Below are 72,089 nucleotides of genomic sequence, written 5' to 3'. Positions count from 1 at the left end.
GTAGGATGTTACAGAGGAGAAAAGAGAGCCATGAAGTTCGCTATCCCAAGAATTTGGCGGGAACCCACTGACCACTCAAGCAACTGCTACTTCTGCATGGTGGACCCTTCCAAACGTCGGACTGGCAATAATGCACCTGCCATTACGTATCCGGACCTTCCTTCATCCATCGCCCCGGTGCCACACTGCCATGAGCTCCCCGTACCCACTCCTCCGGAGAGCGAGCAGCCGTCTTTAGAAGAGAGCAGCAAGTCAGAGAGCGAAGAAGACGTTGTAGATCCAGATGACAATTTCAGAGGTGGAGCTGAGGAGAGAAACCCATACTACCCCAACCAAAAATACCTCAACGTCTTGATCAGAGATCTTGGTCTCGCCAAGTCCAATGCTGAGCTTTTGACGTATAGGATCAAGCAGTGGAACTTGTTGGATAAAAGTGTGCAAGTCGTAGATCAGAGGAAGCGTCACCAACCTTTTTGCAGCTTCTTCACCCATCAAGATGGGCTCTGCTTCTGCCACAATGTGACCAGTCTGTTCGAGGCAATCGGAATCGCCTGTAACCAGAATGAGTGGCGCCTCTTCATTGACAGCTCATCCAGGGGCCTCAAAGCCGTGCTGCTCCATAATGGTAACAAGCAGAGGTGGGACAAAGTCATTATGCAAGTCACAAGTAAGTCTCAAGTCTTTGCTCTCGAGTCCCGAGTCAAGTCGAGTCAAAGATGAGGCAAGTCCAAGTCGAGTCTGAAGTCATCAAAATCATGACTCGAGTCTGACTCGAGTCCAAGTCGCATGACTCGAGTCCACACCTCTGAGGTGGGACAAAGTCATTGTTGTGCAAGTCACAAGTAAGTCTCAAGTCTTTGCTCTCGAGTCCCGAGTCAAGTCGAGTCAAAGATGAGGCAAGTCCAAGTCGAGTCTGAAGTCATCAAAATCATGACTCGAGTTTGACTCGAGTCCAAGTCGCATGACTCGAGTCCACACCTCTGGTAACAAGTACCCGTCTCTTCCCCTGGCTCACTCGGTGCACCTCAAAGAGGATTACAACAGCATCAAGACCTTGCTGGACGCCTTGAAGTATATGGTGAGTACGGCTGGGAGGTTATCGGATAATTCAAAATGGTGGCATTCCTGATGGGTCTCCAAGGCGGTTTACCAAGTGTCCCTGCTATCTTTGCCTTTGGGACAGCAGGGACACCAAGGCGCACTTTGGTGTCCCTGCTGCGAGTCTCCGCGATGAAACCACGCATCGATGTTCGTGCTTCACGGCGTCGTGAGCGTAGCGGCGAATAGCGGTTGCCTTGACCATACCTCACCACGCTGGTCGATGTCGGCCGGTGAAGTCGGAGCCCCGGCCAACATCAGCTCGCCGCTGATGTTTGCCGCGGACTGGAAAAGGAGCTGAGCTTTGCTGCGTTGATGGCGCAGTGCGCTAACCACTGCGCCACCACTCCATCCATGAGCGAAATCAATGCTGCTCTAATAATAATTATTTAGTAATCCTATGATAATTCTGTAGTACGGTAGGTAGTTTTGATACTGGCAAAACAATTCCCATATTTTAGTACGGTAGTTTGTTAATTCTGTGTGGGTTTATCATAGTAATTATGTTAAGGTCTATTCGCGTAATTCTTTGGTAGTCTATGGTCATTGTGTAGTAGTTTCACGTGCGTAGCCTCCAGGAGTTCTGCCGTCAAGCTGCGGCGACGCTGCAGGGCTCTCAGCAGTCCGCCAGGTGGGGGCCGCACACTGCAGGGCGCCGCCGCCTGCCGGCCGACCCCCATGCCCCCTCCCTCCGTTCCCCCCGGAGGCGTGCGGAGGTTTAAAAGGAGGGGAGGGGAGCATGGGGAGGGGCGGGAGGGAGGGGCGGGGGGTGAAGGGGGAGGGGGCAGGGTGGAGGTGTGGGGGGAGGGGGCAGGGTGGAGGTGGAGGGGGGAGGTGGAGGGGTCAGGGTGGAGGGGTGGAGGTGGAGGGAGGAGGCTGCCCGGGCTGGCTGGCACCTGCCCGCCCGCGTGTTTGTCGAGTTGGGATGTTGGCGGCGCCTCTCGCGCTCCGAGTGACGGCGCGCGACGCGGAGTTTGCCGAGGCCGTCGCGTCCCGGCAACCCGAGCCTCACCCCCACCCCTCACCACCCCCACTCCCCTGTGCACCCCCTTCATCACGCTGGCGTGCACACCCCTCGCCGCCTCACAATGGGATTCAAACCACTGCCCCTGGACTCAGCCCGGGTCCTTCACATCTCACCTTGCCACAGCCCCGCCCTTCTCACCTTGCCACGGCCCTGCCCTTCTCACCTACCCTTGCACGTGACCCCAACCCTTGCACGTGACCCCAACCCTTGCACGTGACCCCAACCCTTGCACGTGACCCCAACCCTTGCACGTGACCCCAACCCTTGCACGTGACCCCAACCCTTGCACGTGACCCCAACCCATGCACGTGACCCCAACCCTTGCGCCGCGATGGGGAACTTGGGAGGGGCGGGTGTTGCTCGGCGCCAGAGTCAACGACCGCGGGTGTCGCCTGGGTGGACTTGCTCCCTTCAGCAGCAACGTGGAGTTCCCAGCACTGGCTCGGGGCTGTGAGCGGGAGACGAGAACCGCCTCCAGATATAACTTTGACTTTTTGACTCGTATCATGAAGTGGCAAATAAACAAAGTCAACATCCCCGCCCCTCTCCATTCCACCGTGCCCGCACACCCCTCCCCAGCCCCCCACCACCACCACCACCACCGAGGAGCGCAATTAAACACCCACCGCTCCTCCCCGCCCCTGTCACCTTGCCACAGCCCTGCCACTCTCATCTTGCCACGGCCCCGCCACTCTCATCTTGCCACGGCCCGCCACTCTCACCTTGCCACGGCCCCACCCCTCTCACCTTGCCACGGCCCTGCCACTCTCACATTGCCACGGCCCTGTCACTCTCACCTTGCCACGGCCCTGCCCTTCTCACCTTGCCACAGCCCCGCCCCTCTCACCTTGCCACGGCCCTGCCCCTCTCACCTTGCCACGGCCCTGCCACTCTCACCTTGCCACGGCCCCACCACTATCACCTTGCCACAGCCCTGCCACTCTCACCTTGCCACGGCCCCGCCCTTCTCACCTTGCCACGGCCCTGCCACTCTCACCTTGCCACAGCCCTGCCACTCTCACCTTGCCACGGCCCTGCCCCTCTCACCTTGCCACAGCCCTGCCACTCTCACCTTGCCACGGCCCTGCCACTCTCACCTTGCCACAGCCCTGCCACTCTCACCTTGCCACGGCCCTGCCCCTCTCATCTCACCTTGCCAGAACCCTGCCCCTCTCATCGCACTCTTTAATTGAAACATGACAGTTCATGAATGGCCAGGGGCAACGAGAGGCAGTCGTGTTTGTCTCTCCCGAATAGAAACGTCAAAGCAGAGCAGCAGCGCCTGTCGCGGAGGGGGCGGTGCGGGTTGGAGAGGGGCCCGGGACCCACGTGACCGCGGCATGCCGCCACGAGCCACTCGACTCGTTTTTCCTCTGCGCGGCGCCCGCGCGCCTCGCACCTTCCCCAGGTGAGCCCAGGCGCCGTGGGCACGGGCGCCTCGCCGCGCGCCAAACACGTCGTGACGGGGTATAGGTGCAGCCCTGCAATGCCTTGCTGCCTCCAACGTTGTCACTCGGGCAACCACACGCGGCGGCGGGATGACGCGTCCACGCCAGGCGTGCCTCATTCACTCCAACACCACCGCAGAGCGGCTCGCCCCCCACCTCCCCCCCACCGGGTGAGAGCCAGCGACTCCCATACGGACCCGCAGACTCACGCGGAGCTGCGATCACCCCGGCTTCTGGAGCCTGGGCTCGGGCAAGTCCCGGCAGTGGGAGCCACGTGTGTGGCTGGCCGGGCGGCACGGCACACCACATCCACACGGCTCGGCCCCGACTACGGCGGGAACGGGAGGGGAGCGGCAGGGCACCCAAGCCCCCCCCCCCCGTTCCCCGCCTCCCCATCCCGACCGTCCTCCCCACCCTGCAACTCCAAATCGTGATTTACGAGTTGAGATTTCGCACAAGAGTCAAGGTCTCGAAAAGCCGACGGAATGAAGACGCGAATTCACACCTGTAACCGACGAGACATCTGAACAGTGGTGGCTATGCACGTGGCAGCCTGATATCCAGCACCGTCGAGGCCGCAGCGAGGGTTGGTGGATCGAACGCACCGATATACCGAAACCCCTTCCCGTGGCTGTCCAGGGCGTGCCGTGCCCTGGCGCTGCCAGAAGGCAGTACTGCAAGTGGACTAATTGCTATGTTGTTTCCATCTGTACGGGGATCGTGTGTGGCCCCCTCGCATGCGTGGGTTTTTTCCCGGGTGCTCCGGCTTCCTCCCACGTTTATAATAAACACAACTCATCGTTAATTGACTGATAACATCTTAAAACTAAAAACCCCATGTAAAAGCAGCAGGACTCTCCTGAAAATGACTCCTGCGACTCAGTGTGGCTCTCCTGGGTAAAGAATTCAATGTCATCGCAGCAGCAGCAGCACGCCTGCACGGACAGATTTAACAACACACACGCACACGCAGATTTAACAACGCACACGCACACGCCGGCGTGCGCCATCGCATGCCACCAGAACTTCCTCGGCCTGAACCAACGACAGCAGAGCCACGTGACGTGTGGCTCTACTCTCGTTGAGGCCACCGGGCAGCCCGAGGAGACGCCGCGCCAGAGTGGAGTGCGCGGCGCACGTGAACCCAACCCTTGCACGTGACCCCAACCCTTGCGCCGCGGTGGGGAACTTGGGAGGGGCGGGTGTTGCTCGGCGCCAGAGTCAACGACCGCGGGTGTCGCCTGGGTGGACTTGCCCCCTTCAGCAGCAACGTGGAGTTCCCAGCACTGGCTCGGGGCTGTGAGCGGGAGACGAGAACCACCTCCAGATATAACTTTGACTTTTTGACTTGTATCATGAAGTGGCAAATAAACAAAGTCAACATCCCCGCCCCTCTCCATTCCACCGTGCCCGCACACCCCTCCCCAGCCCACCACCACCACCACCACCGAGGAGCGCAATTAAACACCCACCGCTCCTCCCCGCCCCATCTCTGCAATCAAACGCGGCGCGGCGGCAGAAGCGGCCGGTGCCAAACAAAACAACGAGAGTCCGCGTGGCAGGCGCCACGGCGGTGACAGCGCCCGGGTGACGGGTGGGACAGGTAACAGGTGTGTGCGTGTGTGCATGCGTGTGTGCGTGTGTGCGTGTGTGTGCGTGTGTGTTCGTGTGTGTGCGCGTGTGTGCGTGTGTTCGTGTGTGCGTGTGTGTGCGTGTGTGCGTGTGTGTGTGTGTGCGCGTGTGTGTGTGCGTGTATGTGCGTGTGTGTGTGTGCGTGTGTGTCCCCGGCTGCGCCACCCACCAGACCCGGTGCGCCCGATCCCGCGTCTTGGCGGTGGCGCGAGTCGCGGACTCGGTCCCGTCCGATCCACGTGGCCGCGCGATTGGCGAGGGGGGCAGGGGGCGGGGGGGGGAGAAGGCGGGTGCAGGGGGGGGGGCATCTAATAATTTGGCGGGGACATCGCCGCCCCCCCACTAACCCATTTCTAAACTCTCGCAAGAAGCTCCGGGGCGACTCGCGGCCGTGCGCGTCTCCGCGTTGCTGGTGCGTGCGGGGCGTGCGAGGGACGTGCGGCCGTCGTGGGCGCGCTGTGCGTGTGGGGGGGGGGCCCAGGCGGGCTCACAGAGCGAACTGCAACACCCCAGCAGCTGCGGGGCGCGGCACCTTCAATGGCCCTGGCTGGCAGCCACCTTCCCGCCACACATTACCGCTGCCACTCAGCAGCCCCTCCCACAGCTCCCCCTGCGCCCCATTGATCCCCTTCCACGCACGCCGCAGGTGTCAATACCTTAATTACCTGGGTCACAAGCTCCCACCATCCCCCCACCCAGCGGGTGCGTGAAACCACTGCCGCCACCTCTCACGCATTCCTCCTGGGAGCCATCACCATCGACATCGTCGTGTTATTATTGCACGCGTTGTCCTTGAATGCGCACGCTCACAAAGACGCGAGCGCTTGAAATGTCACCGAGAGAGAAGGAACGGAGCGCGTGGAGTCGGGGGCATCGGTTTTATCTTTCAGGAACAGTGGGCTAGGCAGGTCACGTGGCTCTGCTGGGTGGGCGAGACGCAGCTCAGAGTGGCAGGCAACGGAGGAGAACCGCGCCCGCGAAGGCGCCCACAGCGGAGATGGAGCGATGAGATCGGTTCGCGTGCGAAAGGCGCCGTGGCGGGGGGGGTGCGGCGACTTGCGGACGCATTCATCCAGCAGTGGATTCATCATGGCTGACGATATTCCTCACGACATCACAATGCGTGAGGAGTCACCATCCCTGTGAATCCGTCACCTCCACGTCCGTGCCAGTCGCAGTGCGGGCGGCGAGGAGTGTCGCATGAATGATCAGGTGTCACGGTGACACGGCGTGGAGAGAGAGAGGGGGGGGCATCATCCAGCAGTGGACTGACAAAGGCATGGACATTGTTATCATGTTGATGTGTTGCGAATGATCGGTGATTCATCGCCTACAGTTAAAACTGCTTTGTGCAAACATAAAAGCGTTAGAACACGTGGCGTGTGTGTGTGTAGCATAGGGAGTGGTGGTGTAGCGGTTAGCGCGCTGCGCTGCAAACCCAGCGACCCGAGTTCGACTCCCGCTCACGGCCAACCCAGTGACGATTATCTGAACCGGTCCTGGGCCTCCGCTAGGTGGGCTCAGCCCTAAAATGAGCACACATAGCAATTATTGCGCTTCACTCCTAGACGGTCAGGTTGGGATTCGCCCAGTAGCGCACAGGGCCAGCTGCCACCGGGGGCGCCCCTCTTGGATGTGCTCCTCTGAGATGTGGCGATGCTTGTCGCTCGTCGCACTTGTAAAGGATCCATCATCAACACAACTCCATGCACAGGAGTGTGCCCTGATGCGTGTACTCTGGTGTGTGTGTGTACTATGTGTGTGTGTGTACAGGCGTTTGCTCTGTGTGTGTGTGTACAAGTGTGTGTACTCTGGCCTGGGGATGTAGAACTTCTTTCGCACCGTACGTAGCTAACCGTGCTAATTTGAGGTTCTGTGTGTGTACAGGCGTGTACTCTGGCCTGTGTGTGTGCGTGTACTCTGGTGTGTGTGTGTACAGGTGTGTACTCTGTGTGTGTGTGTGTACAGGCGTGTACTCTGGCGTGTGTGTGCTCTTGACGCGTGTACCTGCTGTGCACACACACGCGGCTTAATCTGTCAAACAAATGCATTCAACTCCTCGGGCGGCGACACGACAGCGAAACTCGATTCAGCGAGAGACAAACACGGGTGGGGTTGGGGGGGGTTCGCCCACTGCGAACATCTCGTCCCCCCGCCACGGCTGCCTGCCGTTTGATATTGCCCGACCGTGGAACCCGGCGTGCTTCTGGGCAGGGTGAGATTCGTCATGGTTTTTGTTGTTGTGACGGTCGATGAGAGATTTGGTCCGGTTGTTGGGTGGTGAAAAACAACGGCCGTTGTGGTGCTTGCCACTATCTCCCTTGTGTGTGCTGCGCGCCACCAGGGTGGGTGAGTGAGTGTCTGCGTGTCGAACCTCGGTCTCTTAAGGCCATTCGGGGGATCTTTTGTTCACGCCGGTCATCTCGGTCAGTTCGCCCATAACACCCGGGTCTGTCCGTGGCAGCCGTTCACACTTCACGGCCTCAAGGTGCACCTAGCCTGGCACAAGCTCCGTGTTGACGTCACGACCACTTAGTGGCGAATGGCGGCTGTTGTTGTTGTTGGTGTGTGTGTCTCTCATCGCGAGGAGGAGGCGGGCGCCCTGTGTATGTGTCGCCTGTGACGATGAGGGCACAGCAATAACACTCGTGTGCTTCGAGGCAATTAGGGCGCTCTCCCAGAATACAGCGGGGACACCGCGCCGCTTGCTCTCTACTGCGGAGGGCCCCGATGAGTGTGAGTGTGTGCGTGTGTGCGTGAGAGTGTGCGTGAGAGTGTGAGAGTGTGTGTGTGAGAGTGTGTGTGTGAGAGTGTGTGCGTGAGAGTGTGCATGAGAGTGTGTGTGTGAGAGTGTGCGTGAGTGTGTGTGAGAGTGTGAGAGTGTGCGTGTGTGTGAGAGTGTGCGTGTATGTGAGAGTGTCCGTGTGAGAGTGTGCGTGAGAGTGTGTGTGTGAGAGTGTGCGTGAGTGTGTGTGAGAGTGTGCGTGAGAGTGTGCGTGAGAGTGTGTGTGTGAGAGTGTGCGTGAGAGTGTGCGTGAGTGTGTGAGAGTGTGAGAGTGTGCGTGTGTGTGAGAGTGTGCGTGTGTGTGAGAGTGTCCGTGAGAGTGTGTGTGTGAGAGTGTGCGTGAGTGTGTGTGAGAGTGTGAGAGTGTGCGTGTGTGTGAGAGTGTGCGTGTATGTGAGAGTGTCCGTGTGAGAGTGTGCGTGAGAGTGTGTGTGTGAGAGTGTGCGTGAGTGTGTGTGAGAGTGTGCGTGAGAGTGTGCGTGAGAGTGTGTGTGTGAGAGTGTGCGTGAGAGTGTGCGTGAGTGTGTGAGAGTGTGAGAGTGTGCGTGTGTGTGAGAGTGTGCGTGTGTGTGAGAGTGTCCGTGTGAGAGTGTGCGTGAGAGTGTGTGTGTGAGAGTGTGCGTGAGTGTGTGTGAGAGTGTGAGAGTGTGCGTGTGTGTGAGAGTGTGCGTGTATGTGAGAGTGTCCGTGTGAGAGTGTGCGTGAGAGTGTGTGTGTGAGAGTGTGCGTGAGTGTGTGTGAGAGTGTGCGTGAGAGTGTGCGTGAGAGTGTGTGTGTGAGAGTGTGCGTGAGAGTGTGCGTGAGTGTGTGAGAGTGTGCGTGTGTGTGAGAGTGTGCGTGTGGGTGAGAGTGTGAGTGACAGTGTGCGCGAGTGTGTGCGTGAGAGTGGGAAGCGGTATTGTCACCCGGCGACCCGGGTTCGATTCCCGTTCACGGCCGACACCAGTGACGATTATCTGAACCGGTTCTCGGCCTCCCCTAGGTTGACTCAGCATCAAATGGGTATCTGGTGCGGTGTGTAAACATCGCCACTAGGAGACAAAGGCGGTCGGGCGTTGTGCTGGCTACCCACCCCCTCGTGTGCCGTGCCGGCCTTCATAGGTGCTCGCTAACAGCACTTGCCCCAACAGTCTGTTAAAGCTATAGGGGGATCTCTATCTGTGTGTGTGTGAGCGTGTATGAGCGTGTGTCTGTAAATCATCCGCATGCATAACATGGAGTTGGGAACTCTCCCTCGACCACACCTGAGCATCAATCAGCCTCCACGTCATTTGGCTGTGCCAGGTGGACATTCCACTTGGTACAACCATGGGAGGGTTTCTCAAACTACGCGGTCACAAAAGATGCAAAATGATGTTAGGGCCTTGTCATTTAGCATCATTATCATCAACACGATAAAAATTATATATTTGTATTTAGTGTCATTCTGGCAAATCGCATTTCTCAAAACGAGTTTGTAACGCGCGCCACAATTGTCGCGCGGAGGCGGCTTGAGAAACCGCAGGCAAGCGGGAGGCAACGATTGCCCAAGATCTGCGGTCCTATAATGGGACATTCCTGCCGTACCCCAAGGCAAAGGGGCAATGGCTCTGACTCCCGGCCATGGAGCTACCCAGACCTGTCTACCATTACCTATTCATGCTCAGTTCCTGTTTGGCAGCGGAGGTCTCGCTTCCAATCAGTATGAGCGCCATTATATTTTCATCAGCCACGTAAGTAACGCCGTGGCCGTGTGGAAGCTGCCTGGCCTGTCGCTTCACATGAAGCTCCGGGTCTTCTTAGCGACGGTTACGCCCACCCTTCGCACCACCGATTCGCACGGTTGGCTACGTACGGCGCGAAAAAGTTCAACATACGTACGTACATACACGCTCGCGAGCCCTTTCTAGTGACAACTGCACCAGCTTGAAAAGATCACGACGCTCACAACGAGTGGAGCGCCTGGCCGATAAAACACAGCAGGCTGGCACGGTGCGAAGCACAGGTGGTGCCTTGACCACTACGAGTAGCCCCAAAGTGAACCTATCCTGCCACAGGCATGACGCCACTGCCACCAAGTCACAAGTGGCGAGCGCTCGCGTTGTCGTTGTGTGGCAGGCGATCAGCTCGCAATCGGTTGGATGCGAGTTTATAATCTGGTACGGTTGTTGACTCCGTCCATTATCCCTCCGGGGTCGATAAGATGAGTACCGCTTTGTGGAAAATTCTACAGTTCAGGTGAGCGATGGGAGCGGGAGCCATGCACGAGGGGAATGGGAGCCAGGAACGAGGGTGGGGAGTGGGAGCCAGGAACGAGGGTGGGGAGCCAGGAACGAGGGTGGGGAGTGGGAGCCAGGAACGAGGGTGGGGAGTGGGAGCCAGGAACGAGGGTGGGGAGTGGGAGCCAGGAACGAGGGTGGGGAGCCAGGGACGAGGGTGGGGAGTGGGAGCCAGGAACGAGGGTGGGGAGCCAGGGACGAGGGAGTGGGAGCCAGGGACGAGGGTGGGGAGTGGGAGCCAGGAACGAGGGTGGGGAGTGGGAGCCAGGAACGAGGGTGGGGAGCCAGGGACGAGGGAGTGGGAGCCAGGGACGAGGGTGGGGAGTGGGAGCCAGGAACGAGGGTGGGGAGTGGGAGCCAGGAACGAGGGTGGGGAGCCAGGGACGAGGGAGTGGGAGCCAGGAATGAGGGTGGGGAGTGGGAGCCAGGAACGAGGGTGGGGAGCCAGGAACGAGGGTGGGGAGCCAGGGACGAGGGTGGGGAGTGGGAGCCAGGAACGAGGGTGGGGAGTGGGAGCCAGGGACGAGGGTGGGGAGTGGGAGCCAGGGACGAGGGAGTGGGAGCCAGGAACGAGGGTGGGGAGTGGGAGCCAGGGACGAGGGAGTGGGAGCCAGGGACGAGGGTGGGGAGTGAATGGTGTTCGCGTTTCCATTGCTTGACCCGTGGAGAGACTCGCCTCCGCTATAGCATAGTGGAATGTCCACCACTGGCTCATGGCTCTAGACAGAAGATGAGCACCAATACCGCAATGCTCCGTTGAGTAGGAAGTGACTCTTAAGTTTGTGTCTCTGGGGGGAGGAACAGAGCACGACGAATCACGCTGATAACGAGCGCTGGAGCTTGGCTGGAGAGCGTAGCTCGAGACATTCGTGTGGCTGGTGACCACGTGGTTGGTGACCTCGTGGTTGGTGACCACGTGGTTGGTGACCACGTGGCTGGTGACCACGTGGTTGGTGACCAGGTGGTTGGTGACCACGTGGTTGGTGACCACGTGGCTGGTGACCTCGTGGCTGGTGACCACGTGGTTGGTGACCTCGTGGCTGGTGACCTCGTGGCTGGTGACCTCGTGGCTGGTGACCACGTGGTTGGTGACCAAGTGGCTGGTGACCACGTGGCTCGTCCTCCCGTGCACGCTTCCCACCGCGCTCCTGGGGTCCAAATGTTGGGTGCTGACATGAGGGTAATGGTAGGGTAGACGTAGGGTTATGGTAGGGTTAGGGTAGATGTAGGGTGAGGGTAAAGTTAAGGTAGAGGTACGGTTATGGTAGAGGTAGGGTAATGGTAGAGTTATGGTAGAGGTAGGGTTAGGGTCAATATTTTGTTTTAAAAAGATTGATTCTTGGTTGTCATTTGCAAGCGGTCAGTGTTGGCTCTGCAGCGCAAGTGGCGATGTTCTCGTCACTCTCCGCAGCGGACACTGCCTGCTACTCGACCTCCAAGAGTCGACGGTGGAGGCCTTGGTCCTCAATTTCCAGGCACGACACGGCCGGAAGCTCCCCGGGGCCCACGGAGCGACGGGCCGTGGCGCCTCCCTCCGCTTGGCCGTGAGTGCCGGACGGGCCCCGCTGGCGCCGCCGTCGCGAGGGCGGCATGCGTCCTGCCGCGTGCGCCCACGCGGTTGTGCCGGTGGCTGAGCAGGAAGGGGGGGGGGGGCGGTGGGGGGAGGCGTCACCGCGGCCCACGTCCAGGGCCCGCGGCGGGGCACATGTCCGGCCAAGGGCCCCATGCCACCGACATATGTTCGCTCGGAACCAAATCCACGAAAACACCTCGACCCGAGCGCCAAAAACGCCGCGCGTAGCAAGCGGTTTATTTTTTAATTTGGCCGTTAATCGGATTCTTCGCATATGTGATTGCGGCGTTATCCGGCAAGCACCAATCAGGGGGACGGCTAAACGGTTTGCATCGGTCAAGGGAGGCTTTCGGCAATCTTCTGTGGTGGCTGAATAATAATAAAGAGGGGGAGGGGGGCGGCACGGATGGGGTGGGCGAGACACTAATTTGCAGGCCGGCCGTAATTTGGCTTTGGGGTCCACATGGCTCATCAATATGTAGCAGCCATCGCGGCCCCATTGTCGGGGAGTCCTGAATCACGGCGTCCCGCCGGCACGCTTCATTATTTATGACGCAATCTGCCTACGGACAATGGAGGATCTGTGGGAGACACTGGGCAGATTGTGTGGGATGGGATTGTGCGAGTGGGGAGGGCACGGGATGGGGGGGGGGGATGGGGGGCTGGGGGGGATGGAGGGTGGGGGGGATGGGGAAGGGGGGCAGAGGGGTCGCTGAAGCCCCGGGGGAGACGACGGTGGTCTGAGTGGCGAGCTTCGGAGTGCAGCGTGCGCCATCGTGTTCCCCCTGAGGCAGCTGGGGGCACGCAAGCACGTGAGTGTGTACACGAGTGTGTACACGTGAGTGTGTACACGAGTGTGTGTACACGTGAGTGTGTACACGAGTGTGTACACGAGTGTGTACGTGAGTGTGCACACGTGAGTGTAAGGGAGTGTGTACACGTGAGTGTGTACACGAGTGTACACGTGAGTGTGTACACGAGTGTGTGTACACGTGAGTGTGTACACGAGTGTGTACACGAGTGTGTACGTGAGTGTGCACACGTGAGTGTAAGGGAGTGTGTACACGTGAGTGTGTACACGTGAGTGTGTACACCTGAGTGTGTACGTGAGTGTGCACACGTGAGTGTAAGGGAGTGCGTACTAGTGAGTGTGTACACGTGAGTGTGTACACCTGAGTGTGTGCACGAGTGTGTGTATGTAAGCGCGTGTGTACGTGAGTGTGTGCACGAGTGTGTGTATGTAAGCGCGTGTGTACGTGAGTGTGTGCACGAGTGTGTGTATGTAAGCGCGTGTACTGGCTCATGCACTCCGCGCACTCACCAACTCGCCAACCCCGCACTCGCGAGAGGCTCCCAGATGGATGCTTCGCTCTGGGTGCCAATCGTGGTTTGGGTGAGGGTGGGTGGGGGTTGACTCAATCCCATCAGCCCATTATCCCAACAGGGTGGATAAAATAGACAGGTACCGTTTAGTGGGGAAGTTACCAGTGGCTGTTCTTTGGACAGACTCACCCCCACCATAGGAATGTGTAATTCCTACCACTTTGACTCGACTTGTAAAACATGTGATGTTGTATAGTCATGAAGATGGCATTGCTGTTATCCCGCTTGTTTACCCAGGAAAGCCTCTCCGAGTCTCAAGACTCTTTTTCACGTGGGTCCTGCCAAGCGATGATGCTTCTGCTGTGTGTGATGCCGACGAGTCATTTGCAGATAGTTTTTTTCTGCATCAGGATGTTTGTCCAATAGCAGTTCCACTGTGTGTGGGGTTTAGCTATGGGAGGAGGGAAATGCAGAACCCAGTGGAATCCCGTGCATAACCGGGGGAGAGAGAATACACACTCCACACGGAGAGGTGCCCGAGTCGGGAGTCGAACCCAGCTCCTTGTTGCTGTGAGGCCCTCAGGATGCCCTCCCTGGTGGCACACCGCCTCGGCGTGGTCAGTGAGCTTGGGGGCAGCATTGTCACCCCTCCTCGTTGTGCCAAGACGTTCTCTTGTTGAGGAAGAGGAGCAAGAGCAGCAGGAGGCGGCTGCTTTCCTTCTGAAACTGTTCAAGCACACCAGAGGCCTCCGCAACATTCCCAGGGGCATTCAAAAGTCCAGGTTTTGACAGTTGCCTAATAATAAGGATACAGCTGGGACAGGCCTTCATCCAGCAGTGGATTGCTCATGGCTGATGGTGGTAATGATGAGTGATACACCATTCCCTTTCCCATGACGTGTCGCGGTTGCTTTGAACTCGGAGGTGGTGGCCCGAGAGCATTGCCTCCCTCGCGTTCAAAACCAAACGGCCCCTGCGCACGCCAGAGGCCTCCACCAAATCTGGGATCCAACCCTGGTTCGGGGCAGCCCTCGCTGGCGGTGCGAGCCAGCTGCCGTCGTGTCGTTCGTCTCAAGTGACAAGTTCCCGTGGTTTACGCTGTGTGTCGGACATCCCCGGGCGTCCACGCTGATTGCGTTGAAGGCCACGAAGCACTGCGCTCCTGTAGCCCTGCGTGCGCTGTCACTGGGGCCCGTGGCCCTCTGTCTAACTGTCCCCTTGTGACGCTGTGTCCCTTTGCCCCAGTGCCTCTTGTGTCCGTGTGTCCGTTCGCCCCTTCGCCCCTGTGCTGCTGTACCTCCGTGCGTCGCCCCTGAGCTCTCTCCTCGTGACCCTGCGTCCCTGTGCCCTGTGCTCCTCTCGCGTGTGCCCCGGGGCGCTGTGAGATGCGGCCCCGTCTCCTCGTCACGCCCCCTGTGAGTGTTCTTCCACGCGGGGCGCCCCGCGAGGCCGGGCCTTGTCCTCTCGGCGTGGCGCCGTCTCGCCCCTGACCTCGAGCGCTGCCCTCGCCTCCTCGGCACCCTGCCTGCCCCCACCCACCGCCTGCCCCCACCGCCTGCCCATCCTAATCACCGTGTCGGTGTCACTCAGTGTTTTGAAAGACAAGCGAACGCCTTCACAGGGATAGACCACCCACTCCCTGCCACCCTCTCCTCCACCCTCTCAAAAAACATTTCTCACCCAATGTCTCATCAATACCGCCGGCATTTTCCGAAGGACTGCTATTCATGGCCTGTAAGATGTCAATGGTAATGAATTATAATTGATCACGATTCTGAGCGTCTCAAGACGCCACTCCACGAGGCAATTGTCGGAACATTAACGGCACGAACTGGAATGTACACAAATAAAACAAGGGGTGTATCTCCGATGTTTCATATCTGGCGATCGTTCCGAATCTCGCGGTGAATCTCTCCGTGACGTTTGCAGAAGCTCCGCTCTGGCTTCGCGTTAAATCAATTTCAACCCAGATCTTCCGTAAACTAATCAAGAAACTGCTCTTCTCAATTTCCTCTCACCTGGTTATAAACAAATGATGTCTCTGTAATACTCACTATCAGATAATATATTCTTATGGAGGGAACTTCAATGCGTCAGCATTGCATAGTGCTATACATCACATCTCAACCCTGCAAAATGCAATCGGCCGGCGTGTTGGATGGAAGATCGCAGTGGCACCGTGCCCCCGAGTCGCATTCCCTCGGCCTCTTTTTCTCCAATACAACTGGGTTCCAGAACTGCGTACAGTGCAAAGGAAGTTCTACATACATACGTACATTTCCATACGCAGGGCGCATTGGGATCTACGGATGAAATGCGCCACTTCCAAAATGTAAATAATAGTTACGAGTCTGCCCGGACGTGGTCTCTGTCGGTGGAATCCTTGGCCGGGTGTCTGGGCTAAGAACTCCTCCTTCCTGCCACGGCTCTAACGGCGCTTGAGGTCTGGGAGCACCGCGGGGTCCCTCTGCGGCCTGGGCGCGAGCGAGCGGGCGAGCGAAGGAGGCGCTGGGTGAGCGGCCGAGCGCTCCGTCGCCACCGCACACTCCACTTCATCAACAGCGGCGAGGGAGACAAAGGCTGCTGCTGGACATGGTGCTGACCCCACGCCACCCTCCTCGCGTGCTGTGCCGGATATAACAAGTGCTCATTAAAAGCACTTGCCCCAACAATCTAGCCCGGATAAAAAGGGGGTCTTTGTGTCCCGTGCGGGCGCGCGCACGCGCGTGCGAGTGCGGGTGGCTGCCTTGAGGTGTGGCGATGTGTGTGGCTGGCTGAGGCGGTGGGCGAGGAGACTGCGGCTGGCTGGGTGTGCGAGGGCGCGGGTGCGGTGCCCAGTGTTGTGGCTTCGTGTGCCGAGCAGCGGCAAAGCAGAGAGCGCACTGGGCTACAAACCCTGCGGCTGACGTCGGTGAACATCGTGATATCTGAACCAGTTCTGGGTCTCCCCTAGGCCGACTAAGCCTTAAATGAAGATGTGGGGGTGGTGTGTAAGCATCAGTTCTGGGGATATGAATATAGCCGGGCGTGGTGCTGGCCACACCACCGCGTCGTGCACCGCTCCAGCCTTCATCGGCCTTCACTTGCAGCACCTTCACCAACAGTCCGTGTGGGCTGTGTGAGACAGGGGTGCCCTGTTTAGTGTAACAATAGCCGGGACATCTCCTCAGTGGGACGGGAAAGGTCCTGGCAAGAATTATAATCTAACATCGCTGGCCAAGCAAGATGAGGAGAGGCTTGCAGGGCCACAAAGTGGTTTCAGGCCAGGGTGGTCCTACACGAATGCCATATTCTCTGTACGTTTGCTGCAATTGAGGTGTAGGAAATGTCAACAAGATCTACATATCTGTTTGTTTTATCTAGCTAAAGCTTTGGGTGATTTTTCGTTCTTTTGAAGTCCCTGACTTTGCTCACAGTCATTAAGGACCTTCATGACGGTGGGCAGGACCGAGTAAAGCCATGTGGTCTGGAGTCGGAGCCATTGCCTATTCACCTTGGGGTTGCGACAGGGAGATCCGCTGGTCCCTACACTGTTGAACAATTCTTCACCACTACAAGTTCGAGAACCTGTCCATGGCTTTACCGGAATAATTTTCCATCTGGTACAGATCCAATGGTAAGTGAACTTTGTTATGCGGATGACCTGGTCAGTAGTGCTCATATTGAGAATGCTTTGGTGACCAGCTGCCCATCTGAAGCTTTCCACTAAGAAGTGGTACTTTCTGTCAAGGCCTAAAGTACTTGAGTCACGGTAGTGGCTGTGGAGATGGCAGAGTTCCCATACCTGGGCAGTACTCATTGCCAGCTCCAGTTTGGCAGCAGAGCTCTCGCTCTGAATCGGTTAAACCGCGTTGTCTTTTCATCGGCTGTGTAATGCTGTGTGGAAGCTGTCTGGCCTAGGGCTCCACACGAGCTCCGGGTCTTCTGGGTCAGGGATGCCAACGACATGGATGGCCAGGTTAGGGGAATTCCAGGACACTGGAGCAGCAGCAGAGAAGGGGGGCAATTCTCAATGAGCAGAGGTGGCTGGAAGGTTTTGCCCAAAGGCCCTCGGGTTGCTTAGGCAGATAGCAGGTGGAAGAAAGTCGACCGAGATAAGGGAGATGAGGTGGGCAGGGAGGATGTTGAAGATGGTGAGGAGTGAGATCTTGAGGTTGACTCCAGAGGGGAATGGGAGCCAGTGGAGAGCTCGGAGGACCGGAGTGACGTGGTGCCATTTACAGGTGCAGTGGAGTTCTGGGTCTTCTAGAGTTTTGTGACGAAGGCTTTGTGGCGTTCTGGATGATGGAGTTGCAATTGTCTCGTTGGGATGTGGTGAATACGAGGATACGGGTCGCGGCAGTGATGGTGGATGCAGGGGATGTTACACAGGTGAGAGATTTTGCGCAGGTGAGAGGTGTGGGAGGACAACGCGAGCTCAGGGTCATCGATGACCCCAAATGTGCACAAGTTGTGAGTTGAGGAGGTGCATTCCCATTGCCGAGAATTGACTTCTTTTTTTTACCGATCATTGAGACTTCAGGTTTGGAAATATTGAACCAATCCACGATGAGACCGCATCGAGCCATCATATGACAGCAGCACAACCGCCAAAAGCCACGCGGCGGTAGCGGGCGCCGTGGGGAGACAATCACCGCGGCCCTCTCGCCCCGGTCACTCGCGAGCCTGCGGTCAGTCGCCTCCTTATCGCTCTGCTCTCGCTATTGCTACCATGGCGAATGTTCCCACGAACTTCACCCATTGATTCCTCCACCCGAATTGAGGTCTCGGTCTATCGGACACCGATTGTGTCGTCTCATCCACCACACTCCACGTCACAACCCACTCACCCACCCACTCAGCAACCCACTCACCCACCCACTCACCACACTCACCTCACTTAACTTTCTGCTTCTTCCCTCGCACTTTTCAACTTTGGCAATTCCCTCGAAGTGGCTCTTGTCTCAAGCTCTTATAATAAACTTATACAGTTTATGTCGGAAACGTGTATTATTTTACCATAACCCTCCACCACTCGACAGAGCCAATCAAGTTAAGTTGTCACGTGGGAACACGCGCCAAAAGATTGTTTATTCGCAAAACCCAAAGAGGAATGTTGAAAAGGCCGAGCTAAACGTTGAAATCCGACGTTTCGCCGAAGATTCCACCCAACATCGCCAGTTGTCGACAGAAGCTCGGCACTCACCGCGTGCACGAGCTTCCTGTTCCAGGTCAAGCCGGTGCCGTGACGTCACCACAATAGCCGTGCACGTGATCGGGGTTCATAATGAGAGCTGATTGGTTGCGAGTGGCGTGGCAGGTGAGTGTGACGCTCGCCAATCTACGTGGCGCTTGGCGTGCAAGGGCTCTGCGCCACTGCGTGAGCTGGGGAGCGGGGGGACGCCACCCCCCAGGGAGGGCGTGGTTTGCTGCGTCCCGGGTTCTGCACATATTGAGGGGCACGTGACAACTGGATAACTTACTCAGAGCTAATTCAATTAACGTATTAAATGACACCTAACCAAATTCACAGTGACGGTTAACGAATCTAGCCAAACAGACTAAATACATTGATCATATTAATAATGTACCGGCAATAATCTATTCAAAACTGTATCACTAATTCATGATAGTGCTAATATACGTAATGCTAATTAAACAATTAACGCTTAACTAAAATCACAATATAATTTCTGTAAAACTCCAGCTTTATGACCGACACGATAGAACTTAACATAATTAACGAAAACCCATTTTCACCAATCGCTAACTCGAGTCCCCTTATCACGCTAACCTCACCTGCCAATCAACCAGCAGCAATCAACGATCGTCATTCTCAAACCGGATCACGTGCACGGCTGTCCTGATGACTTTAGGACCTAGATCAGGAAGCTCATTCACAATACAGGGTGTTTGAAAATCTTTGACCCGATTTGAAATCGCTATATCTCTGCAACCACGAACTGCCCATGAATGAAACTCTTATCACTTGAAAGGGCGGGGCATAGAGTTTCAAATGATTACCGCTCGATGCCTCTCCCAGCGCACAAACAGCACCTAGTCTCAGCCATTCGCCAGATGGTGACCCCGCAACACAAGGGGCGTTTTGCGTTCTGCAATTCAGCAAGACTGAATCCGTAATTGCAGTGCAACGTGCGTTTCACCGACGTTTTGGCATTGATCCGCCAATGTCAAAGGGCATGGTGGCACAAAAGACCGTGTTTTTGTGCCACCATTAGCGACTAATCTGGATGACCTGAAAAACAGAATCACGGCAGCAGTGACTTCAGTGGAAGAAGACACTTTGAGAGGCGTTTGGAACGAATTCAACTATCGTCTCGATGTTGTCCGTACAGCAGGTGGAGGGCACATAGAGCATTTATAAATTGGTTAGTACAACTTGATAACTCATTCAACCGTTTGTAACTTTTCGTGCAATTGTAACATGTTGGCATCGTGAAATATGCTGCTGTGAAATTAAGTCCATCTATTGTAAGCTCCCTGTAGAACTGAGCTGTAAACGCCTGACAATGCTGGCTGTAATCTCCAGCGAAAGTCAGACAAAGTGTATTTTTGTTTTTTTCAACACTCCCCTTCTCCGGTGTTGCTGAAACGCGAAATCAGCTGGCACACTTGCCCACGTGACAACACCAATGCGTCGATCTAAGCCACAATAAACACATTATGAATGCAAAATCATCTAGAAATCCTCCGTGCAAAGTGACACTTTGTTACCTCTGCGAGGGGCCGACACGGCCTTTCCCCCCGGACTCACGGCCGGCCCCGGTGCGAGCTGATCTTGGCTTGGAGCGAGGACCGAGCCACCTCGGCCCGCGGGATGAGTGGAGGGGTGGGGGGATCGGCTGGCGCTGATCGCCTTAAGTCTTTCCACCTCCTCCTCGCCACCGGATTGCGGAGCCGGTAATGGATTAATGGCAGATTGTAATTACAGTAATCACGGGATGAGGCCCTCGGCAGAGATAATCGCCGTGACTCCGTCCAACAACGTTAGTCGGATCGCGGGGCACGCGTGAGAATGCGGAGCGCGTCGGGATTTCGAAGCCGCCGCGCGCGCGCTCCGCCGGCTCATCCCGATCTGCAGTGGGGGGCGGGGCACGCGCGCGCGCGCTCGTTTTTTTTCTTCAAAAGCTCCCGGTGGGTAAATAAACTTAGACGTGATCTTTGACGCATCAATGAGGGCGATTACCGTCGCGGTGTTGGGAGCAGCGAGAGATGAGTGGGAGGTGTCGCAGAGCGAGATTGATGGGGTTCAAGTTCACGTCACCAGGGTGGGAGAACTCGGGAGGCCAGGCCAAGTCCCTTTGTGAGATCGACCTGCGGCCATTCGTCTGCTGCCAGCGGGCGCTGCGGTGGCCATGAGATGTTCACTCCCTCGCCTGGTATGCAGGAGGTCGTGGGTTCGATCCCGACCCTGACGCGTATATTTCGGATTTGCGTGTCTCTCTCCCCGTGGCCGCGTGGAGTTTTGCCGGGTGCTGTTCGTGCCGGGTGGCGCTGGTGGCTGTGCCGCGCATGGCTGCTGTGACCCATTGCGATGGAGGCAGCCGCAAGGGTTGGTGGATCACCGCAGCAATGCCGTGAAACTGCCGTACCCGGGCTCTGTCTGGAGAAGGTGGTGGGATAGAGGGTTGCCCCCTCGCTCGCAAGGCGTGGGATTTCTCCGAGTGCCTAGAACATCTTAAAATTAAAATGTAGCGGCAGCAAGACCCCCTTTTGAGAAAGAGTCATCTGACCTAGTGGCACTCTCCGGAGTAAATGAGTCCAGGGAAAGACCTCTGCCGATGAGTGGCCGCCTTTCTTGGCCTACAAGATAATCGTGGCACGATGATATTCATCGTCATCGTCGGCCATGGTCACTCCACTGCTGGATGAAGGCCTCCCGCAATTCGCCTCCGGCCCTCACGGCCCCGCAAGGCAGCAATCCACCCTGCACACGAGGCGATCTCATCGCGTCCTGCCCCAAACGCCCGCTCTCTATTCTCCAGCCACAGCTATTCGATGAACTTGAGACCAACCCGCGTGTGTCCGCTCGTCCGAGTGTCCCTCCTTCTGTCTCTCGGTGTCATCCCCAGCGCGCCCACCTCCTCTACACGCGTCTCTGCGCACCACGTGCCTCTTCGCTGTATAAACCCCACATCGCAACGAATTAAAACACTTTAAAATTGCGTATTGAGTCGAATCGTCACCTGGAACAAACCCCGATATTCACTGATTTGGCGGCGGGTGTCGGTAGTGGAGGTTAACCATGCCACCTCGAATAGAATCATGAACTGCGTTTTGTGTTTGGTTTGTTGTCCTTCCCCCGCACCTCCGATTGGCACGGTTGGCTACGTACGGTGCGAAAGAAGTTCAACTTCCATACATGGACATTTGAGAAGCACCTCCCCTGCGTGTTCCGCCGCCTATGTGGGGGGGGGGGGGTCCCGGTCTCCGTTGGGCTCCGAGCACCCTCCCGGCGCCACGCGGGACTCGCTCGTCGTGGCCGAGTGGTGACGCCACCAGCGTCGTAGTCACAACACCGCATGGGGAACAAAGTTTGGCTGCCTGGCTGCCTGGCTGGAGAGAGGGAGGGAGGGACGGACAGTCACGTTCAAAAGACGTCCGGACTGCTATTGTTCTCGTCGCACGCGCTCACCCAGTAAAGTGTTGCCGAGTCTCAAGACTGTTGACCAAAGACAATTCACTCGCGCGCGTCCCCTCTCGCCGACCTTGACAGCATCACGGACGCGCGGAGTGCGGGGATGGTGCAGGGTGCGAGTGGTGTGCGTGGTGTGCGTGGTGTGCGTGGTGTGTGTGGTGTGTGTGTGTGATGGTTCTGTGCGTGGTGTGCGTGGTGTGCGTGGATGTGCGTGGTGGTTCTGTGCGTGGTGTAGTTGCGGGGTAGGTTAATGAAGCGAGCGATGTGGCTGATGGGAGCGAGCACTGTGAGTGATAAAGTCTATATGGGTAACGTGGTTGTGTGACGTGCGATTCGCTCCACCTGCCCGCTCCACCCCGCTCCACCACACTCCACCCCGCTCCACCCCGCTCTTCTCTGCTCCACCCCGCTCCACCACGCTCTTCTCTGCTCCACCTTCTCCCCGCGTCTCTCTCTGAGCCCCGTGATCCGCGGCCCTGATCCGCCCTGATCCGCGCCGCGCCGCGTGGAGGAGCCGCGCGCGCCCTGATTGCGCGGGGCTTTGCTGCGAGCTCGAGGTGAAGGGGGGTGCGCGGCAATGGGGCGGTGGGGAGCGTGGGGGGATGTAAGGGGGTTAGAGGGGGGTTAGGGTGATGACTGATGATGTTCGTGGCCGCGAAGGCGCCTCTCGGCTCCTGGCAGCCAGGCCCTCGCGCCGATTAGACCCCACGCGGGACCCTAATACCCCCGCTCGCCGAGCGGCCACGCGGCGCGGGCTATCGGCCCAGGCTTGATGATCTCCTGGACGACTCCCCCGCCCCCCCCCCCCGCATGCGGGACCCAGAGAGAGCCCGGGGGTGGAGTGGGAGCAGCGCTCGTTCCGCGCCCTCCCCGACCATCCCCGCCTTCCAAGCCCGACGCAAAGCAACGCAGAGCGCCCTGGTGCAGAAGGCAAGCACCGAGATGAATTAGCAGACAACGATTGAGTGCATCAAGAATTAATAATTAATAATTGAGCACATTTGGTACGGGCGCTGTGGTTCACATCGCGCAGGAAGGCGCCACCGCTGCGTCTCACAGACACAGCCTGCGGTCATTTCAAAGAGGGGGGGGGGGGGTGGCGATAATGCTGCTGTGTGGTCTACCCTAGGGGTACCCCCAGTGGTAGCTGCCCCGGTGTGGCGCAAGGCTATCATCACGTAGGGAGGCGCTGTTGCCGTTTCTCACAGCCAGCGGGAGCTGCACAGCAGCAGTCTGTCATCCAAATTGAGTAAATTGCGGTGTCATTTGTTTTCAATTCATCAAATGTGGACCATGACACTGGCACACAATGGCCTTCTCGTTTCGGAGGACGTCACGGGGTTCTTCAAAGTCCGCCGTTAAAGAGACAGCTCGTAGTAGAATTTCGTGGTAACTACACCCGAAGCAGTGACCAGGGCGGCCTGCCGGATCAGAACCGCGAACCTCTGTAACAGGTGGCAGCTGTGCTTCCGCTGGACCACGTGACCGACAATCCGCCTCCGTATCTGTCCATCCACATAACAACATTCACGTCTTTTTTTACAGGTCCCATCAGCCCACACGCATCTGGAAATTCACCAGCATTAGTTCGAGCGAGCCGAAGTCTGCTGATGATACGGTGAATGTCGAAACCGGTCCGGAGTTGGTTTGTGTTGAAGGAATGCTGTTGCAATGAGTGCTGTGTATGGGTGGGGCGAGTGGGGTGTGTGAGTGATGGGTGAGTGAGTGAGTGATAGGTGAGTGATGGGTGAGTGGGGTGTGTGAGTGATGGGTGAGTGAGTGAGTGAGTGATGGGTGAGTGATGGGTGAGTGAGTGAGTGAGTGATGGTGTGAGTGATGGGTGAGTGGGGGTGTGTGAGTGATGGGTGAGTGATGGGTGAGTGATGGATGAGTGATGGGTGAGTGATGGGTGAGTGGGTGAGTGGGGTGTGTGAGTGATGAGTGAGTGGGGTGTGTGAGTGATGGGTGAGTGGGGTGTGTGAGTGATGGGTGAATGATGGGTGAGTGATGGGTGAGCTATGGGTGAGTGATGGGTGAGTGGGGTGTGTGAGTGAGCGGGGTGAGTGGGGTGTGGGAGTGATGGGTGAGTGAGTGATGGGTGAGTGATGGGTGAGTGAGTGGGTGAGTGATGGGTGAGTGATGGGTGAGTGATGGGTGAGCGGGGTGTGTGGATGATGAGTGGGAGTCGGGTGGTGGCCACGGCGGTGCCAGCAGCCCTACCGGCAGATGGCGCCACCACCCCGGGGAGGGAGCTCCGTCAGAGCGACGTGCAGCTCCGATGAAGGTCTGCGTGGCACGCGAGGGGGTGGGTGGCCAGTACCATGCCCGGCCGCCTGTATCTCCCCAGTGATGGTATTATTTACACATCGCATCAGGTACTCGTGTGAGGCTGAGTCGACCTAGGGAAGGCTTAGGAACGATTAATATAATCTGGACTTGTGGTTGGTGGCCGTGCACATCGCACTCGGGTCGTGGAGTTCCAAGCGAAGCATGCGCTAACCGCATCACTGCCGCTCTCAACACGAACACTGGCACGCGTACTCGTCACACGAACACACCCTCACACTGGCACGCGTACTCGTCACACGAACACACCCTCACACTGGCACGCGTACTCGTCACACGAACACACACTCACACTGGCACGCGTACTCGACACACGAACACACACTCACACTGGCACGCGTACTCTTCACACGAACACACCCTCACACTGGCACGCGTACTCGACACACGAACACACACTCACACTGGCACGCGTACTCGTCACACGAACACACACTCACACTGGCACGCGTACTCGACACACGAACACACCCTCACACTGGCACGCGTACTCGACACACGAACACACCCTCACACTGGCACGCGTACTCGTCACACGAACACACACTCACACTGGCACGCGTACTCGTCACACGAACACACACTCACACTGGCACGCGTACTCGACACACGAACACACACTCACACTGGCACGCGTACTCTTCACACGAACACACACTCACACTGGCACGCGTACTCGACACACGAACACACACTCACACTGGCACGCGTACTCGACACACGAACACACCCTCACACTGGCACGCGTACTCGTCACACGAACACACACTCACACTGGCACGCGTACTCGACACACGAACACACACTCACACTGGCACGCGTACTCGACACACGAACACACACTCACACTGGCACGCGTACTCGTCACACGAACACACACTCACACTGGCACGCGTACTCTTCACACGAACACACACTCACACTGGCACGCGTACTCGACACACGAACACACACTCACACTGGCACGCGTACTCTTCACACGAACACACCCTCACACTGGCACGCGTACTCGTCACACGAACACACACTCACACTGGCACGCGTACTCGACACACGAACACACACTCACACTGGCACGCGTACTCTTCACACGAACACACACTCACACTGGCACGCGTACTCGACACACGAACACACACTCACACTGGCACGCGTACTCGACACACGAACACACACTCACACTGGCACGCGTACTCTTCACACGAACACACACTCACACTGGCACGCGTACTCGTCACACGAACACACACTCACACTGGCACGCGTACTCGACACACGAACACACACTCACACTGGCACGCGTACTCTTCACACGAACACACACTCACACTGGCACGCGTACTCTTCACACGAACACACACTCACACTGGCACGCGTACTCGACACACGAACACACACTCACACTGGCACGCGTACTCGACACACGAACACACACTCACACTGGCACGCGTACTCTTCACACGAACACACACTCACACTGGCACGCGTACTCGACACACGAACACACCCTCACACTGGCACGCGTACTCGTCACACGAACACACACTCACACTGGCACGCGTACTCGACACACGAACACACACTCACACTGGCACGCGTACTCTTCACACGAACACACACTCACACTGGCACGCGTACTCGTCACACGAACACACACTCACACTGGCACGCGTACTCGACACACGAACACACCCTCACACTGGCACGCGTACTCGTCACACGAACACACACTCACACTGGCACGCGTACTCGACACACGAACACACACTCACACTGGCACGCGTACTCGACACACGAACACACACTCACACTGGCACGCGTACTCGACACACGAACACACACTCACACTGGCACGCGTACTCGTCACACGAACACACACTCACACTGGCACGCGTACTCGACACACGAACACACACTCACACTGGCACGCGTACTCGACACACGAACACACACTCACACTGGCACGCGTACTCGACACACGAACACACACTCACACTGGCACGCGTACTCGTCACACGAACACACACTCACACTGGCACGCGTACTCGACACACGAACACACACTCACACTGGCACGCGTACTCGACACACGAACACACACTCACACTGGCACGCGTACTCGTCACACCAAGGCCGTAATTATAATATATATTGGGGGGGACACATGCTCAAAATGTCCCCCCCAATATATTGCTATAAAATAGATTTCTGGTTATATGATTGTGGTTATGGTTGTACGTTATAAATCTATCATCTCTGCCATTACATACAATGAAAGAAGAAAAGGTAAAAAAGAAAAAAAACAGAGCAATGTAATACAATACACTATTCGACATTATTGTAAAAAATACATAAAAAGTCCATCCTATGTTTTAGTTAATTTTTTTATATTATAGGCAGGAAATGGCAGGAAATGAGTTTTCAAATTTAGATTTTTTTTTTTTCTGGGGGGGGGGGGACCCCCAGACCGCCTAGAAGATTTGACCCCCCCCCAATGTTGACTCCATTGCTACGGCCTTGCGTCACACACACACACACAAACACACACACACACGTGCGCACACACACACGTGCGCACACACACACGTGCGTCACACACACACACGTGCGCACACACACGTGCGTAACACACACACACGTGCGTCAAACACACACCCACACACGTCCGCACACACACACACGTGCGCACACATACACACACACGTGCGCACACACACACGTGCGCACACATACACACACACACGTGCGCACACACACACACGTGCGCGCACACACACGTGCGCACACACACACGTGCGCACACACACACGTGCACACACACACGTGCGCACACACTCACACACGTGCGCACACACACACGTGCGCACACACACACGTGCGCACACACACACACGTGCGCACACACACACGTGCGCACACACACGTGCACACACACACACTCACACACGTGCACACACACACACGTGCGGCGACCTCTGGACACGTCCCGCGCGCTGCTGCCCAGTGCGCCACCGTGGCAGCTCCCTTCGCTTCCCTCTTACAGATGCGCACGGTTGGCTGGGTACGGTGCGAAAGAAGTTCTAAATAAATACACATCGGTAGCAATGTTCTGGCTATTGCCCGATAAAGTTGATACTTGTGCGGCAAACGGCTTTAACCGCTTTGTTTGCATGCACTTACCGGTAATGCAGAAACATGGATGTTGACAGCGCTCATTGGGATGTCGCATTGAGAGGCGGGTGGGCACGGGGTGGACACGGGGTGGAGTCGGCGGCGTTTAAAATGTCAGCGAGCGCCTGCGTCACGGCGTCCGTGTGGCTGACATTCGTGAAGTGTTTGTGTTGGCGGTTTACAACAACAACCACCATCAGCACCACCGTGTTTATCATCACTACCACCACCACCACCATCGTTACCACCACCACCACCATCATCACCATCCCCATCACCACCTCCATCACCACCATCATTACCAGCACCACCACCACCTCCATCATCACTACCAGCACCACTATCATCACCACCACCATTTCTACAAGCACCACCATAATCACTACCATCACCACCACCATCATCATTGCCACCAGCACCATCACCACCATTTCCCGACCACCACGTCATAATACCGAGCTAATAGAATGTAACTAACATGACACGTGGTGGTGGTGCACAGGCAAAATGACGAATCTTCAATGCTGCACCAGGCCCGTTGCTCTGAACGACGGCCTCTTAATGATGTGTCAGCCATAATCAGGCTGCGGAGATGACGATCCGAGGCGAGCCTTGTCTGGCTGTTGTTGTTGTTATTGGCTGTTGTTGTTGTTGTTATTGGCTGTTGTTGTTGTTATTGGCTGTTGTTGTTATTGGCTGTTGTTGTTGTTATTGGCTGTTGTTGTTGTTATTGGCTGTTGTTGTTGTTATTGGCTGTTGTTGTTGTTGTTATTGGCTGTTGTTGTTGTTATTGGCTGTTGTTGTTGTTGTTATTGGCTGTTGTTGTTGTTGTTGTTATTGGCTGTTGTTGTTGTTGTTATTGGCTGTTGTTGTTGTTATTGGCTGTTGTTGTTGTTATTGGCTGTTGTTGTTGTTATTGGCTGTTGTTGTTGTTGTTATTGGCTGTTGTTGTTGTTATTGGCTGTTGTTGTTGTTATTGGCTGTTGTTGTTGTTATTGGCTGTTGTTGTTGTTGTTATTGGCTGTTGTTGTTGTTATTGGCTGTTGTTGTTGTTATTGGCTGTTGTTGTTGTTGTTGTTATTGGCTGTTGTTGTTGTTATTGGCTGTTGTTGTTGTTGTTGTTGTTATTGGCTGTTGTTGTGGTGCTGTGTAAACTGTGCACGGAGGAAATGGCCGCGGAGGTGCGCGCCCTCGGCCCCGCGTCTCCCCCCGGGAGGTCCAGGGGGCGGGGGGACTGCTGGTGGTGATGGTGGTGGTGATTGTGGTGGTGATGGTGGTGATGGTGGTGGTGATGATGGTGGTGATGGTGGTGATGGTGGTGGTGATGATGATGGAGGTGGTGATGGTGGTGGTGATGGTGGTGATGGTGGTGGTGATGGTGGTGATGGTGGTGGTGATGATGATGATGGTGGTGGTGATGGTGCTGGTGATGGTGGTGATGGTGGTGGTGATGGTGGTGATACCCCCCCCGCCTCATCACGGGGGTAGCGATCGCGCCCCCACGCCCCAAATAATCCATCGATGATCCTCGTACCGGGCGCGTTGATCACAATCAGCGGCCGCGTGTGCGTGTGTGTGGGGAGCGGTGGCGCAGCGGTGAGCGCACTGCGCTACGAACCCGGTGAGCCGTCTTTGATTCCCACTCGCGGTCAACACCGCGTGGTGACGATGACCTTAACCGGTCCTGGGCCTCTCACAGGTCGAGCCGGCTTCAACTGAGTACCTGGGGTGGCGCGTACACAGGACCACGAGGGAGACAAAGACGGCCACCCCCCCCCCCTCCTCGTGTGAGCCTTCATAGGTGCTCACTAATAGCTCTTGCCTCACTCATCTGCTAAAGGCTGTACAGGGGATCTTTGCTTTTGTTTGACGTGCACACGACCCGCCTGCCAGATCGCCTTTGTCTCCCCGGTGCTGATTTATACACAGAGCACCGCGGGCGCGCTTGGCACCGCCCCGCGCCCCCTCGTGCGCCTTAATAGGTGCTCGCTAATTACTGGACTTATCCCATGCGATCTAATTCGGCTATACGGGGGATTCTTTACTTTGTAAGTGTACATGTTTTCGTACATGTATGTATTTGTGTATATGTGTACCTGTGTGTTTCCGATGTGTGGGCGTTAGCGATACGTATATGTGTATGTACGTGTTTGTGTATATGTCTATGTATCTAGGGAGCGGTGGCGCAGCGGTTATCGCGCACCGCTACGAACCCGGGACCAGAGTTCGATTCCCTCCGACCACCGCCAACAGTGGCGATTATTTAAATAGGTCCTGGGCCTTCCGTAGGTCGATTTGGCCTCAAATCCGCGTCTGGCGCGGTGTGTTAACATCCTCACTGGGAGACGAAGTCGCCCGGGTTTGGTGTTGGTCACCCACCCCCTCGTGAGCCGTGCCGGCAGGCGAGTGGACACGATATTCATGGAAACTGCATAAACAGTGCGTGGGCAGTTGTCCACACGCATACATAAATTCGTAGCATTCATAAACACTGCTGAAATGCAACAAAGTAAAATATGTAATCGTGTGACGTTTCTAATAACAGTCCTCCTCTCTCTACCATCAATAAGGACTATTTCCCGAAACGTCAGGACTTGTGTATATGTATGTTCCTGTGATGAGGCCGTGTTGCTGATGAACGTAGCGAGCGTCGTGTACCGCGTCCGTGCGCGTGGCGAGTGGTGGCGCTGTCGTTAGCGCGCTGCGTTACGAGCCCGGCAAGCCTGAGTTCGATTCCAACTCCGTGCCCTCATTTGGGGGGTCCCGTTTGCGAAGGGGGTGAGACGCGTTTACTTCACTCCGGCTGGAAGGACACGAGCCGAGCTAAGAAATCGCACTCGCCGTGGTCTTTCACGACGAAGACGCAACACGGGCTGAAGAGTGCGCGAAGAAGCGTGGAGAGACGCTCGCTTGGGATCGCACCGAGAGACGGGGAGAGACGGGAACACGGCGGCTCGAGAACGCACGCCGCGGCATCGCCCCCCGGGCTGCCGAGAGGAGTGGGCGGGGCCTGGGCAGGACGCGTCACGGCCACAGGAGGCGACCGTGATGGACGATGGTCGAGAGTCGTCACGGAGCGGCAGTCAAGGAGTGGAACGCGTCCGAGAGGGCAGCCACAGCGGAGATGGAGCGATGGAATCAGCTCGGGTGCAGAAGATGGAGATGGAGCGATGGATCGCTAAATCGCCGGGTCGTGAGAGGTGGTGGCGCCTGGCAGTGGATTGAACATGGCTGCTGCTGCTGATGATGAATGTAAATATATCCTCGACTATATTAGTGCCATGTTTCAGCTTTCTAGCCCTTTGATCGCATCATTAAAATTCACATCGGTCAATTAAGATCGCCTATACCGTCGTGTATGCTGCTGGTATGGTTGTCTGCACACGCGTTTGGGTGGAGTGGGAGGCAGTCGGCCTCCAGCAACAACGGAGGGCAGAGGAGCGAAACTCACAACAACGAGCAGAGCGCCTGGTGGATAAACCGTTGGGGCAGTGGGGTGCACAGGTGGGGTGTCTGCCAGTCATCCCATGGCACCCGGAGCTGTTCCGTGGCCTGCCGGCGAACCCTCGACACTTCGTGTGGCTTCAAAGTGCACCTAGCCTGGTACACGTGCCCTGGTCACGTCACCGCCACTTTGTGGTGAACGGCGGTTGTTGTGTGCGCACCTATCCATGTGTGTACCTGTTTATATACACACATTCACTGTGCATGTATACACGTGTGTGTATATACACATTCACTGTGCATGTATCCACGTGTATATATACACACATTCACTGTGCATGTATCCACGTGTGTGTATATATACACATTCACTGTGCATGTATCCACGTGTGTGTATACACATTCACTGTGCATGTATACACGTGTGTGTATATACACATTCACTGTGCATGTATCCACGTGTATATATACACACATTCACTGTGCATGTATCCACGTGTGTATATACACACATTCACTGTGCATGTATACACGTGTGTATATATACACACATTCACTGTGCATGTATCCACGTGTGTATATATACACACATTCACTGTGCATGTATCCACGTGTGTATATATACACACATTCACTGTGCATGTATCCACGTGTGTGTATATACACATTCACTGTGCATGTATCCACGTGTGTGTATACACACATTCACTGTGCATGTATACACGTGTGTGTATATACACACATTCACTGTGCATGTATCCACGTGTGTGTATATACACACATTCACTGTGCATGTATCCACGTGTGTGTATACACACATTCACTGTGCATGTATCCACGCGTGTGTATATATACACATTCACTGTGCATGTATCCACGTGTGTGTATACACACATTCACTGTGCATGTATCCACGCGTGTGTATATATATACACATTCACTGTGCATGTATCCACGTGTGTGTATACACACATTCACTGTGCATGTATCCACGCGTGTGTATATATACACATTCACTGTGCATGTATCCACGCGTGTGTATATATACACATTCACTGTGCATGTATCCACGTGTGTGTATACACACATTCACTGTGCATGTATCCACGTGTGTATATATACACATTCACTGTGCATGTATCCACGCGTGTGTATATATACACATTCACTGTGCATGTATCCACGTGTGTGTATACACATTCACTGTGCATGTATCCACGTGTGTGTATACACACATTCACTGTGCATGTATCCACGTGTGTATATATACACATTCACTGTGCATGTATCCACGTGTGTGTATACACATTCACTGTGCATGTATCCACGTGTGTGTATACACACATTCACTGTGCATGTATCCACGTGTGTATATATACACATTCACTGTGCATGTATCCACGTGTGTGTATACACATTCACTGTGCATGTATCCACGTGTGTGTATACACACATTCACTGTGCATGTATCCACGTGTGTATATATGTATAAACATTCACTGTGCGTAACCCAGCGCCCCTACTCGATTCCCGCTCACGACCAATAATAATAGTGGCGAATATTTTAACCGAACCTGGGCCTCCCTTAGATCGGCTCAGCCTCAAATGAATACCCGATGCAGTGTGCAGTAAACAACATTAGCACTGGGGAAACAAAGGTAGCCGGGCGTGATGTAGGCCACCCAGCCGCTTGTGTGCCGGGCCGGCCTTCATAGGTGCTACTCGCTAACAGCACTTGCCCCAACAGTCTGTTAGAGGCTGTACAGGGAATCTTTGTCTTTGCTTCCAATGAACGCATAATCCGCGCTCCTCCAAGCGGTCGCTTCGGCTCCGGTGCCAGCGACACGAGGGGGGGGGGGGATTAGGGGGGTGGGGGGAACAGGAAATTAAACAGAGGCTCAAGTAGCTCCCCCGCACAGCACACACCCCGTACAACACACACACACCCCGCACAACACACACCGCACAGCACACACACATCCTTCTAACAGCACACATCCTTCTAACAGCACACACACACACCCCGCACAACACACACACCCTTCTTACACCACACACACACACCCCACACAGCACACACACATCCCCCACACAGCACACACACACACCCCCACAGCACACACACACCCTTCTAACAGCACACACACACCCCACACAGCACACACACACCCCCCACACAGCACACACACACCCCCACACAGCACACACACACCCCACACAGCACACACACACCGCACACAGCACACACACCCGTCTAACAGCACACACACCCTTTTAACAGCACACACACATCCTTCTTACACCACACACCCCACACAGCACACACACACCCCGCACACACACACTCCGCACAACACACACACCCCACACAGCACACACACACACCCCCACAGCACACCCCGCGCAGCACACACAGCACACTCCCCGCACAGCACACACACACACACCCCGCACAGCACACACACACACACCCCGCACAGCACACACACACCCCGCACAGCACACACACACACACCCTTCTTACACCACACACACACACCCCGCACAGCACACACACACACACCCTTCTTACACCACACACACACACCCCGCACAGCACACACACACACCCCGCACAGCACACACACACACACCCTTCTTACACCACACACACACACCCCGCACAGCACACAACCCCCTGTCACATCGACTCAGCATCCCCGCGGTTCCCACTCCGCTAACCCCACGAGGCATCGGGGGTCTCACGCCGCCGCGCGTTGGAATCGCGTTAGTCAAAGGGGGTCCGTTGAGGAGGGGTCCCCTGGGGGTCTGCTGGAGTCAAGGGGACCCCCCGGGAGGGACCCGGGTAATGCGCGGGGTCCAACGGGGAGCGGGCAGGCGGAGAGGGGGGCAGCAGTGACGCGATCGTATGTGCGTGGATGTTGAATTTCTTTCGCACCGTACGTAACCGACCGTGCTCATCGGCTGCGCGGATCGCGCTCCGCACCCCCGTGCCAAGATCGGGGGCCCGGCAGCGTCCATTAGGGGGACCCTCCCCCCAGGGACCCCCCCCCCCGCCGCCCCATACACACAGGGCGGGGGGGAGGGGTGGCTCAGAGCAGCGCGGTTTAAATGACGTCATGTTTATTTCAATGATTAAATGACGTCATGTTTATTTCAATGATTAACATTTAGGGGCGGGGGGGAGGGGGTCGCTCGGTCGCGTGGGAGGATGGGGGGGGTCACGGGACGCACCTTCACGGGGTCGCACACGGCGTGTGGGGGGGGGTACAAAGAGCATCACGAGAGAGAAACACGAGCCCCGCCCCCCCCGGAGGGGAGATGGCCCCTCCCCCCAAACCAACCACGCAGCCTGCGCCTCGACGGGCGCAGCTTTCCACCTCAATTCGCCCCCCCCACCAGCCCACGAGATGCGGGGTGGGGGTCAAGGGTGGCAGCTTGGGGGTGGGGGGCGGATTGCAGGGGGGGGGGGTAAGGCAGGCGGGTGCAGGGAGCTGGGGGAACGCCGCAGCTGCAGGAGGGGGGGGCGGGGTGTGGGGGAGCGAGGGGGAGTGCGGGGAACGATGGGGGGGGGGGGGCAATGGTGGTGGGGGGGGTGCACGGGTTAGCCCCCCGACTGTACACGTGAATATTTACAGAATGTGCAATAAATTATGATGAACTCTATGGAACAGGCTACGCAACCGATGATGAGAGCGACGGTGTGGTCGTGATATTTACACAGTATTGGCCGAATAATTACATAAATAGCTGCGATTACCTTCACTTATCATCATTACCATCATCATCATCATTGTATTAATGTTATGGTTTGTATTATCATCATTATAATTATAATTACTCGTGTTAATATCATATTGGAATTACATGGAACATGACATGGACGCTACACTATGTCACAGCTGAAAGAGGTGGGGGGCAGGTGAGGAGGGGGAGGGGGGTCACCCCCCCCCCCCATCTCACCGGGAGTTTCCCAACATCAGAGGGTGCTGCCCACAGGGCCAGGGGGGCTGTCATCCCCAGCCCCCCTCCACGGGGAGAGGGGCAGTCAGTCCGCGGCTCCTCCAGTCACCTCGTGGTTCCTCAATAGTGTTGGGGTGGGGGGGGGGGCAATGAGGGGGGGCCCGAGGGGATGGCCCCCCCCCCCCCCCCAGTGGCTCTCCCTCTCGTTGCGATCACGTGGCCGGGCTGCACAGTCTGGCCCAAGTATCAGTGGTTGAGTCGTGGACTCGGCACGAGTACTCTGTCCACTGTGTACCCACGGTTGTGTGTACTGTGTGAGTATCCTCACTGTGTGTACACTGCGTATGCACTCAACGTGGTGATGAAAGTGTCTTGTGTGTGAGATGGCGCATTTCAGCCGCCACTCTGCTACACACATGGGAGTTGTGTCTGTGTTGTGGAGGATCGGCACAAAGGCGTGTGTGCGCGTGTGTGCGTGCGCGTGTGTGAGCATCTCCGTGTGTCCCAGCGTGTGCATGCGCACTCGTGTCAGTGACTGTCTAGAATGTGTCGCCATCAGCGTTTCAAGTCCAAGTTGATTCTGTGTGTGTGTGTGTGCCAGGTGTGCACTCAGGAGGCCAGTACAGTCTCAATTGCCAGCGAGACTTTGGGCCCCAGTCTGCTGCCACGATTTTGCGGTGTCCAGTCCCACTCGAGCAATATTTTCCAACTTGGACCCTGCTAATGACGTCACGGGATCTTTAACGTCCGCAGCGAAGCAGACGACACGTGGTGTTGTCACGGCCAATGCGCACCACCGCGGTATTAATCGGGGCGGCCGCCGCCGCCGGGCCGCGTCGCCGCCCGAGCGTAGGCGGATCCTGTCGGCATGAAGGGTGCGCGTGCGTGCGTGTGTGTCGGCATCGGTGCGTACGTGCTCGCGTCACCCCCGGCGTCACAGCGAGCGCGCGCGCCGGAACGGCTTCGTGTTTGTCGGTCGGCTGCCCCCCCCCACCCTCCCGCTCCGCGTGCGCGTGGGCAGCGGCAGGCTCGGGGGGCGGAGCGGCAGGCAGCGGACTAGGACGGGCTGCCCCTGCCGGGAGACGCGCCCCGCTTGCCGCCCTCCAGGCCGCTCACGAGCCGCTGGATGCTCCGCAGCTCGCTCTTGCCCTCTCGCTCGGGGCTGGCGCCGTGGCTCCTCGGGGGGGCGGGCGACGCGGCCCCCCCGAGTTTCCCCTCGACGCCGGACGCGGCCTCGGCCGCCCCGGACGGCGGCGCCGCGGGCGGCGGGGGGGGAGCCGCGGACAGGGGCAGCGAGTAGGGGCTGAAGCGCAGGTGCTGGCGGCCGAACAGCGGGTGCCGGTGCGCGGGGCCGCCCGCCCCGGCCGCCGCCGCGGCCGCGGCGGCCGCCATGTAGGTGTAGTGGTAGGGGAAGAGGCTGCCGAAGGCCGACACGGGCAGGCCCTGTGACGCGAGCAGGTGGTGGGGCAGTCCCGGGAAGTGCAGCGCGGCCGACGAGGCGGGGACGCCGTGCGGGGCGCCCGCCGCGTCCGCGCCGCCCAGCACGCCCGACATGGAGGCCAGCAGGGGCCCCATGCCGGCGCTCAGGCCCGGGAAGGCGCCCGAGGCCATGGCCATCTGGCCGGGGTGCAGGAAGAGCGGGTGGCTCCCGTTGATGGGCGCGAAGAAGGGCTGCCCGTGCAGGCCCGGGAAGCCGAGGTTGTGCAGCGCTCCCGACGCGACGTGCGCGTGCGGCCCGTCCGTCTGCACGGTGAGCGGGGCGAAGCTCTCCTTGCCGCCGCCGCGCGCAGAGGCCCCGTCGCGGGCCTTGCCCGCCGGGTCGTGGTGCTTGTCAGCGCCGTTGTGCTCGGGGTGGCGCGACGCCTCCGAGGGGCACGAGGAGGAGCGCGCCGGGTGACGCGGGGCATCGCGCTCCGGGGTGCGAGACGAGGAGGAGGAGGACGAGGCAGAGAAGGCGGCCGCGGCGGCCGCGCGGTCTCCCGGGGAGCGCAGCTCCTTGGCCGAGAGGTCGAGGCCGCGGTCCTCGCCGCCGCCGCCGCGGCCCCCTCGCTGCTCGCGGTCGTCGCGGCTCCGCTCTGCGAAGAGAGGTTGAGAGCACGGCTCTGAGCTCGCGGCGTGTCACGACGTCTCTGGGTTAACGCCGCGCTTGCCAACTCTGGGGAGAGGAGGCTCGTTGGCAAGAAGCACGACTTGGGTCACCACCAACGGCACAAACGTCAATTAAAGAGCAGCGATCCGAGGAAACAGCGTGCGTGTTCGTGTTGATGTGCACGCGTGTTTGTGTACCGATGTCACGTGCACATGCGGTCGCGTTTTATATTTTACTGTGAATATCAAAACCAGACCGTAGTTTTGCTTGCGTTGAACCGACACAGCTGAAATAACGCTCTCCCTCAAGGCCGGAGCGAGCGACGAGATTATTTTGATTCTAAATCCAGTCGTCTGATTGTGGCCACGGCAAAGCGACAGCCATTGCCCCCATCATCGTCACCATCATCGCCGGCCATCATTGCCCACGTCTGCCTCCATCTCGGATCCCCGCTCCCACGCGCGCGGAGTCGCAAACTCGCTCCGCCGCTTTGCAAACGCTTCGCGAGACGGCACCAGAGTGGTTGACACCGATGTACGTATATAAATGTTGAACTTCTTTCGCACCTTACGTAGCCAACCGTGCTAATCGGAGGTGCAATCGTCCGATCACACGTTCGCACTTTGAACCTCAGTACCTGGGTTCAGCCCGGCCTGAGCACGCACCTCCCCACTGAATGGGAGATTAAAGACGCAGCGACAGGAGTAGTGCGATTGTGGCCATGTCACCCCCACTGTGGACCCACACAGTAAACCACTGCAGGCTGCGTTCCTTCAACGGAGGAGCAGCCAAACGACACGAACTCTCGCTCTGCTGAAGCCCCCTCGTCGTAGCCAGCAGCAGCAGAACCTCGACAACGTCATCGAGCTCCTGGACTACATCGCTGCCGCCGCCGCCGCCATCGTGTGAGAATTGGATGCGATGGTATCCCGCTGCCCGGTGCCGCCGTGGCGTGTGGCCATCACGGAATCCTCGATCTGGCACCGATTCTCCAGGTTCACGGCACAGACACCGACTCGATTGTGCAGGGACCCAGGTCTCTCGACGATGAGCAGGATGATGATGATGATGACAGTAGATGGGGGGCTACGGGAGGCCGACGCGACGAACCCGCGGGTGCAATCGAGACGTACGAGGAATGCGCTCCCGAGTGGAACCGCGACGCCAATTCGGCGCGATTCGTCTGTCGTCTGGATGCCGTGTGCGTGACGGTGGTGGGGCGCGAGCGGTGGTGGGATGTGAGTGGTGGTGGGGTGTGAGTGGTGGTACTTGGGGTGTGCGTACCGGAGTAGAGCGGGCTGGAAGTGAGGGTGTGTCTGGACGAGGCGCTGGCGGAGCCTGGGGGGGGCTCCTCGTCCGAGTCGCCGTCGTCGCGCTCCTCGCCCTCCGCCTCCTCGTACGTGCGCAGCGAGTGGAGCGCCAGCTGCTTCCTGCAGGGGGCACGGGGGGGGAGGGCGGGGGTCAGTCGGGGTTGGGGTCAGGGTCAGGAGATGGGGGCAGCAGATGGTGAGACACGGAGACACCTGCATCGCACGTGGGGGTCAGCTTGATGCTTCTCGTGAGTGGTCACCCTAGCGAGTGGCGAGGTGGCCCTGCTGAGTGGTCACCCTGGTGAGTGGTCACCCTGCTGAGTGGCGATGTGGCCCTGGTGGTCACCCTGGCGAGTGGTCACCCTGCTGAGTGGCGAGGTGTCCCTGGTGGTCACACTGGTGAGTGGTCACCCTGCGGAGTGGCGAGGTGGCCCTGGTGGTCACACTGGTGAGTGGTCACCCTGCGGAGTGGCGAGGTGGCCCTGGTGGTCACACTGATGGCGTTCCGCGTCATCGCCGCCAGGTGGCGCCACTTGCCCGGCATTGACCCCCGAGGCGACGAGAATCAGGACTGGGGCAGGTGAGCAGCGGGGTGAGCAGCGGGGTGAGTTTGTTCCCACCGGGGGGTGTGTAGAGCTGGGTGAGCGAGGGCACGTGTGGGGTGGTGGTGCATGGTGGGGGTGCGTGGTGGTGGTGGTGGTGCGTGGTGGTGGTGCGTGGTGGTGGTGCGTGGTGGTGCGATGCCCTCGCACCACCGCCCGGGTGCGAACTCTCTACCTCTTCTCTCGGCGGCCGTTGCCCGTGTCCCGGAACCCCTTGGCGAAGGGGTTGTTGTCGATCTTCAGCTGTGTGATCTAGGGGAGGGAGGGGTGGGGTGAGAGGAGAGGGACGTGAGGGCGGGGGGGTGGGCACCGTGGGGCGGTGTGTGTGTATATTTACCCCGTGTCAATGAACACTGTGTACATGTGCAATGCGTACGTGCGCGTGTGTGTTTGTGTACACAGCGTGTGCGTCTCTGCTTGTGTTAAGCTCCGTATGTGTCAGTGTACAATGCACGTGTGTGTTTGTCAATGAACATCGGAGCTCGCTGGCAGCACTTGCCCCGACAGCACGTGCGGATATATTCCGGGGCATCTTTGTCTTTGTCAATGTACACGCGCTGTAGCGACATGGGTGCAGTGCTATGTTAACACTCTTTCTCTATGCGTGTGTGTTTATGTATGTATTGTGTAAGCTCTGTATACGTGTGGATACTGTTATGTAAGCGTGTTTCAATGTGCGATGTGTAACGCGTGTGTGTACGTGCATGGCGATGTTGCAGGCTGCATGCGCGCACTTGCTGTGTGCGCACACGCGTGTGCACACTTGTGTACAATGTGTGTGCATCTACAATGCGTGTGCATGTACAATGCGTGTGCATCTACAATGCGTGTGCATGTACAATGCGTGTGTCTATTCCCCTGTCAGTCTTAGAGTTGGTCCCGAGATCCAACAGCCTTAGCGCACAGCCCGTGCGGTCCGGGTGACACGGACACAACACCCGACACTGCAATGCCACTCGAATACAGCCAACACAGTCCGAGCTACTCCGCACAACACGCGGCCACAGTTCATGAGACGCGGAACACCCCGACCCACGGATGTCGCGACCTGTATCACTGCAGTGCGAGTGACGACGACACACAACAACAACAGCCAACAACAGCCAACAACAGCCTCACCGCCACTGCGGCCTGTCCACCGCCCCCCGTGACTCACAGCGAGACGGCACCACCTTTCAGCGAGTGGGCGCGGGGAGCGACACGTGGGGGAGAGGTCGGGGACAGGGGTAGGGGACAGGGGTAGGGGACAGGGGTAGGGGACAGGGCTAAGGAGAGGGGTAGTGGAGAGAGCTGTGAGAGCGGGGTAGGAGATAGGGGTCGGGGAGAGGACTGGGAGGGAGGCGTGAGACAAGGATGAGGGGTCTTTGCCGAGCCCGTGCGTCGATCCCAAGGGGACCCCGAGAGGACCGTGACCCCCCCCCCCGAGCAACTGTCCGTGGCGGGGGGGCGAATTCGCTCCCGCGTAGCCCGCCGCGTGTGTGCACACGAGCGGCGAGAGCTTGCACACAACACGCACTGCTGTCTGTCAGTGTACACAGCGAGCGTGCACACACCGTGCACTGCGAGTACACACGGCACGCGCGCTCTGGAGCTCGCGGCGAGAGAGAGGGAATTAGTAATCGAGACGCGCGTAGATTTCACTCAAATTACAACTGCGCAGAATTTCCGACTCCCAAACAAAACTTAGCTTAGCGTGGGAGGTGGATGCGGTGAGGTTCTCCCCCCCCACCCCACTGCTTCAATTCGCAAGTTTGATTTCAAGATCGAGCCCTGAAGACGTCCCGCGCTCTTTGTGAATGTGCGGGGGCAGTGGTGGCGCGCTCACGGCACTCGCCCCAACGGTCCTCTAAGGCTATATGGGGCACCTTTGTCTTTGGAGAGTGGTGTCGCATTGGTTAGCGGGACTGCTGCGCTACGAACCCAGCGACCGGAGTTCACGACCAACACCAGTGACGATTATCCGAACCGGTCGTGGGTCTCCTTTAGGTCGACTCAGCCTCAAATGAGTATCGGGTGCGGTGTGTAAACATCGCCACTGGGGATACAAAGGTGCGTGACGATGGCCACCCACCCCTCGTGTGCCGTTCTGGCCTTCATAGACACTGTACTCGCTAACGGCACTTGCCCCAACAGTTTGTCACGTCTATACGGGAGGTCTTTGTCGTTGTAATGGTGTGCGCGTGTGTGAGTGTCCGTGTGTGTAACTGTGTGCCCGGGTGTGTGCGCGTGGTGTGTGCACGAGTGAATGTGTGCACGAGTGTGTACGTGAATGACATATACCTGCACGTATATCTATATCACACTCACAAACACACACGCGTTCCAACACAAGTACAGAATGTCTCGAGCCTGACACACTGTTGGGCAAGCGCTGTTAGCGAGCACCAATCAAAGCCGCATGGGAATGGAGAGATAAAGAACCACGCACGACCGTCTTTGTCTCCCCAGTACTGATGCTCACAGACCTACCAGCTGCTCATTTTAGTCTGAATCGGCCAGGGAGAGAGACAGCTCGGACGGGTTCGGGTACCATTGGTCCCTGGGTGCGTCGTGTCTGTCCATGGCCCGGTGTTGAACCTGGATGGCAGGGAAGGCTGCGATAAATACAGCGCCACCACTCTCGTGACACGCAATAAAAGCGTTCCTATTGGTTATGGGCCTGCCCGAAGTCGGCTCAGCCTTAGAATAGCATCTGGGTCTGGCGTTTAAAATATCAGCACTAGGGAGACAAAGGCGGCTGGCCGGGCGTGGTGCTGGCTACCCACCCCCTCGTGTGCCGTCCCGGTCTTTATAGGTGCTCGCTAACAGCACTTGCCCCAACATTCCGTTGATCCCTTTACGGGGATCTTTGTCTTTGTCGTATGAAAGCGGGATTCGCCCACTCTCTGTCGGCTTTACCGTCACACCCGGCGGGAGGCGAGTTACTCGGTTCACCGGTGATGGATCGTGTGGACCCCGCGCTACGATTGAGACCGATCGACCCCGGGAGCTCGGCGTCCTTACAGGGCCGCCAGCAGCCACAGGGCGACAGTGCTGAGTCTCGGATGTGTGCACACAGAGACTCGACTGCAGTGTGCGTGTGTGCCTGCGTGTGTGTCTGCGTGTGTGTCTGCGTGTGTCTGCGCGTGTGTCTGCGCGTGTGTCTGTGCGTGTGCCTGTGTGTGTGTGTGTCTGCGTGTGTGTCTGCGTGTGTGTGTCTGTGCGTGTGCCTGCGCGTGTGCCTGCGTGTGTGTCTGCGCGTGTCTGGGTGTGTGTCTGCGTGTGTGCGTGTGCGTGTGTGTCTGCGCGTGTCTGCGTGTGTCTGCGTGTGTCTGCGTGTGCCTGCGTGTGTCTGTGTGTGTCTGCGTGTGTCTGCGTGTGTGTCTGCGTGTGTCTCTGCGTGTGTCTCTGCGTGTGTCTGCGTGTGTCTCTGCGTGTGTCTCTGCGTGTGTGTCTGCGTGCGTGTCTGCGTGTGTGTCTGCGTGTGTCTCTGCGTGTGTCTCTGCGTGTGTGTCTGCGTGCGTGTCTGCGTGTGTGTCTGCGTGTGTCTCTGCGTGTGTCTCTGCGTGTGTGTCTGCGCGTGTCTGCGCGTGTCTGCGTGTGTCTGCGTGTGTGTCTGCGTGTGTCTCTGCGTGTGTGTCTGCGCGTGTCTGCGTGTGTCTGCGTATGTGTCTGCGTGTGTCTCTGCGTGTGTCTGCGCATGTGTCTGCGCGTGTCTGCGTGTGTGTCTGCGCGTGTGTCTGCGCGTGTCTGCGTGTGTCTCTGCGTGTGTGTCTGTGGGGAGCAGAAGTGTAGCGGTGAGCGCGCTGCGCTGCGAACCCGGCGACCCAAGTTCCATTCCCGCTCACAGCCAACATCAGTGACGAATATTTGAACCGGTCCTGGGCCTCCCCTAGATCAACTCAGCCTCAAATGAGTACCTGGTGCAATTTGTAAAAACTCGCCACTACGCAAAGATGGCTGGCCGAGCGTGGTGCTGGCCACCCACCCCCTCGTGTGCCGTGCCGGCCTTCATAGGGGCTTGCTAACAGCACTTGCCCCTACAGTCTATTAAGGATATACGGGTAATCTTTGTGTGTGAGAGGCAAATACCACACCACTTGCCCTTCTAGAATATCGATAGAATATACAGCAGTGAGTCACAATCGTCTGTATGTATGACACATGCACATCAATACACACGGTACATGCATGGATGTACATGAAGTATGTACTACGCATGTGTTCAGGCCCAGTGAGAGGCTCCACATGCCATGCGGCTTTATTTGACCATACTTCACCACGATGGGCAGTGCGGATTGGTGAGAATACATATAACATAACTGGTATACAGACATCATCGCGATTTCAACTTTGACTACCACCATTACCTCCACCACCACCGCAAACACAACTACCTCCACCACCACCTCTATCAATACCTCCACTACCACATCCACTACTACCACCACGACCATCATGATCTACCACTACAAACACAACTACCTCCACCACCATCACTACCTCTACCACCACGAAGTCTACCGCGACCTCCGCCATCACCACAACTCAACGCTCACAGGCGCAGGGACGCGTCGGTGGAGACTTTCATCCCCATGCACAGAGACGGTCACACCAGAATAGAGAATCACAGAGCTTGGGCTACCACCCGCCCTTCCGCTGATCTGTGGTTCCCGTCTCCTCCGTGCGACTGCAGCGACGTTGCGGGTGGTGGTGTTGTTGGCTGCGCACGTGACCCGGCGCTGTGGAGGAGGCAGCGGCGAGGGTTGGTGGGTCACACACAGATGTCGTGAGATTCTCTCCCCGTTGGTTCGGCGTCGAGGAACCGTAACCACTGGGACTGTGCCAGGAGAAGGCAGTGACAGCAAAGTGGGGACTGGTATCACCTGTGCCGGATTGCCATTGGATCGAGTGTTGCCCCCTCGCACGCGTGAGTTTTCTCCCAAGTGTATCATAATCACAGCTCATCATTAACTGGGGCTGAACACATCTTACATCGAGAAACCCAACGTAGCGGCAGCAGGAACCTCTAGATAAAGCGGCACGCGCCTCTCTTGGGTAAATATGTAAATTATTATTATTTGAAATGCGATTTGCATGAATGGCCATGGCTAACTACAAATCACACTTCACGGCGATGATGTCGTCGTTGTACACAAGTGTATTGTATCAATGCGCACCGCGTAGGCGCGACTTGCTACACGAGTGGAGGTGTTAAGTTCCCGCTACATCATGAGATCGTGAGAGATGGCGACCGCGTGGGGAAATCTTCATCCACCAGGAGATTGATCGTAGCTGCTGCTCGTTATGGCGACAGAAGAGAGCCGTCTTCATCCAATAGACATGTAGATCAGAGAGGGAGAGCGGTGGTGCAATGGTGAGCACGCTGTGCTTTGAGTTCAGTGGGGAGTAACATCTGAATCAGTCCGACCAACTCCGCCAGCCCTTCACCAACCCGCACTGACCAGCGTGGTGAAGTATGGTCAAACAACCCCCGCTGACCGGTGGATAGACAAAGAGGGTTGTGAATTGCTATCCGTACGCACGAGAATCTGCTCTGTACTGTGCATTGCCGTGTAGGCTGTGGACGCTGGGCGTGTGTGTTCAGTGTGAGTGTACACGTGCGTCAAGATGCACACAGGCCGAATAATGCAGCACGCGCATGGCCAGGGCTCGGAAACCTGCGGCTCCGGGGCCGCGTGCGGCTCTTCAAGGACTGCTTCGCGACGCACCATTTATTAGGGACCATCGTCTCGTCGTATTCATGTGCATCGCGGTTCCTGAAATATTGAGCGTTTTACCGAATTCGACCAACATGCCTCTGCTCGTTATGTCAGTTGTCGAGCCCTGTACATGAGACGCACCCATACACACAAAGCACACGTGATGCATACACAGCACTCACGGTACACATTTTACATCTGCCATGTACACAACACAATGCACGCACGTGTGATGTACATGCAGTGATAGATAATAAAGACAAAGATCCCCCGTATAGCCTGCGCAGACTATTTGGGCAAGTGCTCTTTGCGAGCACCTATGAAGGCCGTAACGGTACACGAGGGGGTGGGGTGGTCAGCACCACGCCCGACCGCCTTTGTCTCCCTGGTGACGATGTTTACGCACCACACCAGGTACTCGTTTGAGTCGACCGAGGGGAGGCCTGGGATCGGTTCAGATAATCGTCACCGGTGTTGGCCGTGAGAGGGAATCGAACTCGGGTCACCGGGTTCATAGCGCAGCGTAGCGCTAACCGCTGCACCACCGCTCCCCACAGTGATAATAAACCAAACACACACTTGTAGACTGTATATATATGTGTGTGTGTCACTGCACCTACGGTTACCTCTATGAATTAAACACTTCCGCTGTTTCAGCACGGAGATGCTGTCGCATGCAGACGCGAGTACGGAGAACAGTAGGCTTGTTAAACCGGTAACAGCTAAACCGGTTCCAGAATAGATAACCGGTTCGGAACGTCGGAATAGAAAAAAGACACCCGGTAAACGTTTCCAGCGGAACTTTAGTCAGGAATGAAACGCGTCGGTTGAAGAAACGGCGCCCCCATTGTTGAAGGTGCCGCGCCGGGACATGGCATCGAAGTGGCACGACCTCTGTGTGTGGACCAAGTCCAGAAGCAGCAGTAACTACTGCTGCAGATACAGCTACAGCTGCACCAATAGTTATTGCAGCTGCAGCTACAGAAGTAGTTACTGCAGCTGCAGCTACAGCAGTAGTTACTGCTGCTGCAGCTACAGCTGCTACAGCTGCAGCAGCTACAGCAGTTACAGCTACAGCAGCTACAGCTACAGCAGATGCAGCTGTAGCAGCAGCAGCTACAGCTGTAGCAGCAGCTACTGCTACAGCTACAGCAGCTACTGCTACAGCTACTGCTACAGCTACAGCTACTGCTACAGCTACTGCTACAGCAGCTGCTGCTACAGCAGCTACTGCTACAGCTACTGCTACAGCAGCTACTGCTACAGCTACAGCAGCTACTGCTACTGCTACAGCTGCAGCTGTTACAGCTACAGCAGCTACTGCTACAGCTACTGCTACAGCTGCTACAGCAGCTACTGCTGCTACAGCTGCTACAGCTGCAGCAGCTGCTACTGCTATAGCAGCTACAGCTGCTACAACTACAGCTGCTGCCTCTCTTTCTCAGCCGGAAAATCGGTAACCTGCGCCTGAACCGGTTTTACTCATTCGGTTACCGATAATGCCAAAAAATTACGATGTTAAAACCTTCATATTTAAATCCGCGTTATGTTGCCGTACAACAATAATACACAGCACACACAGTACTTCATACAATGAACATTACACACACATTGTACATAACCGGTGCTGAGCTTAAATAACAACATTTCACCGGGATGATCCCACGAGATCGGGGTAACATATCGTTCGCTGTGTGATACGCAGACACAATACACACATATACAAAGGACATCAATGTACATCAACAATGTGTACGGTACAATAGGGAACGTTTGATACGTACACACCCACACGTTCATACATAATGTTAAACACGCACGAAATTCGTACAAATGATATGTGCATGAGACACCACGCTTTGTGTATTCGTACTTAGCTCTGAGAGTAGATGCACAAATAAAAGACAGAGATCCCGGTATAGCCTCAACAGACTGTAGGGGAAAATGCGGTTAGCGAGCACCTATGAAGGTCGGCACGGCACACGAGGGGGTGGGTGGCCAGCACCACGCCCGGCCGCCTTTGTCTCCCTAGTGGCGATGTTTACACACCGCACCAGGTGCTCATTTGATGCCGAGTCGACCTAGGGACCGGTTCAGATATTCGTCACCGGTGTTGTTCGTGAGCGGGAATCGAACTCGGGTCGCCGGGTTTGTAGCGCAGCGCGCTACCCACTGCACAAATACACACATGTACACATGAACACATGTACACATGTACACATTGAACAAACAACACAGACAACGCGGACATACTACGTACAGGCGACACACACAAAGCTCACGATTTGATACGTACATACGCCAATACACATACGCAGCACGCGCGTGCTACGTTCTCGAGATGAACACAACGCACACTTTACACGGACGCGCAGCCACACTCACACACAGGTACACACAGGTACAAAGATCCCCCGTATAGCCTTAACAGACTGTAGGGGCAAGTGCTGTTAGCGGGCACCTATGAAGGCCGGAACGGCACACGAGGGGGTGGGTGGCCAGCACCACGCCCGACCGCCTTTGTCTCCCCAGTGGCGATGTTTACACACCGCACCAGGTACTCATTTAAGGCTAAGTCGACCTAGGGGAGGCCCAGGACCGGTTCAGATAATCGTCACTGGTGTTGGCCGTGAGTGGGAATCGAACCCGGGTCGCCAGGTTCATAGCGCAGCGCGCTAACCGCTACAATACCGCTCCCCACACACAAATATACACACACACAGGTATATACAGGTACACACACACAGGTACACACACACACGCACCCGGGTGTTCCTGATTTTCTGGTTCGGTCGCCCCACGCCGCGCGCCCCCCTCGCGCCCCCCCCCCCCTCTCCGCGCGCGCCCCCCCCCCCGCGCGCCCCCCCCCCGCGCGCGCGCGCGCCACGGTGCTCCCCCCGTGTTTGCCGAGCGCATTACCGCGGCGTGCGGCGCGCGTACCCCCACGCGGCACGCATCCTGCATTGCCACCCGCGCGAGTCCGACGGGTGGATCGGGTGCACGTGTTGTGCGTGCGCGTGTACCTTGTGTGTACCTGTGTGTGTGTGCGTGTACCTGTGTGTATACACCTGTGTGTGTACCTGTGTGTGTACCTGTGTGTGTGTACGTGTGTGTGCGCGTGTACCTGTGTGTGTACCTGTGTGTGTGTGCGTGTACCTGTGTGTACGTGTGTGTGTGTGTGTGCGTGTGTCTGTGTGTACGTGTGTGTGTACCTGTGTGTGTGTACGTGTGGGAGCGGTAGTGTAGCAGTTAGCGTGCTGCGCTATGAACCCAGCGACCCGGGTTCGATTCCCCGCTCACGGCCAACACCGGTTACGATTATCTGAACCGGTCCTGGGCCTCCCCTAGGTCGACTCAGCCTCAAATGAGTATCTTGTGCGATGTGTAAACATCGCCACTAGGGAGACAAAGGCGGCCGGGCGTGGTGTTGGCCGCCCACCCCCTCGTGTGCCGTACTGGCCTTCATAGGTGTTACTCGATTACAACACTTACCCCAACAGTCTGATAAAGGCTATACGGGTGATCTTTGTATTTTGTGTGTGTGTATGTGCGCGTGTGTGTTTGTACGTGAATTTGTGTGAGCTCACGTCTGTGCGAGTTTAATTATGTGTGCGATTATGCGTGCGTTGGATTGCGTGTGCGAGTTTATGTTCGCACCAGCGAGCGTGAGAAGGGTGAAGGTGTGTGCGTGTGTGTTGCGAGAAGGGTGTAGGTGTGTGTGTGTGTTGGGAGAAGGTGTGTGTGTGTGTGTGTTGGGAGAAGGTGTGTGTGTTGCGAGAAGGGTGTAGATGTGTGTGTGTTGGGAGAAGGTGTGTGTGTGTGTGTTGCGAGAAGGGTGTAGATGTGTGTGTGGCTGTGTTGGGAGAAGGTGTGTGTGTTGCGAGAAGGGTGTAGATGTGTGTGTGTTGGGAGAAGGTGTGTGTGTTGCGAGAAGGGTGTAGATGTGTGTGTGTTGGGAGAAGGTGTGTGTGTGTTGGGAGAAGGTGTGTGTGTGTGTGTTGGGAGGTGTATGTGTGTGTTGGGAGAGTGTGTGTGTGTGTGTTGGGAGAAGGGTGTAGATGTGTGTGTGTGTTGGGAGGTGTGTCTGTGTTGGGAGAAGGTGTGTGTGTGTGTGTGTGTTGGGAGGTGTGTGTGTGTGTGTTGGGAGGTGTGTGTGTGTGGGGAGCGGTAGTGTAGCGGTTAGCGCGCTGCACTACCAAGCCGGCAGAGACCCGAGTTCAATTCTCGCTCACAGCCACCAACACGATTATCTGAACCAGTTCTGGGCCTCATCTCGGTCGACTCAGACTCAAATTAATACCTATATGGTTCGATGAACATCCCCACCAGGGAGACAAAGGCGGCCGGGCGTGACGTGGAGCTGCCCACTCATCCCGTCATGCGCCGTTCCGGCCTTCATAGGTGCTGCTCGCTAACAGCACTTGCCCCAACAGTCTGTTAAGGTTATACGGGGGTTCTTTTTCTTTAACACTGTAAGTGTGTTTTTGATTGTGAGATTCAAGAGTGCATGTGCGTTCGTGTGCGTGTGAGTTTAGTCTGTCTGTGAAGCTGAGAGTATGTGCTTCTGTGTGAGTCTAAGCGTCTGTATGTGTGTGAATTTAAGTGTGTGTGTGTCTGGGAAAATAATTGTCCGTGCGCATGTCAGTGTGTGCGTGCGCGCATGTAAGTGCGTGTGTGAGTTTACATTTCTGCGTTTGTCTTTTGTGTGTTAATTTGAGTGTCTGTGTGTGCGCGCGCGTGTGTGCGTGTCATTGTGCGACTTTAAGTATCCGTGTTTACGTGCGCGCGTGTGTTTGAAGTGTGTGCACGTCTGTGTGGATTTAAGTGTCCGTGTTCATGTGGTTTGTGTGTGAATTGCGCTGTGCGTGTCAGTCAGATTGTGTGTGTTTAAATGTGTGTGTGATGTAGCGGCTAGCGCATTACGCGACGAATCTGATGACAAGAGTTCGAATTCCGCTCACGGCCAACACCAGTGACGATTATCTGTACCGGTCCTGGGTCTCCCCTAGGTTGACTCGGCCTCAAATGAGTACCTGGTGCGGTGTTGAAACATCGCTACTTGGGAGACAAAGGCGGCCGGGCGATGCGCTGGCCACTCACCCCCTCGTGTGCTGTTCCGGCCTCTATAGGCGCTCGCTAACAGCACTTGCCCCAACAGTCTGCTAGGCTATATGGCAGATCTTTGCCTTTGTCTTATATGTGTGCGCAGCGGTGAGCGCGCCGCGCTACGAACCCGGCTACACGAGTTACATTCCCGCTCACGACCTGTGACAGTGGCGAATATTTAAACCGGTTCTGTGCCTCGCCTAGGTTGACTCAGCCTTAACCGAGTGCGGTTTATACATATCATCACAGGGGGATGAAATAGCGGTTGTCTGGCCGGGCATGGTTGAGACCACACCACCCCCTCGTGTGGCTGTGGCAACCTTCATAGTTGCCGCGACTCGCTCACAGCACTTACCCCCCAACCGTCTGTTAAAGGCTATCCGGGGGGGCTTTGTCTTTGTTACTGCAAATGTGCCGACGTGTCTAAGCGCGTGGTGCGGCGGTGAGGTTCGACTCGTGCCCAGGTGAGAGGGACGGGTGAGAGAGAGGGAGGGTACGGATGAGAGTGGGGCATGGGAGTGATAGAGGGGCACGGGTGAGAGAGGCACGGGTGAGAGGGGGGGGCACGACTGTGAGAGAGGGGGGCACGACTGTGAGAGGGGGGGGGGCGCTCCTCGTCGACTCACCTTGTCGTTCTGGTAGGCGGTCACCGCGATGAAGTCCGTCTCGGAGAAGACGTAGGTGCGGAAGGTGGAGTAGGGCAGCTTGAGGATGTCGTTGGCGCGCACGATGTGGAAGCGCGGCTGGTACTTGTGCATGGAGTTGAGGATGGTCTGCGGGAGAGAGGGCCGCAACTGAGTGGCCACACACACACGGGCACACACACACACGCACACACACACACGGCTCACTTCGCGCTCAGCTCGGCCAACGTGGCGCGACCGCGTACGCGACGCGACAACAGCAGCAGCAATAGCGGTGCACGCGGCAAACACAATAGCGGTGGTCGCGACAAACACAATAGCAGTGCACGCGACTTCGCAGTAGCAATGTGCGCGACTTCGCAGCAGTGTACGCGACATCACAGTAGTAGTGTACGCGACATCACAGTAGTAGTGTACGCGACATCACAGTAGTAGTGTACGCGACATCACAGTAGTAGTGTACGCGACAAAACAGGAGCAGTCGTAGTAGTGTACGCGGCTTCACGCGACAACACCAACCAGACACACGTGTGTGCTGTGTGTGTGCTGTGTGTGTGCTGTGTGTGTACACACAGCACAGTATACACACACGGCGGTGTCAAAGGGGAGCGTGCAGCAGCAGCGCTTCGCTACACATGCGCTGCGTATGTGCACACAGGCGGCTGCGTGTGTGCACACACACAGGCGGCTGCGTGTGTGTACACAGGCGGCTGTGTGTGTGCACACAGGCGGCTGCGTGTGTGCACACAGGCGGCTGCGTGTGTGCACACAGGCGGCTGTGTGTGTGCACACAGGCTGCGTGTGTGTGTGCACACAGGCGGCGCTGTGGCGGCACAGCCGAGCGCGCTACTTCGGTCCGCACGTCGCCGCTCACGCGTGGCGCAGTGTCGCGACCCTACGGGAATCAATCCCCTTTTCGGGGGTTCCAGGGACTCCCCCCGGCCATGCCTCCTCTATCGCTGTGTCAGCGAGGTGAGGGATGGTGCTGGGGATGGGGCAGGGGGCGTTGGGCACCGCGGCTCCCCGCACACCCCACCCCGGTAGCTCTGGGCGCGTGTCCCCTAATCCTCCCCTAATGCTTTTTGACTGAAATCCGCGCGCGGCCGCGACTCGCGGGAGCCGCGCCCGCTGACGGGAGCTGGCAGGGGCTGGGGGGCTGGGGGAGGGGGCTGGGGGAGGGGGCGGGGGGTGTCACCTGGGAAGCCAACGAGCCCCCCCCCACCACCACCTTGTTCCCTCCCGCCGCTGCCTCCCCCTCCTCCCCCTTCTCCCCCTCCCACGCATCCGTCAACTTCACACCGGGCCCCTTCCCATTCCTTCCCTCCCTGCTGCCCCCCACGCTGCCCCCCCCCCCACCCTTAGTTTTGAGTAAACGCCAAGGGCAGCCGAGCCCCGTGACGTCACGCGGCGTGACCCCCTTTGGGGTCGAAATCGCAAGGACACGGGGGTGCGTGGGGGGACACGGGGGAGGTTGACAGTGAGGGGGGTGGGGTCATCTGGGGGGGGGGGGTGATTGCGACTCAACACAGCGACTCGGCTCACCTCGCGAGTCGACAACTCACAACTACAAAGACAAAGGTGCCCCGTGTAGCCCACACGGCCTGTTGGCGCAAGCGAGCACCGATGAAGGATGGTAACGGTGCGCAAGGGGCTGCCGTGGATGGCACCGCGCCCGGCCGCCTTTGTCTCCCCGTGCCGATGTTGACACCCCGTAAGCGGTACTCGCATGTGGCCGAGATGATATCATCCGCCATTGACATTGGCCGTGACCGAGAATAGAATTCGTAGCAACTGCTCCCATACGCGTTGTGTATGTGTGTGTAACGCGCACTTACACATCATAGCATGTGCCACAAACCACGAGCACGCAATGCAATATATAGAGACAAAGATCCCCCGTACAGCCTAAATAAACTGTAGGGGTAAGTAGCGTTAGAGAGTGGCAATGCATGCGAGGGGGTGGGTGGCCAGCACCGTGCCCGGACGCCTTTATCCTCCATAGTGGCGGTGTTCACACATCGCATCGAGTACTCATTTCAGGCTGGGTCGACCTAGGGGAAGCCCAGGAGCGGCCTAGATAATCGTCGTGTTGGCCGTGAGCGGGAATCGCGCCCGGGTCGCCAGGTTCGCAGCGCAGCGGAGCGCTAACCACTACACTACCGCTGCCCACACAATGTATCCACACACACATGCACATACACACTACAAAACCATGCCTTTATAACATAACATCTACAATTCGCAAACACAATACACGCATGCGGCTTGATACACACACGCCACGGATACACAACAGCACACACAATATCTAAATATTGCACAAATTGTACACACCTTGAAACGTATTTACACAAACCTGCTCAAGCCAGTCAACACACGCACACCCTGCTATGAGACATAACCTGCGTGATGTATGCACAGTCAGCATCGCGGGCTCGTCCACTCGGAGCGTCGCTCACGGCAGAGCCCACGCCGAGAGGGCCACCTCGTTCACACAACATCACCATGGGTGACACACACCACCACCTCGTTCACACAACATCACCATGGGTGACACAACAACACCTCGTTCACACAACATCACCATGGGTGACACACACCACCACCTCATTCACACAACATCACCATGGGTGACACAACAACACCTCGTTCACACAACATCACCATGGGTGACACAACACCACCACCACCACCTCGTTCACACAACATCACCATGGGTGACACACCACCACCACCTCGTTCACACAACATCACCATGGGTGACACACCACCACCACCACCTCGTTCACACAACATCACCATGGGTGACACAACACCACCACCACCACGTTCACACTCACACAACATCACCATGGTGACACACCACCACCACCACGTTCATACTCACACAACATCACCATGGGTGACACAACACCACCACCACCACCACCACCACCTCGTTCACACTCACACACAACATCACCATGGGTGACACCACCACCACCACCTCCTTCACACAACATCACCATGGGTGACACACCACCACCACCTCGTTCACACAACATCACCATGGGTGACACAACACCACCACCACCACCTCGTTCACACAACATCACCATGGGTGACACAACACCACCACCTCGTTCACACAACATCACCATGGGTGACACAACACCACCACCACCTCGTTCACACAACATCACCATGGGTGACACAACACTACCACCACCACCTCGTTCACACAACATCACCATGGGTGACACACCACCACCACCACGTTCACTCTCAAACAACATCACCATGGGTGACACAACACCACCACGTTCACACTCACACAACATCACCATGGTGACACACCACCACGTTCACACTCACACAACATCACCATGGTGACACCACCACCACCACCACCACGTTCACACTCACACAACATCACCATGGGTGACACCACCACCACCTCCTTCACACTCACACAACATCACCATGGGTGACACAACACCACCACCACCACCTCGTTCACACAACATCACCATGGGTGACACAACAACACCACCACCACTACGTTCACACTCACACAACACCACCATGGGTGACACAACACCAACACCACCATGGATATACAATACACACCACGGCCAAACAGCTCGCTACACACGCGTGTGCACGTTACACACAGACACATACCGACACACGCGTGTACACATACCAACGCGATCACCATCAGCCATGTTCAACCCACTGCTGGACGCAGGCTGCCCCCCCCCCCACTAACGACCCTGCAAGTAACGATCCACCCAGCACGTGCACACGGCCTGATTCCATGACTCCATCTCCCATATGTCGGAACGATCAGCGCGCCAATGCATACATAAACACTCCTCCGAAACCGACATTACACGTGCTTGCATACAGAACACACGCATTCTGAACACCTCGCATAGAATAACAAATAAACATAGTTCGAATTTACAACCATCGCTGTAAATCCACTGCTGGAGTAATAGCACGCAGCAGAGTGAGGGGGCTGTGAAGCGGAGAGTATCCCAGGTGCGCTTCACGAGTGACTCGCTACTGACGTGAGCCGTGGTCGGCAATCGAACTCAGGTGCGGCAAGGATGCATAGCGCCCTCGCAGTGGTGCTCTAACCACTGCGCCACCGCTCCACCCCGTATACACACACACCGCAGTCTTCACACCCGTAGCCAAACACGCAGACCGACACACACGCAGACTGATACACGCAGACTCACAAACACACACACAGACTCACAAAACACACAGACCCACAAACACTCAGACCCACGTGTAAACATTTAGCAGACAGACGCGTAAACCAACACAAACACCCGGCTACACTCACAACTCAGAGGGACATTTCGCGCCCAGGTATGCATATATCTATATACAAAGGCAAATACAAAGATCACCCATATAGACTAAACATACTATTGGGGCAAGTGCTTTAGCGAGCACATATGAAGGCAGGCACGGCACACGAGGGGTGGGTGGCCAGTACTACGCCCGGCCACCTTTGTCTCCCCAGTGGCGATGTTTGCATACCGTACCAGGTAATCATTTGAGGCGGAGTTAACCTAGGAGAGACCCATGACCGGTTCAAATAGTCGTCACTGGTGTTGGCCGTGAGCGGGAATCGAATCTGGGTCGCCAGGTTCGTAGCGCAGCGTGCTAACCGCTACACCACCGCTGCCCACAATATATACACACACACACTGTTACACACACACGGTATGTGGTTGCGTATGCATACATCCATGGCTAAAATTCAGCACGGGTCTGTCCGGAAAATGTTTCCACACCGGCACACCACATCCAGGACACCCCGTGTCGCCATGGCCGCGGCGGCGCGGGACGCATCCAGTGAGAAATGAAGCCCCCCCCGTACGTGCGAGTGTGAGCGAGAGCGCACACACACACACGCGCACGTATATATATGTGTGTGTGTGAGCGAGCGCACACATATATATAGGTGTGTGTGTGTGTGTGAGCGAGCGCACACACATATATAGGTGTGTGTGTGTGTGAGCGAGCGCACACATATATAGGTGTGTGTGTGTGTGAGCGAGCGCACACATATATATAGGTGTGTGTGTGTGTGAGCGAGCGCACACATATATAGGTGTGTGTGTGTGTGAGCGAGCGCACACACATATATAGGTGCTCGCTCACGGCACGTGTCCCAACAGTCTGCTTGAGTCGATGCGGGGGATCTTTGTCTTTATTTGCATAAATGTATTCCCGACGAAGGCCAGTCGGTCGAAACGTTGATATCTTTGCTTTCCTTCTTCGGTGATACGAACATATATTTGTGAGTCGCCCTTGGTGATGAGCTCCACACACCGTGTCGCTCATTGGGGGAGTGGTTTGACCATACTTCTCCACGCCGGTCCGTGCGGGCTGCTGAAAGGTGGCGGCCGCCCAGATATGGACTCAACGCCGCCGAGCGTTAGACCTAGCCGGGACCCCCCCCCCCCCCGACTAAAGAACTATCACGATGAGTATTGTCATCTTCTTGGTTCTTTCGGTAAAGTGACGTAGAAGGGTAAAATACTAAAATAATAAAAATAAAACATAATAAAATTAATTATCACGACGATTCGGCCACAAAGCAAGCAGCCGTCCTCAGGTGAAGAACAGGGCTGTCGGAAAGACAGCGTCCGAATGACACTGAGAATTGTATTTTATTATGTTTTATTTTTATAATTTTATTATTTCCCTTCTACGTGACTTTACCGAAAGAACCAAGAAGATGAATCCCTGCAATCACGAAAGAAGCTTTAAATCGAAATGTAGTATTGTCATGCCACTCGTCGTGTCCAGGTTCTGACCGAGCAGGTCCGCGAGCCACGCGCAGCGACCCGCGACTTCGACGACGAATCGCTTCTGCTCCCCCGCGTCGCTCTCCATCCAAGACGGCCGTCAGCCGCTGCTCGGCCGAGCTGCGATGATTTCAGTAGCGCAGTCACTGCCACGACGGCAGTGCAGTCATCTTCTCGTTCCGTGCGCACGTGTGTACGCACGTGTGTAAGTGTGTGTGTGTGTAAGTACGTGTGTGTAAGTACGTGTGTGTGTAAGTTCGTGTGTGTGTAAGTACGTGTGTGTGTAAGTACGTGTGTGTGTAAGTACGTGTGTGTAAGTACGTGTGTGTAAGTACGTGTGTGTGTAAGTACGTGTGTATGTACGTGTGTACGCACGTGTGTAAGTACGTGTGTGTAAGTACGTGTGTAAGTACGTGTGTGTGTAAGTACGTGTGTATGTACGTGTGTGTAAGTACGTGTGTGTGTGTACGTGTATGCGAGAGGCGGGTGGCGCAGTGATCGACCAGATGGCCCAAAGTTCCTTCCATTCCCGACCGCGGCTACCATCAGTGGCAAGCGACGTCGCTGCGCCTCACCTCGTATCGGACTGCAGATGCCCACGCATTATGAATCATGATATATCTCGTGTGGTGGTGGTGGTGGTGGAGAGCATTAGAACTTCCAGCTACCTTTGCTACGTACACATCGCACGAGACGTGGGCGGGTTTGGGCCCTCATGCGTCTCCTCAGCAGTCAGATTTGCTAAACACATTGTGCCGTCTCATCAGCTGTTACTAGCACGTGACTTTTCTCTGCACCACAGACAGGGCAAACACCACACAACTCAGTCCAGCCCCGCTCAGCCGGAGGTCGCTCCTTCTCTTCTGCTGCCCCCATTGTCTGGAACTCCCTTCCCACCAGACACCTGTGCTGTCGAGTCCCTGTCCCTGTTTAAGTCCAGGCTCAAGAGCTCCTCCTCTGCCTATAACGGACTGCATCTAGAAGACAAAGACCCGACCTTAACAGATTGGTTGGGGCAAGTGCTGTTAGCGAGTCGCCGCTATGAAGGCCGACACAGCACACGAGGGTTACCAGCACCACGCCCGGCCGCTTTTGTGAGCGGGAATCGAACTCGGCTCACCAGGTTCATAGCGCAGCACGCGAACCGCTACACTACCGCTCCCCACTGCCTTTGACGCACTCCTCTACACACACACAGCCGACTTTTATAGATGCACTCCACACAGACACAGCCCACTGTTTCTAGATACACGACACACACATTCCCCACTGCTTCTGCGCAGCACCGCTGAGACGCGCTCACATTAGCCGACCAGTGTTGGTGGCTACGCACGTCGCCTGTGACCCTGCGTTGTGGAGGCAGCAGCGAGGGTTGGTGGATCACACACGGATGATGTCTCTCCCTTCCCGTGGGTGGGCATCGAGCAGGAGCCGTGCCAGGAAACGGCGGTGCCACCAAAGCGTGGACTGTTATCGCCGTCCCTTCTGTACCGTGGGATCGAGCGTTGCCCCTTCGCACGTCGTGAGTTGTCTCCGCGTGCTCCCACTCGTATAAACATTATGAACATGGATTACCTGAAAATATACAAACGTAATATCGATATAGAGGACCGCAGAGCTCGGGCAATTGTTGGTAGCACCGCCGGCTCCTCAGCACCCTGGCTGATGCTGCCGTCTTCACGCTCGCGTCTCTGATTCTCCCTCGGCGATTGTGAGAGGCGCGATTTATATGAAGGATGACGCCGCTGTGTATACAACAACTACTACACGTGATGGACGGTCGTGATTTAGCAGCTATTGCACTCCACATTGTATTGCACCGTTACGCTGGACACAACCTCGTCACGAGCTGTGAACTACTGCAAGTGATTCATACCAACATTCGTGTGAGTCTATCGGAGCGCGCCGATATTAACCCGGCAGCGTAGAGAACGCGGTGCAAGATATGAGGTGATACAGAACTGGAAATTCAGTGGGCCATGCATGGGACGTGTGTGTACATCAGCAGTCTAAGAGGCATGAACGTGTTGAACTCGCACAGCCAGATATATATATACACACACGCGCGTACACAATCGTGTACATAACCATAAGGACAGGCACACCGCACAAACGAGCAGAGACCATGAACACACGCGTGCACAACGAGATGTGTCCGAACACATATACATGTATATATGTACACGCGTACACACGCCTACACAACCGAGTAATGCACACATAACCACCACCACCACAATGAACACAATTTGTTAATTAATTACACTGCGTAGAACAAACAAAAATATGTGTCGTGACGCAATGAATCCGCATGCGAAAATACACAATCGTGCAGTGGTTTACATATACATGTATGCATGTTGAACTTATTTCGCACCGTATGTAGCCAACCGTGCTAATTGGAGGTGCTACATTTGTATATATGCGTGGTAATTTATTACACAAATTACAGAGCCAACACACAACGAGTACACGGACATAATTACCACACAATATACACATACACCCTTATGAACGCAAAACACGTACATTTAGCACACACACGCCTGATTGTCAAAAATGAGAAAATCTTACATAACTCATAGAAATGTACAAAAACACACGAACACAATTCATGTGTTATTAACAAACGTCAACACACCGAATACAGAAATACACACACACCTAAACACCAGTCACACACAAAGCTAACACATAATCAACATCCGCATTTCAATATTCACCGACACAACAGCGCTTGTGCACAGAAGCGTGGACGTTTCGTTGTGGGCTCGGGGATTGGAGCCGGGAACGCGAGGAGGGGACACAGCGGGAAAACCCCGTCAGGAGGAGCGGATACCCACACTTTACCCCACCACACATCCATTAGTCAACCACAGCCAATACCCACACTTTACCCCACCACACATCCATTAGTCAACCACAGCCAATACCCACACTTTACCCCACCACACATCCATTAGTCAACCACAGCCAATACGCACACTTTACCCCACCACACATTCATTAGTCAACCACAGCCAATACGCACACTTTACCCCACCACACATTCATTAGTCAACCACAGCCAATTCCCACGCCTCAACCCACCGGTCAGCCGGCTAACTCGAATCAATGCCCACACTCGACCCCGCCAGTCAATCCCAACCGATATCAACACTCCACCCCACCACACCGGAGTCCAATCGACCACAGCCACTCCCCATAGCCGACCCCGGATCGAGGCCGGCCCTTAACGCGACCCCGTGGCCGAGTGACCCTGTAGCTCAGGGGTAAAGGTAACACAGGGGCGATGGTCACGCTGGGGTAACGTAGAGGCAACGCGGGGTCACGGCAACGCGGGGTCACGGCAACGCGGGGTCACGGCAACGCGGGGTCACGGCAACGCGGGGTCACGGCAACGCGGGGTCACGGCAACGCGGAGTCACGGTGGCACCGCTACGCGCAGGCCGCTATTGTTCTCCGCGAGACCCCCGTCTCGAGGGGGCGGGGGTGAGGGGGGCTAACGGGGCGGGCGGGCGGTCTCGATACGAGCGGTGATTGTCGATCGCAGTTGGAGAGGGTAGTAGGGGTGGAACGAGGGGGGCCTGGAAACCCCCTGAATGCAGCTCGCTCAAGCCCTGCCCCCATCCCACGCCCCCCCCCCCATTTCCCGCTCAAGTTCACGGCGTTGTTCGTTCCCCGAGCCCGGCAGCGACTCGCGGGGAGAAGGGGAGAGACGGTGGTGGACGAGAGAGGGAGAGACGGTGGGAAGGAGGGAGTAAATGAAGGCAGGGAAGAGGCGGGGGAGATGGGGAGAGGGAGATGGGGAGAGGGAGATGGGGAGAGGGAGGCGGGGGAGATGGGGAGAGGGAGGCGAGGAAGGGAGAGGAAAGTGGAGTCATCGCCTTCCGCGGTGCCGGCTCCGAGTCTGCGCGTGTGTGTCTGTGTGTGCCCGCGTGTGTCTTTGCGTGTTGTTTGTCCATGTGTGTGTCTGTATTTGTGTGTCCCTCACTGTGTGTGTTCGTGTCTGTGGGTTCGTGTCTCTCCGCGTGTCCAGCGTGTTCCTGTTGCCCTGCATGTGTCTTCCGTGTTGTGTGTAACAGTGTCTATGCGGCGTTCCTGTGCGATTTCGTGTGTCTGTCCCGCGTGTGTGTGTTGGTCTGTCCGCGTGTTTCCAAACTACAGCATATTCACGAAACGGAGAGTGCGTGCGAGAGAGAGGGGGGAGCGAGGAGAGAGAGAGAGAGAGGTCCCCCGGCCGTGTTTGTCTTTGTCGAGTTGCTCACAATTGTCGCACGAACGCGCGGAATAGGGAGCGGGGCGCAGCGAATTCCCGGCGCGCAAGGATCCTAAACAAACGGCGCTGATTCAATTAGCGCCGCGGCGTCCGCCCCGTGGCCCCAGGGCCACAAGCCCCCCCCCCTCCCGCCTCGGCCCACGACCGCGCTCCGAGTCCCTGGGCCCCGAGGACCCCGTTTCGGGGCCCGCGGCCGCGATGCCGCCTCGCAAAGGCAGCGGCAGCACGAGAACACACGCTTTGGGTGCAAAGACAAAGATCCCCCGTAAAGACTTTACCAGCCTGTTGGGGCAAGTGCTCTTAGGGGGTAGCACCAAGCCCGGCCGCTGTTGTATCCCTAGTGGCGATGTCTGTTAGGTACAGTACTTAATTGAGGTTGAGTCGACCTAGGGGAGGCCCAGGACAACTTTTTGGCCGTGAGTGGAAATCGATCTCGGGTCGCCGGGCTCTAGCGCCAGCGCGCTAACTACTGCGCCACCGCTCCCATAAACGCACACACGTACATACACGTGTACACAGCTACGAGCGCGCACGCATGCGTACACATCAACACGTGTGTGTACACATCAACACGTGTGTACACGTAACTAGAGACACGTGTGCACCAATACATAGACACAGCTATACACCACCAATGCATGTGCACACAACAGATGTACGTGTATGTGGTTGTACATAAATAGAAACACTGATATAACACACACACACAACAAACACAAATATCCCCCTTAACAGACTGTTGGGCTAAGTGCTACATTCGAGCACCTTTGAAGACCGGTACGGCACGCGAGGGGGTGGGTGGCCCGCATCACTCACGGCCACCTTTGTCTCTCTCGTGGCGATGTTTACACATCGCGCCACGTACTCAGTTGAGGCTGAGTCGACCTAGGGGAGGCCCAGGACTGCTTCAGATAATCGTCGCTGGTGTCGGCCGTAAGCGGGAATCGAACCCGGGTCGCTGGGTTCGTCTCGCAGCGCGCTCACCGCGACACGATACACACGCACATACCATACACACACCACACACACACCACACACACACACCACACACACACACCATACACAAATGTACACAACGGCACACGCACACACATCACACACACGCGTACACAGCATATGATATACACGTGCATTTGATCAAATGCATGCCCACACATATATATACAGTACAGCAAATACGAGCACTAAATAACATACACACGCTCACACAACACACAAAGACACACAATCGTAAACACACACGTCCACAGATAATGGCACACGTATCTGGCTGTGAATGCACGCGCATTCGTCCATACAGGCGCACAAAAAACAAACACCGTGGCGCGTACACTCACACAACAATAAATAACCACGCAGTCGGAGTCGACTGGCACGCACAAAGACAGAGGTACCCCCTGTAGCCTTACAGACAGTTGAGGGCAAGTGCTGATAGCGAGTCCCGATCAAAATGCGGCATCGCGTACAGAGGGAGGTTGTGTGGCCAACCCCTCGCCCGGCCGCCTTTGTCTCCCCAGTGCTGATGTTTACGCTCCGCACCAGGTACTCGTTTGAGGCTGAGTTGACACACGTGCATATATACACAGGTCCCCCATATAGCCTTCTACGGACTACTGGGGCAAGTGCTGTTAGCGAGCGCACGGCATATACGGGGCATACACAAGGGGGTGTGTGGACAACACAAGCCCCAGCCACCTTTGTCTCCCCGGTGATGTTTACACACCGCGCCAGGTACCCATTTAACTCTGAGTCGACCTAGTGGAGACATTCCCAGAACCGGTTCAGATATTCGTCACCGACAGTGACCGCGAGCGGGAATCGCGCTAACGAACACTCCACTACAACACACGCACACAAACGTGTATCACACACACGTGTATAACACACACACACGTGTATCACACACACACACGTGTGTAACACACACACACACGTGTATCACACACACGTGTATCACACACACACACGTGTGTAACACACACACACACGTGTATCACACACACACACACGTATATAACACACACGAATGCCTCCATGTGATCACTATTTAATTCATACGTGAATGCATTTGCACCGTCATTTATTTATTACACTCCAGCGCGTGCACGTTGTCTGTGCACACTTGCAGCTCTGTGTGTGTGTGTACACGCGGTCGTGCACACATGCACACACGCGCGCGTGCAAAGGATCGCGTGTGTGTATGTGTGTCCGTGTGTACACGAGTGTGTGTCCGTGTGTACACGAGCGTGTATGTCCGTGTGTACACGAGCGCGTGTGTGTGTGGCTTCGCTATGAACTCAGCAGCGAGAGACCCGAATTCGATTCCCGTTCACGTCCACCAATATCAGTGACGATTCATCGGAACCAGTCCTGGGGCCTCCCCTAGGTTGACTCAGCCTAAAACGAGCATCTGGCGCGATATGTAAACATCGCCACTAGGGAGACAAATACGAGCGGGTGGTGGTGGTGCTGGCCAATCCGCCCACCACGCTTGTTATACACACACACACACACGTGTTATACATACACACACACACATGTTATACATACACACACACACGTGTTATACATACACACACATGTTATACATACACACACACACGCGTATGCCGGCCCCGGCCTTCATGGGTGCTACTCGGTAACAGCACTTGCCCCGACATTTTGTTGAAGGATATAGGGAGATGTTTGTCTTTCTACATTGGTGTACACACACACACACGCGTGTTATACACACACACACACGCACGTGCTGTACACACACATACACGCGTGTACACACGAACACACACACACGCGTGTACACACGAACACACACGTGTTGTACACACACTCGTGTACACACGGACACACACGTGTTGTACACACACACTCGTGTACACACGGACACACACACACGCACGCGTGTTGTACACCCCCCCCCCCCTTGCCGCCCCAGACTCCGCACCCACACACTCGGCCTATCGGAACGACCATCATCACGTGGCTTACCTGGCGGGGCTACACCTGAGCGCTTGGCTATTCGCAACAATAACAACGTTCACTAGCATCTATATATGCATACAACATACATGGGTCATGTAACATATATATGGTAAACACGTGTAGCACATGAATCATGAGACTTGAGCGGATGGTGGAGACGCGAGGAATGATGCGGCCTTCATAGGTGCTCGCTAACAGCACTTGCCCTTGCTGTTAGCGAATACAAAAGTTATATGGGGGATCTTTGTCTGTATGTGTGTACAGTCTGTGCTACGGGTGTAGCTGTCAAGTGTGTGTGAAATGTGTCGCTGCTAGGCTGTGTGACTGGTGTAGGTAGTTGTCAAGTTTGCGTGACGGGTCCCATGTGTCAGTGTAGCCGTGTTACAGTGTGCGGCTGTCAGGCTTGTTGTCGGCTGCGTCCGACAGCCTGTGGGTAGCGGCCGTTAGCTCGTGTCCAGTTAGACACGCAGTTTGTTTGTGAAGTTATCGACTACCCATCGTGTCTGTGCATCTTGTCTCTAGGGACGTCTGTGGACCTTGCAGACACGAGGCGGTGTCTTCCGGACGAGTCCGGCGCAGTGCGCCCTGGCCGTCGTGTCTGTGTCAAAGATGTCTGTGTCAAAGATGTCTGTGTGAAGATTCGCGTGTGAAGATTCGCGCGTCTGTGCGTGGTCGAGGCTCACGGCGCCTTCTGTGCTAAGCGTCGAAGTGCTGCGTTGTGTCCGGACTAAAGTGTCTGTGCTCACGGTGCGTTTGTGTGAGACTGATGATCTCTTGCAGCTGCTGCTGCGTTGGCTTTGGTGCACAATCAAAACAAATATATATTTAAAACATCCAAACACTTTAACTATCATACTAATAATATCAAGTGTCAATAACATATATAGATGACGTTTCGGACTATGTACCTTATTTATAAAGCATAGACGTTCCCTTGTAAGGCAGTATCACAATATCCCGTGTCTGCGCGCAAGGCAACATTAACCACGTACTTACATAACATGTCTGTAAGTATACATAGACTAAAGGCGCCTGTTTTCCACAGCCACCTGAACACGCGAAGTGGCCCATGTGCGCGCGACGGGGGGCGGGTGGAGGAGGTGGTCGTGGTGGTGTACTCACGAAGCCGTGCTTGTCCGAGATGTTGTTGGTGAGCTTCAGCTTGTGGAACGAGACCACCTTGGACATCCACTGTTCGCCCGTGGCCGGGCTGTCGGGGTGGATGTACATGCGCTTCGGCATCTCGGGGTCGGCCTTGCCCGCCACCATCCAGCGAGAGTTGTGGAACTTGTAGCGGCAATCGTCGGCCGCCACGATGTCCATGAGCAGGATGTACTTGGCCTTCTTGTCCAGACCCGACACTCGCACCTTGAAGGGCGGGAACATTCTCCTGCGCGGGGGGGGGGGAGACGGCGAGTCGGCGATGACAAGACGGTGTCGTCTGCTGCTGCAACAGCGAGACGCAGACGGCGCCCCCGAATAACCAGGCACAGCCGTGTGCCCTTTAAATAAACACGAATCATCAGACACACGAGTCGCAATCAGACGCAGTTATGCCCTTTCATAATCAGACACAGCTGATGTCCCATAATCGAATGAGACATCGCCGGTGTCGCGCGCGATTATTGCTGCGCGCGGAAAACCCGCGCGGTTACCGCGGCCTGGTTGATCAAGAGTCGCGCCGACACCACCGCAAGTACACGGGATGACGAGTACACGGGATGCAGAGTACACGGGATGACGAGTACACGGGATGACGAGTACACGGGATGACGAGTACACGGGATGACGAGTACACGGGATGACGAGTACACGGGATGCAGAGTACACGGGATGACGAGTACACGGGATGACGAGTACACGGGATGACGAGTACACGGGATGACGAGTACACGGGATGCAGAGCACACGGGATGCAGAGCACACGGGATGACGAGTACACGGGATGACGAGTACACGGGATGACGAGTACACGGGATGACGAGTACACGGGATGCAGAGCACACGGGATGCAGAGCACACGGGATGACGAGCACACGGGATGACGAGCACACGGGATGACGAGTACACGGGATGACGAGCACACGGGATGACGAGTACACGGGATGCAGAGCACACGGGATGCAGAGCACACGGGTTCGATTTATATTGTCGGACGTGTGCGTGATTATTAAGATGCAAACATGTGCGCAATTAAAAGTTTGTACAATAAAATGAGTACAAATACAAATATATATACAAGCGCACACATGAGTACGTGTGTGTGTGTGAAGATATCCAGCTACCTTCTCCGTGTTCAGTTGCTGGTTGCATTAGAAGTGTGCACGTGAGGTTGTATGAGTACGTACGCCCGAATGCGTGTGCATAAGAGTGAAAATACAAATATAGCCAATGTCTATACACGCTCTGCGCACATATACACACACACACGACTGCGCGTTCGTGCGTACACGCGTGTGCAAACGCCGTGGACTATCAAACACTCAAGCCAGCCCCACGCAGAGACAGACAACCACGTGTGTGTGTGTAGACACACACACACGCGGTGCACACACAATGCGTGTGTACACACAAACTATCAGCAGCGAAAACACCAACGATTGACACGAGCACAATCGTGCGTTTGTGTGTGTAGGATGAGCAGAATTCACGCGTGTGTATGTATATATGTCTAAAATGAGCGCCTGGGGCGATATATAAACATCGCCAATAGGGAGACAAAGGCGGCCGGTCGTGGTGCTGGCCACCCACCCCCTCGCGTGCCGTTGTGGCCTTCGTAGGTGCTCGCTAACAACACCTGCCCCAACAGTCTGTGAAGGCTACACGGGGGATCTTTGTCTTTGTGTCGTGGGTCCGCGCGGCTGTCGCTCGACCCACGAGTCCTTCCGACATTTCAGCAAACGCGACGAGATTTTTGTTGTCCACAAAACATCGACGTGCAAATGTTCTAAATAATCTTAATGAGATCCGCATTTGTTTTTCGGGCAAGCATGCGCGCGTGCACGCGTGCATCGCGCACCGAGTTGTACATATATACACACACACAGACATATCTGCCGTGTAGCCTGTGGGGGCAAGTGTTGTTCGCGAGCGCCGACGAGGGTCGGGACGGCACACGAGGGGGTGGGTGGGTGGCCGGCACCGCGCCCGGCCGACAAGGACCCGCGAAGACCATCGGCCGACTTCCCGGCGTCTCCGTCGCGCCCTCTCCCCGCGACTTCTCTCTCAAGCCCCCCCCCCCACTGCACGATTCGCACGCGAGCGACGCGCGGCGGAGGCGGGCAGAGTGCGAACTGTTGCGGGAGAGCGAACTCGGAGAGGCCGGCCAGGCCTGCGTCATGGGGGCGCTTCGCGAGGCCGCGTCTCGCTCGCGGTTGTGAGACCCCCCCGCCCTCGTTCTCTCTCCTCGTATAAGCTACAAACGAAACCACTCTCGCTCAAATCCACCCCCGTGCGATCCCGATTGTCGACCCCTGTGCTGCCTGCGAGCCGCGATCTCAGCCGGTCGAGTCTCGGTTTGCAACATCGGCCCCAGTGGTCGCTCTAAGCTGTGCGGCGCGGGCAGGAGAGGAAATGTGCGGAGAGGCGAGGGAAGGAGAGGAGGAGACGAGGGGAGGAGAGAGGAGAGGGGAGAGGAGAGGGAGTCGCTCTCGAGATTTTCTCACTCGAACGCCGAACGACCCTCCTCGCTCCGGAATGCGCCGGAGACACCGCGGGGAGAGACTGCGAGACGACACCGCGGGGAGATCGCGGCTGAGACGCGCGACGCAGCCGGCTCGGCGGTGCTGTCACCGCCGCCGTTTCTGCGCCCGAGGCGCGGCGGCTCCGCGTGGAAGGGCCGCGAGAGACGGGAGGAGCCTCCCGCGCGCGCGACGGCGACTCTCGCTCGGAGCAAAATACATGCGCGGGTCTCGAGGTCCGTGCTGGGCCCCACGTCCAGCACAGCTCCTGGGGCCCCGCGGAGTTTGCACTGCGCGGGTCGCACGCCACCTCGTGATGGTGCCCGCACGTCTGTCCGTGCACGCCGCGACGGGGACTCTGCCTGTGTACGCTGCGGTGGACGACGCCTGCACCCCGCCGTGGTGTACGCGCGTGCGATTGCGCACACGCTGTGACAACGTGTACGCGATGCAACGGTGATGCGTGTACGCGTCGTCGTACGCGATGCATGGCGTGTGCACTGTTTACACACGGCGCCAATGTGCACACTGCGTGTACACACTGTGTGTGTGTGTACACACACACAGTGTATACACATTGCAATAGTGTACGCCCGTTACAGCGACGTGCGTACACTTGCGTACACGCTCTGTCCGAGTCCGCTATGTCGGAGTCAGCGAAGGTGCGCACACGACGAGGAGGAGGAGGCGTGGGGGCCTCGCGGGGTCTCTCGAACTCGGTCGCGGGACCCCGGGCCCCGCGTCCCTCCCGCTGGGGAGGGACCCCGGAATCCCCTCCCGCTGGGGACCCCCCTTCTCGCACCCCGTGTCTCGGCGCTCACCTGCCGGACTTGGTGATGACCATCTCCGTGCCGAACTTGTGGAACTGGTCCCACAGATCTTTGGCTTCAAGCGTCACTTTGGGGTCATCTTCCACGGCCTCCTCCGCCTCCAGCCCCTTGAGGTGGCGCAGGTGCGCGGCCTGGTGGCTCAGCGCGGACACCGAGAGGCCGGGGTCGCCGGGCATCCCCTTCCCGAGGGAGCCGGAGAGTCCCGGCGGCAGCGCGAGCGCGGGGAAGAACGGGGGCTGCGCGGCGAGCAGGGCGCTCATGGGGAGGTCGCTCGGCCGGCCGGGGAAGAAGGGGTGGTAGGCCATTCCGCTCGCAGCTAGGGCCGGCTCTCGCATCGGGACGCACGAGAAGGAGGCCGCGCGAGCCCTCGTCCTCGGCGGGGTCGCTCGCTCGGTAAAGTCGTGCGGGGGGTCGCAGCTGCTGACGGGAGGAGCGGCGGAGGAGGAGGAGATGCAGGACGAGAAGGACGAGGAGGAGGATCGGCGGCGGTGGCGAGAAGAGATGGAAGCGCGCCCACCCGGGCTTGGCGCGGTCGCTTGGGAGGGAGGGAGGAGGAGGAGGACTCGGCGGAGGGGCTGCGGGCAGGGGACGGCGCTGCGAGCTGCTGCTGCTGCGTCCGGCCACGAGCGCAGCGCCGATCTCTGCCGCTGCGCGAAGTCGCGGCGCCGCGCGTCGCCCCCCGCTCCCCCCTCGTCTTTGTGCGCTCGCTGATTGAGTGGCGCTGATTGGCTCGTTGACGCGTCCCGGGCCAATGGCGAGCGGCGCGGGGCGTGGTGCCTTGACGCGGCGGCGCCGCGCGCGTTGCGTCACCGCGCGGCCGGCCGAGGTGTCGCCGCGACTTCCCCAGCGCGAGAAACAAAAAAACTCCACGAGGGGGAGGAGTGAGGGAGGGGGAGGGAGGGAGGGAGGGGGGAGCCGCGGGTGTCCCGCGGCTCCCGCACGGCCCCCGCGACGAGGACGAGGCGCTTCGCAGCCAATAGCGCCCCCCCACCACCTACCGCCTCCCACTCCGTGCAGGTGACCTATCCCCCTCCCCCGCCCATCGTCCCTACCCACTGCCCACCTGCGCTGTCCCCGACCCCCCACCCACCCCCCACAGGGCCCCCTTTCTCCCCGTTCCGGCGCCCCCCCCCCTCGGCGGCGCCTTCATCGCGGCTGCCCCCCCCCCCCGCGCGTGCTCGGGGCCGTGTTGGTGTCGCGGCGCCCAGGACGCGCGGGGCGCCGCTGCCTCTCATCCCGCCGCGCTCCCAGGACGCGCCCCCCCTCCTCCCCCTGCCCCTCCCCTACTCCTCCCCACACAACTCCCCCTACTCCCCCCACCCCACCGTCATCGCGATGGATTTGACGCCGGGTTCGTGCCACGGCGAGACGCGCGGTACGCGCTCGTGTTTACATGGCGCGGCGTCGCGCTCCTCCGTGCGTGTTCATCACGGCGCCGTCCCTCCCGCGCTCTCCCTCCGGCGCCCCCCCCCGCGCTCCCTGTCCAGCGCCTCGCGTCGTTATTAGCGCCCTTTAATAAGCAGCGCCGCGCCCCGGCGAAGAGGAGAGGTCATCGCCCCCACCCCCATCCCTTCCCCCCGCGGGGTTCATGGGCCACTGCGCTGTCCGAGCGTGGGGTCACTCCCCCCCTCCCTCCCGTGTCTCCTTCGGCGCGGCGCTGAAAGAAGCGCGGCGCGGAGATTAGGGCTGCAGCAGGAGGAGGAGGATGAGGGTGCCGGCCGTGCTAACAGGGTTACGGATGGGCGGCCGGGACCACAGTAGGATGAACGAGGGTGGGGAGGGGACGAGAGAGCGAGAGAGAGAGGGGGGAGGATGAGGGATGAGGGGCGGGGGCTCGCAGGGGGATGGCGGTGGGGGCGGTGTGGGAGAGGCCGCGGCGGGTAAAGTGATTAGCCGCTCCGACAGACCACTCGCCCGCACGGCGCCAGCGCGGCTGCTGCCCGGACAATGGCGGGGGCCACTCAGCCCCGCGTCGCGGCCCCGGGGCCCCGGGCCCCCGCACGCTCGGGGATAATGGTGGAGGGGGGGGTCCTCTCCTCGAATCCCGCGAGGTCCGGAGTAGCGGGGAGGGGTGTTTCGCTAATTTGGCCAACGGGAATCCAACCTCGACATTCAAAGTTGGCGGACTCGGTCAAAACGCAGCAGCGGCGGCAGCTACGGCAGCTGCGGGACGAGAATCCATGTCACTTCGTTCTCGGGGCCTCGCGTCTCGCGCGGTGCCCGCCGCACTGCAAGTGGCCGTGAGGCGGCGGCGGCGGCGGCAGCGTGGGAGAGGCAACGAGGGTGCTCTGTGTGCCCCAGAGATGTTGTCGCCGCGGAGGAGAGGGTGGAGGACGCTGCCCGCGACGCTCGCCGCGTAATCCACGGCGCCGCGGCGCTCACAATGCCCTTAATCTGGCCGCTTAATTTAACAACAAAAAAGGGGTTCGGAAAAATAATGAACGTGACGTCGTCATTAGCGCTGCGTGACCGGACCGAGGCGGAGCGGGGACGAGTGGACGCGACCCGCGGCGGCGACGCGGCGTCTGGGAGTCGAGCGGCGGCGGGAGGGAGGGGAGAGGGAGGGGAGAGGGATTAACAGCTCTTCCCCCCCCCCCCAGCCTTCGGCAGGTGAGCGCGGCGCGGTGAGTTGTGGCGCCGGGCCGCGCCGCGCTCCGCAGGAGAGGAGCGCCACGACCTCCTCCACCGAGGAGGGGACGGGGACGCTGCGGGGGGGGGGGGACGAGGAGGGGGGAGGAGGGGGGGGGCACGACGAGATAAGGAGGAGGCCGGCGGGGACCGGCGGGGTGGGGCGAGTGGCTCGAGTGCCGCTCGCGGCGCCTCCCTCCCTAATTGTGAGTAAACACGATTGTGAGTGAACACGATTGTGAGTGAACACGATTGTGAGTGAACATGTGTGGCGGTGTGGGGTTGGGGAGCGGGCGGGGGGGGATGCGGGAACCGGGGACCCGGCGATCCGCTACACCGACCCCCGGAATATTGAGGAGGAGGAGGTGACCGATGTCGAGGCTCGTTTTAGAGGCCGTAAATACTCTCACCACCAAGTGCAGGACTCGGCGCACAAAGGGATCGAGATAGGGGAGGGGGAGGCTGAGGGGAGGGGGGTTCGCATTTGAAAGCAGATTAAGGCGGCGCCTCCCGGCTCAGCCATTCAGACCCCCGCGCCGCGGCCTCTACTCCGACTTCTTATCTCAAGTGTGAGGCGCAGAACAAACGCGAAGTTTGCTGCGCACACAGAGACAATCCGCGCGGATTACACGGCGCGGCCGCGCAGATAGCGGCGCGGCGATACGCGGCGCCCCGCCCGCCCGCCCGGAGCAATCAGCCGGGTGCAAGGCGCTGGGTGCAGGGCGCTGGGTGCGAGGAGCTGGGTGCAGGGCGCTGGGTGCAGGGTGATGGGTGCGAGGAGCTGGGTGCGAGGAGCTGGGTGCAGGGCGCTGGGTGCAGGGCGCTGGGTGCGAGGAGCTGGGTGCAGGGCGCTGGGTGCAGGGCGCTGGGTGCTGGGCGCTGGGTGCAGGGCGCTGGGTGCAGGGTGCTGGGTGCAAGGCGCTGGGTGCAGGGCGCTGGGTGCAAGGCGCTGGGTGCTGGGTGCAAGGCGCTGGGTGCAGGGTGCTGGGTGCAGGGCGCTGGGTGCGGGGCGCGGTGCGCAGGGCGAACGTGCGGATGAGCGGCGGTCGCTGTGGGCGTTTGGCCGAGCGGGGTGGGGGGTGTCTCTCATGGGGGTCTCCCGCTGGGGTAGCGGGAAGGGACCTCGAGACCCCCCGTCGTGGGGGTCGCGGGGGTGCGGGAGGTGACGGAGGCATCGCGGCGATTTCACCGAAAATCTGACAAATTGTGGCCGTGCGCGTCTCTACGAGCCCCGGGCAAACACGTGTGCGTAGAGTGTCTATTAAAGGGCACCTAGCCTGGCACACGCGCCTGTCGGCAGCCGTTATGTTTGTTTATTTGTGTCGATGTGTGCGGGTGCGTTTGTTGGCGCAGGGAGACGGTAGTGCAGTGGTTTACGAAGTGCGTGACGAAGCCGGCTTCCTGAGTTCAATTCCGGGTCACAGCGAGAATCAGTCTCGATTAACGTCTCAATCGGTTCTGGCACACTTCGTGTAGGTCCACTCAGCCTTAAACGATGAGCTGACGCGGGTGTGTGAACATTGGCACTGGCGGTCGAGCGCGTTACCGTGTCCTGCGTTACGCGGTGGAGACCTTGATAGCTGCTCAATAACAGCACTTACCCTCGCAGTCTGAATGCCTAGACGGGGGGTCTTTGCCTGTGTATGTGCATGTGTGTGCATATCCACTCCTCGTCCAACCTCTAACACTAGCACCGGCGCCGTTGTGGCGTAAAT

At 57.3% G+C, this 72,089-nt stretch overlaps 1 protein-coding gene across 2 annotated transcripts; it reads right to left on the bottom strand.

The window, feature by feature from the left end:
- Positions 1 to 33,925: 33,925 nt before the first annotated feature.
- LOC144932980 (T-box transcription factor TBX2-like) lies at positions 33,926 to 68,477 on the bottom strand. 2 transcript variants are annotated; one of them, XM_078857385.1, is made up of 6 exons: positions 67,738 to 68,477; positions 64,359 to 64,626; positions 50,142 to 50,309; positions 38,883 to 38,959; positions 38,080 to 38,225; positions 33,926 to 36,781 (listed from the first exon to the last, which is right to left on the bottom strand). In XM_078857385.1, exons 1-6 carry the CDS (start codon positions 68,079 to 68,081, stop codon positions 35,763 to 35,765), a joined length of 2,022 nt encoding a protein of 673 aa, XP_078713511.1. In that variant the 5' UTR covers positions 68,082 to 68,477; the 3' UTR covers positions 33,926 to 35,762. The 2 variants fall into 2 exon arrangements, with proteins under 2 accessions (XP_078713511.1, XP_078713512.1); XM_078857386.1 differs by having other exon boundaries at positions 50,142 to 50,288.
- Between the last annotated feature and the right edge of the window lie 3,612 nt (positions 68,478 to 72,089).

This window comes from Lampetra fluviatilis, chromosome 6, assembly GCF_964198595.1.
Source record: "Lampetra fluviatilis chromosome 6, kcLamFluv1.1, whole genome shotgun sequence".
Lineage (NCBI taxonomy): Eukaryota > Metazoa > Chordata > Hyperoartia > Petromyzontiformes > Petromyzontidae > Lampetra > Lampetra fluviatilis.
Note: the sequence above shows the minus strand (reverse complement) of the source record. Positions and strands in the feature narration are given on the sequence as shown.

Excerpts from the sequence above, each read along its gene's own strand:
- LOC144932980 (XM_078857385.1), bottom strand. The coding sequence starts at position 68,081 with ATGCGAGAGCCGGCCCTAGCTGCGAGCGGAATGGCCTACCACCCCTTC. Across the intron at positions 50,310-64,358 it reads TCTCGGACAAGCACGGCTTC|TTGCGGCCCTCTCTCCCGCA; the intron begins GTGAGTACACCA and ends GTGGCCACTCAG. Across the intron at positions 36,782-38,079 it reads TTCCAGCCCGCTCTACTCCG|AGCGGAGCCGCGACGACCGC; the intron begins GTACGCACACCC and ends CTCTCTTCGCAG.